At 39.9% G+C, this 72089-nt stretch overlaps 1 protein-coding gene across 1 annotated transcript; it reads left to right on the plus strand.

The window, feature by feature from the left end:
- Positions 1-6721: 6721 nt before the first annotated feature.
- Positions 6722-59937, plus strand: LOC124263176 (pyrokinin-1 receptor-like). Its single transcript, XM_046697748.1, has 4 exons — positions 6722-7408; positions 54558-55097; positions 58004-58135; positions 59198-59937. Exons 1-4 carry the CDS (start codon positions 7075-7077, stop codon positions 59764-59766), a joined length of 1575 nt encoding a protein of 524 aa, XP_046553704.1. The 5' UTR covers positions 6722-7074; the 3' UTR covers positions 59767-59937.
- Positions 59938-72089: the final 12152 nt, after the last annotated feature.

The raw sequence follows: 72089 nt of genomic DNA on the forward strand, positions 1-72089 counted from the left end.
TGATACAGGTATCAAAGTTGTGTACATATGTACATATCTTTTCTCAGACTGGCGAAGCATGAAAGAAATAAGAAATGAAGATTTAGTCCATGTGTGTGATACAGCGTATCAAAGTTGTGTACATATGTACATATCTTTTCTCAGACTGGCGAAACATGAAAGAAATAAGAAATGAAGATTTAGTCCATGTGTATGATACAGGTATCAAAGTTGTGTACATATGTACATATCTTTTCTCAGACTGGCGAAACATGAAAGAAATAAGAAATGAAGATTTAGTCCATGTGTGTGATACAGGTATCAATGTTGTGTTTAGGACCTTAAATTTGCAGTGTTTCCAAACTAATATCGTTTTGATAACGTTCGTACTATTTTGTTCAAATCCAGTTTTTGTGTGTACATATCTTTTCTCAGACTGTTCACTTACATCAGACCCGTGAAGGTCCGGGTTAGAATGAACCTTCAGTAACCAATGCTTGTCGTAAGAGGCGACTAACGGGATTGGGTGGCCAGACTCGCTGACTTGGTTGACACATGTCATCGGTTCCCAATTGCGGTTGATCACTGGATTGTCTGGTCCAGCCTCGATTATTTACAGATCGCCACCATATAGCTGGTATATTGCTGAGTGCGGCGTAAAACTAAACTCACTCACTCACTTACTCACTTACATCAGGCATTACTGGCATGTAGAGGTTTTTACAGTTTGCCTACAAACAGTTTGCGGACAAACCAATAATCTACGATGCGAACCCATGATTATCATGTCTCTACATTTCATATTTCCGTACTGTAGGCGTACGGAGGTTTCCTAGTGGTTAAAGCGATCGCTCATCACGCCGAACATCCGGATTCGAGTCAACACATGGGTACAATATGTGAAGCCCATTTCTGGTGTCCCCCGCCGTGATTTTGCTGGAATATTGCTAAAAAGCGGCGTAAAACTGAACTAAACTCACTCACTCACTAGGCATCCGGACCACCCGTGGAGTCTACAAGATTTATATTGAAACGGTAGAATGTGTTCTGCGAAGTGCAAGACATGTGCATTGACGATCTGGCAAGTTCATTTCTCCTTGAGACATCCTACACACTATGTCTGATTAGTGCTTCTGTAATCTAACAGGAATGTTTACGTCAGTCGTGAAATCCAAGCATGTATTTCCTTTGTTAGGTCAGTGTGAACCTTTGGAGCAGAGTAACGGCTGGATACAGTATATAAGGCAACAAAACATTTAAACTTCTCTCGATTTTAAAACTAAAACGCCATAAGACCTGTGGATATCACTCACACACACGCACAAACGCAAACACACATAAAAATTATAGCACACACACACGCACACGCACACACACACACACACACACATACATTCATAGGACGGGGTTGAGAGCTTAGGGAAACAGAGTACACACGGGATGCTTGTTTTAGGCGGAATTTCTATTCTGTAAACAAACCCACATGAATTAGATATCAACCCAACTATAATATGAAAACATCTTTATTGCCGAACGCGATATGCAGGATCCAGGCCTTAGACAGGGCATTTGAGACGAGTATTTCCCGATGCAATCATTTCAAAGACCCATTGGCCTTCTTACACTAAACACAAGATTATCTACTCAGCGAGTGTGGTTGTTCAAAGGTTAAACGGCGGCCTCTAGCATGTCGTCACTGGGGACTGTTATGTACTGATATTAGTTCCTGAAGGTCCTACGTGTACGCCGATTAGTTGTGTTGAAAGGTATTGAGACTAACAGGACACCAATCCGTTTTGCCCAAAGGTACACCGATGTGTTTTGTCCAAAAGTTTTGAGACTTACGGGTAAACCGATGTGTTTTGTCCAAAAGTATCGAGACTTACAGGAAAACTGATATGTTTGTCCAAATGTTTTGAGACTTACAGGTAAACTGATGTGTTTTGTCAAAAAGAATTGAGACTTACACGTACACCAATGTGTTTAGTCCAAATGTATCGAGACTTACACGTACACCAATGTGTTTAGTCCAAATGTATTGTGACTTACAGGTAAACTGATGTTCCAAAAGTATTCAATATAATATACTTACACGTACACCGGTGTGCTTTCTCCAAATGTATTGAGACTTACAGGTAAAGTGATGTGTTTTGTCCAAAAGTATTGAGACTTACGGGTAAAGTGATGTGTTTTGTCCAAAAGTATTGAGACTTACAGGTAAAGTGATGTGTTTTGTCCAAAAGTATTGAGACTTACAGGTAAAGTGATGTGTTTTGTCCAAAAGTATTGAGACTTACAGGTAAAGTGATGTGTTTTGTTCAAAAGAATTGAGACTAATGGGAACAGTAATATGTTTTGTCCAAAAGTATTGAGACTTACAGGTAAAGTGATGTGTTTTGTCCAAAAGTATTGAGACTTACAGGTAAAGTGATGTGTTTTGTCCAAAAGTATTGAGACTTACAGGTAAAGTGATGTGTTTTGTCCAAAAGTATTGAGACTTACAGGTAAAGTGATGTGTTTTGTCCAAAAGTATTGAGACTTACGGGTAAACTGATGTGTTTTGTTCAAAAGAATTGAGGCTAATATGTACAGTAATCTATTTAGTTGAAAAGTATTGACACATACAGGGAAACAGACGTGGTTTGCTGAAGAATATTTAGACTAACAGATAAACCGATTTGGTTTTATCCAAACGCAATGAGACATATACCGTCGTTATTGCGTATCATTTACAATAGTCTACAATTACACTACAGCGTGTCGACAGATATATTGAGACTTGCAGGATATTAAAGTGTATTTGTTCAAAAGTGCGCAGGCTTGCTCGTACACTGTTGAAATTTGTTTGTGTAGACATGTATATGCGATATTGTCTAATGTGGCTTTACGTTGTGGCTTTGTACCACTTGAGCAAGTGTTCTTGTAACTGTTCTAAATCCGTCCCCTCTTAAAGGCTATTTTGCCAGCTACATTGCTGTTGGTGTACATACATGCAACAAGATGAGTACAGAGCGTGCATGTAAAGTACAGAACAAATCTTCAGTATGTAAATCGCATTCGGGTGAATAAATGTTGTTACACAATATATTACACAGTGTGCAACCTGCGGGATTATGACACTTCATCGTCATGTCAAATGCTTGGATTCTATTCCCCATTTGGGTACAGTGTATGCTGCCCCTTATCTTTATACCGCTCAATCACCGACACATACCTTCAACAAGGGGCGGTAGGGTTGCCTGGTGGTTAAAGCGTTCGCTCGTCACGCCCAGACCTGGTTCGATTCCCCACAAGGGTACAACATGTGAAGCCCAGTTCTGGTGTCCCATGCCCTGATATTGCTTGAATATTGCTAAATCCGGCGTAAAACCCCACTCCCTTCAATACATTCAACCTCACCAACATTTAGGCTTCTTTAGTCAGTAACCTCGCATATTTGGTGTTACTTAATAGTTTAAATGAAAATTTCTAAAAAATATAGATATCCTCTAACAGACTGGCGTTCTTAGACCGTCCGCTTATCTAGACTTGCCTCCTTAAAGGATAGAATTACATTACAAAACATCCATGAACTTAGCCTTCACTACAGCCTTGGAGCAACAGGCTAGTAAACAACAAACTGTACCTGTACCTGCCCATGTTTCCGTCAACATCCCTTGTCCTCACAACAGAGTAGTGTTAAAGTTATCAGCTTCAGCATTTCCTTCACACATCGCTTTGCAGTGTAATATTTAACCAACGAATCAAGCTACGACTTGATTCCAGCGAGAGGATAAACAGCGAGTGTTTACATCAAGGACCGGTCACATTAAATCTGCAATATACAACTATGCGGTTTAACATGCGCCACAGCCTTGTGTATAACCTTTTGTACGCTTGAATGTCATCTACGCTGGTTCAAGATCGCAAAGACGTATCGACCGTATATTCACAGATGATGTAGGACCATAGTGTATGCAAACCCCTAAAGTACACGTGCTGGCATTATCTTCATAGTGTGATCATTTTCTTCTCACAGTAATTGATTGTCACGAAAAGCCTGGATTACGTCCATACTCTGTGCGACAAACCTTTAACCTAAAACATGAACTCAGGTTAGGATATTAAACGACATTAAAATGTATTGAATAACGTACGGTATATGAAATGTAACATACGTAAGGTCCGATTTTACAATCGGGAATTATTCGTTTAATATTAACTTACCTGTCTAGCATAAATACAATGGCTTTCTTTCATGTTTGTGAATGCTTGATTGATATTGCATTTGGCTTCGTAACAATATGCACAGTTTGAAGCTAGAAAGAGACTGCGTCTCAGGAATACCAGATTGTTTCTTACCAAAACCTTGAACCTGGGTTTCAAATGAGCAAGCATTGGAGAAGGGCCAATAAAACACAACACTGGCGCAATGAATAAACAAACTGCTCTCAGCTAATCGAGCAATGGGTCATTTAGGGCCCGAGAGATATGGATAGGGTGATTGTGCATTTTAACAAAGACACATATTGGAAGTCAGGATCAGACTCGATTATCTACCGATCGCCGCCACATGGCTGGAATATTGCTAAGTGCGGCGTAAAACTAAACTCACTCACGATAGACACACATTTGGTATCGTTGACCATTTCAGAACAATCCCGTGTGGCGTGTGGTCCTGTGCACAGAGCTCAGGTCACGAATCAGTTGAAGTTAAGCAAGAGAATTGACACAAGGGAGTACGCCTTCCTGAGATCAGGAAGACCCGCTACAGGCATGTTCTTCAGACAATGAAAATATCGACTTCATCGAACGTGTTGAAATTTCAAATTAGATTTTAGACGTCTTTTCGAGAACTGTTTCCTGTAATTCTATTCAATGTCTAAAGATAACCTTATGGGGAAAAGTAGCTTTTGTTTCTTGATACGTTCTACTGAAAACGACTGCAAAAGGCTTTCTTAGAAACAATAAAATATTTACGATTACGCCATTCATCTCCCCCGGACCAGACATTCTCTGAGGACATGGCTCTGTAAGCCAGCGTGTCCTAAGGTTTCTCAGTATAGATATTTTTTAACGTTTTGAATGAATGAAGATCTGAGTCTCAACAGCGCGCCCAACTCCAGTCCTATAGCGAGATGTTTGTCTCTGCGATCAGATTCAGATTTGACAGTATTGTAAAAAAATTATTTGTCACGAAAGACTAGAATCAACCGAAAGGTTTATATCGCTATGGCAAGTGAGGGAGCGAATTGGAAATATGCTCAAACAATATTTTAGTAATATCATGGGACACATCTCTGAATAGAGAATTGCGGCGGTGCGTAGCAAGCCAATTGTTTTCGTGTGAGCCCGATAGGTTGCAAAACTATATATTTAGACAGTATTGAGGGCTTGCCCAAGCTTTTAGCAGCAATCATGTGTAAGCCCGGGCATTCTTTTCGTAATGGTAGCTACGCCCTGTACGCCGAAGGCGACTTGTCCACGTGGCTTCCTAGTGAGTGAGTGAGTGAGTATGTGAGTGACTGAGTGAGTGAGTGAGTTTAGTTTTACGCCGCTTTTAGCAATATTCCAGCAATATCACGGCGGGGGACACCAGAAATGGGCTTTGCACATTTTACCCATGTGGGTATTCCAACCTGGGTCTTCGGCCTGACGAGCGAACGCTTTGACCACTAGGCTACCCCACCACCCCGACCTGTCAGTGACAAGTGTGATGTGTGGTGCTAGTTTTATTGGTACCAAATGTTTTCATGTTTTTGAGGTGAACAGTTCACCTGTTGTTTGTAACGGGTGCAACTGTCCAGACAGGATTCCAGACTTGTTATTCATACAAACATGACATATATAACATGTACATCTAGGAGGAATCGTACAACTGACACTTATTTTTAGATGTTTTGTAATATCAGATTCGTTTCGGCGGATGGTCGAGACTGGTTGTCCTCTGGTACTGACGTTTTCTATGTATCATCACAGGTTTTCAAAGACATTAATCCTTCTTTCATCGTTGTTTATGTTTGATTACTCCAGGGAACACCTTTGTTTTGTGTTCTTTATGCCTCGAATCCACTCAAGGCAACAATGTTTAATCTCGTTTGAGTTAAAAAGAAGAATTAAAAGAAACGTGAAATGTGACCATTGATGAAAATGCACCATGTCAAGAAACAACGATTCACGCCGGCGGGGCATGGTGACACAATCACCTCATTGATCAGACTGTACGGCACGCTATCGCTTGTGGTGATGGAGAGGCTATTCTCCCTACGGGCTGAAAACAATTTAGATACGTTAATGAAACCGCAGAAGCGACAAGAAGGAACTCTTTGCTTTCCGAGATGACGGTACAACGACATTGTCGAATGGTTCTGTTTCATGAATGATTTGCTTGACGGGGTTTTACAATTGGATTTGCTAATAGTGTCTGATTTATGACATCATTTAGTCATAAAATGCGAGACACTCTTAAATCATCCTCCATACGTGCCTTTAAACAACGATGCAGCCTTGGCATATTTCATTCTGGCTTACACAGGAAATTGTAAACTTTTCGAGTAATCGCATGTTCAGCGAAGCCTTAAGCGTTGATGCGGAAAGTCTCCTTTCTTCAATAACATACCATTGCTGCAACGAAACACTTATCCTGCGATCAAATCAACACCATGTGCTTCAAGGCATTTTTGCACTAAATAACTCTCGCTACTCATGTAGACTCTTGTTGCATGCACCGTGTCATCTGGCATGAGAGCCTACTGGTATTGCCAAGTCTCTAAGCAGCGTCATCGCTTGGTAGTCGCTCGTATTGATCTTTAATGGACCTAATTCAGTCAGAAGCCATGCGCTGTCGCCAATTCTCCCATGGATTACACTCGGAGCAGCCACAATTGGTATAAAATCCGCTGCCACCGTCCCTGTACACCGCAGGACGGAAACTAATTGAATGGCACTGCGCATGTGTGCTATGGTTGGAGTTTATATCCACAGACCACGCGTCGACCGATCAAAACAAATGGCGAAGTTGCTTGAGCGGGCGAGAAAGTTTCTCAAACGTGTCTCAACGGCCCGTCAATGTTTCCAACGCGCAGACTAATTCTCGAGCCATCTTAGGCAAATTGGATGTACACCATGGAACGGATAATTGTGTCTATGAATGAAAGCAACAGTTCGGAGCAAAACCTATCCAGCCTTGACTTAAGTGGATTACTGAGCATCGAAAATGAAACTCATTTCACGTACGTGGAGAATGTTCTCACATCAATTCTTGGTGCCAAGAGAAAGGATCTGGCTTCCGTCACAGTCCTGACTGTGGTGTATTGTGTGATATTTCTAACAGGGATGATAGGCAATGTGAGCACCTGTATAGTGATAACAAGGAATTCCTACATGCATACCGTCACAAACTATTACCTTCTCTGCCTTGCAATATCGGATGTGTTGACACTCATCTTAGGTAGGTATTGGGTTAAATCTTAGCATTTGCATACACTAATCTTTGAAATGTAACCCTGTTAACCGGACCGTGTCTTTCCTAACGAGATTGTCCGGCTTACCACATGTCCGGATAAGTGATAATAATATCCATCTATATATATAGTCGTTTCAAAACGTAACGATCTCTGAGTCATATACCTAATACCTAATAATATCCATCTATATTGATAGTCATTTCAAAACGTAACGACCTTGAAGGCGGGATTTGCAGATTAACATTGTTTTCATGTATGTACTTTTGTGTATGTGACGTTCAGAAGGATCATATTGTATGCCTTTCAGGTAACACCATCAGTTGTCGGTTCATGTTTCTTTGTAGAATGAAACTGGTGATATATGCTGTAGTCGTTGAAACCCTGTATAACGTATAATATAGCTACTGTTATCATATAATGTAACACGCCATGGCAATGCCATCATTATATGGATGTATAACTATTTCTTATTACTTCCTTCGTACGTAATGCAATTTACAGTGATGTATGTGGAAATGTATCGTGTATCGTTTTGCTCGTGCGGAGTAGAGATGTGAAATCTGATTTGGGTCATACTGCAGTTACAGAGCAGGTGTGTTATCCTCGCGTGCATGAACAGTGGGGATCGATATTGGCGACAGGTGTGCTTCAGTTGCTATTTTCTGCCAGCTTGGTTTGTTTGGTATCGGAATGACTCTGACGAACACATTTTCAACTGGTACACAACTTTTGATTCGGTGTGTGTGTGTGTGTGTGTGTGTGTATGTGTATGTGTGTGTGTGTGTGAGATGGCTTTTAGACGTCTCATGACTGATGCCACGCGTATTAATGATTAAAACAAATATATATGGGATTTATGATCGTTAATGTACACATCGCTTCATCGAATCATGCTGATTGGTGTTTTTGTTCTTAGATGCATCTAGTAATAGTAATGTTTGCTTGAGAGACCCATGCTGACATCGACGATTACATGTACATATATATATCGTGTAGCCCTGTAGTGTTCAGTCGGGATGGAATGTCCAGGTTTGAATCCCGAAATTCGGCTCATTTCGGTAAACCCATCGATGACAATTCTGGAACATTGCTACAAGCGGCGTACAGCCATGCTCATGCCAGTCAGGCGTTATTTCGTTGTAATGACGAATCTATCTCATATGCTTTGTGAGTTAGCTGATACCAATATGTTGATAGATTATTGACAATTCCATCGTGCATGATACGGAATATATTTAATTTACTGCAATTCATACCTCTAATCCCATAAGCGTATTTTGATGATGATATGTCATACGGTTTATCAATATAAACCATATGGATTCATTGATTCAGTGAGAGAAGATAATTTTCCATCATTTAACCCAGAACCTTGCAGACATAGCTTTAACACAACAGGCGTTGTGTGGACGCACAAAGAGATAGGTTCACTATGTGAGGTGAGGTGAGGTGAGGTGAGGTGAGGTGAGGTGAGGTGAAATTGGGTTTTACGTCGTGCTTGAGAATATTTCGCTCATATGACGACGTGCATGCGTGTGTATGTGTATGTGCGGCTGTTTGTACTAGCCCAGACTTAAGCTGGTTTTATAGTGCTAGCCCACTGAGATACCATGCCGCAGTAAAGCATGAATACCCCACTCAGACAAATTATACTGACTCCGAGCCGACCAGTCCTTGCTGTACCCATTAATGCCTAGCGCCAGGCAGTTCACTATGTGAGCATTATGAAATAATAATGTTAATGTCATCACATATATACAGATGATCTGAATGAGTTAATTCACAGTTATGTACAGTAGGACTTATAAAGTACCGTTAAGCCACAGTAACTGTTATCGGGCGTTCCATTATATGGCAACAGATGCAGTGTTTACAGTGTAAAACGCTGGCTTGGTGTTAGTTTCACTGCAATGACTTCGCGATGGCTCAAGTATACATATGTATGAAGCGGCGTCAGCTGTTTCACAATCCACACCTCCTATTCACAGGCAACAATTCATTATATATTACATTACTTCTTGTTTATGGACGGTAGGGTGACCTGGTGGTTAAAGCGATCGCTCGTCACGCTTAAGGCCTGGGTTCGATTCCCTCATGGGTACAATGTGTGAAGCCCATTCCTGGACCAGCCGTAATATTGCTGTAATATTGCTACAAGTGGCGTAAAAACCTACTCTCTCACTTCCTTTTCATGCTTGTATCATTTCATGGCATTTTGAAAAGTACCTGACTTGCATGTTTTACAGTATGACAAAACGTACAGGTCTGACAACCCTCTCAATACACTTGATCCTCATCAAAACCGAGGCGATGGGATAGCCTATACTAGTGGTTAAAGTGTTGGCTCGTCACGCCGAAGACCCGGGTTCGATTCCCCACATGGGTACGATGTGTGAAGCCCATTCCTGGGCTCGCCGTGATATTGTTATATTGCTAAAAGCAGTGTTAAACTAAACTCACCCACTCATCAAAACCATAATTGTATAGAATTATACGTACAGACGTTTACATATTCGATAATGCCGACTCGATATTCTGCATTTGTTCTGATGTTAGAAAACAATATTCCACTGACTTTTGCATGACATGGCTTAGTTTGGAGTGAAGCAAACGGGGGCATACATCCTACTTCGTTATGCTTCAGTGGAAGTGTACTTCTTGTAGTTGATAAATATATGATAACCCCCACATTGTGTTTTTAGCATAATCTATACCGTCCTTCCAAATATTGACTGTTTTATACCCTCGGGATGGAAGCTTACAAACCACCATGACCGGACTATTGTCATCATTGAGGACTGGGGTAATAAATTATTTGTGTAGATCTTAAGTATGATAAGATCATTCATCTTGGAACAAAAGAAGGACCAGCAGAGATCTATTTTTAGCTTCTGATATAGTAATCGATGAAAGTCAGCGGACATAGCTTCTGAACATCACAACATATTGTAGAATATGAATATGAGATGAGGTGAGGTGAGGTGAGGTGAGGTGAGGTGAGGTGAGGTGAAATTGGGTTTAACGTCGTGCTTGAGAATATTTCGCTCATATGACGACGGTTTTATAGTGCTAGCCCACTGAGATACCACGCCGCAGTGAAGCATGAATACCCCACTCAGACACATTATACTGACTCCGAGCCGACCAGTCCTTGTTGTACCAATTAATGCCGAGCGCCAGGCAGGGACCAACAAGTACCATATTTTAACGTCTTTTGGTATGACGCGGTCGGGGATCGAACCCGCGACCTTCCGCTCTCCGGGCGGACGCTCTAGCCACTAGAATATGAATGAACTACATCAGATATTCTTGTTCAGTATAATCACTCTCTAACGTGGTTATATCTTCATAGATACGCTAGTAGGATCAGTTGACTAGTTGACCTAGTTGACTTATTGGATTTTTCATAAGGGCAGTGGGGTAGCCTAGTGGTTACAGCGTTCGCCCATCACGCCGAAGACACGGGTTCGATTCCCACATGGGTACAATGTGTGAAGCCCATTTCTGGTATTGCTTGAATATTGCTAAAAGCGGCGTAAAATCATACTCACTCAGTCACTATACTCGATATTCCTTCAATGCGTAACCAGCAACAGTACAAAAACGTTGTGTTGAAAGAATAAGTGAGTCAACTCTATATACCTTACCAGAATTCTGATCACTGTTAAACAAATATTTTACGGAATAATTAACCCAACATTTAACAAACGCGAAATAACATTCTAATTTTCTTCCGTTCATGTCTAATATCCAATTACAGTAACAGAAATACTCAAATATAATCAGTTGAAGATTGATTTTAAAAGCTCAGATAAAAAAAAGAGACAGAAAGTGATTTTCTGAAATATCTTTTTCTTCTGCTGACTAGTTCGTTTAAATGTCAGTTGAACCATGTTTGAACAACTTTTTATTTAATTTCACATTGACCATCACAATGAATGACAAACCCGTCAGTCCCATTTGGCCTGATTCGTCCTTAACACACAGTAATTAAAGGTCAAGAGGGTTATGACCAAGACATTCCTTACTGAAATATGACAGTATAGATTAGGGCTGGCTATCGATACAGACCATAGAGATCGATAATGGTTAACTAAATATCGATCCAGTTCATTTTCACCCGTTTTCACGAGAGTTTCAATGGTCATTTAATAAACTTTCAGGACAATGTTGTTGTGCACCCCTGCACCCCGGTCTGGATCCGCCTATGCCCATGAATAAAAACCTAACGTTGTGTATTGTGTGAGTAAATTAAAACTTTATTCATCACAAAAGTGTATGAACGGAGTTATCGATGGCTCTATTTTATATCAATAATCATTAATACAATACGGAATAAAATACTTGACTTGACTTGACTAATAATATTTGCTATCGACCTATCAATTTGTTTAGCCAATCCTAGCATAGATATTATCTCATAAATACGAACAATATAACGTTAAAATATCGAACACGAGTAACTGAATGAAATCTCTTGTGGTTAATACAATACCGAGTTTCATGGTCATGTCGCGTCGTAAGGATGTTATCGCGTTTACTCAGAGGCTCACCAGATACTTTGTAAAAATACCACATCGTTCAATTGCCAAGTGTGCAAGTTTGGCCAGATGCTACTGTTAATATAATTGTCAGTACTAGGGGCACTCTTCACTAATGGCTTCTGCACATGCTATTGCACTTAATGCCATTAACATCGATATCTCAAGGCAGCTGTGATAGAGGATCCGGGGTTCGCGTTGGGTGGGACCGAGAGGGGGGTTTGATTGCATGTTCATCACACAGGAGGGACGGTCGTACACCTCATAAAGTTTAATGAACTTTTGGAAGGAAGATAATGATATCAGTTTAATTACACTTACTGATTTTGAGATCACTCTGCTCATTACTATTTAATGAATACTTGCAGGATTGTTTGGTGTTTGAATTTGTAAGGCATTTCAGAGACGGTGAAGTGTTAAGTATTAAAAGTGCCTCTTGATAGGCAATGAGCAGTTATTTTAGCAGTTATTCAATTAAATCACGCCTATAACATGCATTGGTTGTTGGAAAAGTCGTGGACATTACAAAAATACCCGAACACCCCCACCACCACCCACTAACCCAACACCCCCTCTAACTACGTCAATGAGACGGTGATGATTTGATGGTGATGTTGTATTCACGTACAGGGGACTCTGGCCAATTATACAGGTGCAGAGCATGATAACGAGTGTTTGACTGGAACGCTGAGAACTAGCATGACCATCCTGCAGATTGACAATACTTGTGTATTTGATGCTGGCAAGACCATACAATCTACACACGAACTTGCTAAACAACAGTCTTTTCTTTGAAAAATGAATTATTTTTTGCCAATGCGAGATATAATTATTCTGCAAGCTTATTACAGACTTTAAGTTTGTTACTTGAAAATATTGAATACATTTTGTCAAGAGTTGTCTAAGAGAGTGTCAAACTTAGTGAAAGCAGGGATTCGTACCCAAGATCAGCCGATTGATGGACTTGGACGCAACTCAGCACAGATACTCGTGATTATGGCAGCTCCAAGATGACCAACGAAACAGAACATATGAGTTTTATTAATCAAATATATTTTCCTATCATAAACCCATGTGAACTTCTTCGTGGATTAACTAAAAGATAGAGTTAGGTTTTTGTAATGAGCAATATAGTCTCTGTGACTTCTATACTTCTATTGGGTCAACTCACACCTCTATACACATGCACTTGCACTAATTATTCTCAACTGCTCTTGACCCGTTACATGCTATCAAGAGCTCAAGGATCACCGCAATTGATTGCAAGAACAAGCCAATCACATTAGGCTTACGTTTAATAGCATACTTGTAAGCATTAACCGTAACGTAGTTACTACCAAACCCATTTCCGCACTTTATTGTAGAGTATATTAAAACATTAATTAACGAGCTGATAATTGTATTGAGACAAAATCTGATATTTTATGCAGCTGCAGTACGTGTCGTTTAAATGCAATAACTTCACCAAGAAATGAATCAACAAGAAATACCACCAAAAAGCTTCCTTTAAAAGTCAAAATATTCACAACATTTTTTAAATGATTTAACTGTAATTTATTTGAATGCGCATCAAATATATTCAAAGTGAGTCATTAACGACGTATTAAAATTCATACGAATTATACCCTACATACGAAACCAATTTTAGATTAATTAATTCCATGAACATGATTTTATATTTATTATAGATTATTTTCTGTACCGGTACGTAGCTGCTTGGCATTCATTGACTTAAAACACAAACAGCTTACTCTGCAAAACGCGGATATGTCTTGACTGACAAATCATCAAATAGCAAGTAGTTTTCTATATTAAAGAGCCAATACATTTAGCCTATGTCAGTAATCGTTTAAATTCCAAACACAAATACCACGACTTTGTCACGTCTATAAGAAAACATAACAAAAAATGTTCCAAGGCCACCTCAGCGCGGACTTAAGAGGAACGTCACATCTGTGAACCATCAGCATATACTTCAAAAGGAGCGGTGATCCAATCTCCCTTGTGGCGATTAGCAGCGCCCGGTTGTGTATCATGTATACAGATTTTAGATTTCCCTGTGGACATGGGGATTACAGTCCACAGTTTGATATCTTCACTACTGACATTTTGTTTGCGTTTAGGAGCATCTGCCATCTTATATGATCAGTGATCAATTCCTATGCAAAGAAGGTTCAGCTCTCTTCATGAAAACGAGCGTCTGTAAAGGAAACCCGGTGCCCAATGAGCGTGCTACGGTACCAACTGTTGTCTGAATCTATCTACAAATTTGGAGCTGCTCGATACTGCAGCTGCCCGTAAACCAAATGTTCTGCCTTTAAACAAGCGATAATGGCCTTTTGGTCTGCGAGCGGTTCCAAGGCACGAAGTGAAGGTGATGGACCATTGCTGATGTGGTTCCGGAGACGGGTGTAAATTGCCCTCCATTGACAGCTGCATGCTTAAAGGAACTCTGCAGTAACCGATGATTGTAGAATGATTGATTTGCGATGTCAGCAGCATTTCTTAGGGTTATTCGTGTCTGGTTCAGAGACATTAGTCTAAGTTTAGTCATTTCAGGAAGTGCATATATGTCGCCTGGGAATGGCAACAATTGCTTTCAACAGTGTACCAGCAGGAGCACCATGTCGATTCCTCAGGTGTGAAGAATTTACCCAAGCTCCAATAATTGAGGTTCAATTATGTTGAAACTTTACGTGTATTTTGCAAATTTAAAACAGTTTTAATGACACATAACAGATGATATTTACTGATAATGTGGCGACAATTATAGAAATACGGTAAAGTTTGTGAGTTGTAATTCTTCAGTTATTAGCTACCCAGAATAATGATACATATTGAATATTAGTGATTGAGACATAATCTTTTTTGCTGAATGTACACCTTTCATGTTGCTATGATGTAGTATATCTAATGTAACAACTTGTTCCTATTGTGAATATTATCAGACCTGATAGATAATAACAAATAATCTACCCATAATCTGCGAACATTTGTTGTTAGAAAATTCATAATTATTTATGTTTCCTTATAGTTATGACGTACATTACCCTTTGTCAGTATAACAATAAGTATTAATAACATAGATAAAGAGAAGTATTATTATCCACACTAAATCGCAAAAGCAAACATGAGAGTTTTCATTAACAATACATGAGGGTGGCGTCATAATGCTGACTATGGATAACGGTAACCTTCCAGTATTGATCGGCCTTAGTCGTGTCGATGGTCGTTTTTGCTTCTTAAGCGATTAATGATGTAACATGCATCTCTTGCATCTTGAATCGAGTTTGCATCTCTTGATTTGATTCCACAAAATCTTGAAACACATATACTGAAACATGAATTAAATCAACTTGCTCACTCACTCAATTACTCACCAATGTGTATCGACCAAATACATCCGAAATTACGGCAAGTATTTTTAAGCTACCTATCCAGCTAACTTCACGAAAATAAAATAATAAAATCTAACACAAACTCACAGGAAGAAGGATGTAGAACATAGTGAGTGAGTAAGTACACTTTTACACGACTTTTAGCAATATTCCAGCAATGTCACGGTGGGGGACACCAGAAATGGGCTTCACACATTGTACCCATTTGGGGAATCGAACCCGGGTCTTCAGTGTGACAAGCGAACACTTTAACCACTAGGCTACTCCACCGCTCTGTAGAACATAGAACGAAGGTAAATACATATTACTACAAACCAGCATGTTTGGGAATGACATGAAAAAAGATATATGATACATCGGAAGTATAGCATTATTTATAATGTCTCCGAGCCAGTCGATGGACAATTAACGTCTCCGCGTGTTGTCAAGGCTGATCTTGGCTAGGTCATCCAGGGAACAGCGCCGACGAGCCATCGATAAGAAAACATGTTTGAACGTTTTCTAGTCCAGCAATAGATTTATGAGGAGCCGGGGAATATCAATGGCAAATGACTCATGACTCATGATGAACTTTTACAATATTCATGGTGTACTGATGCCACTAAAAGAGACATAATGGACCATTACAAAAGACATATGCATACCAGACACAACCGCCAGGGATAAGGAATATCTATAACGATATTGTTACGAAATTATGTGCTCAGATTTCACGTCAAGAGCTAACCCCCATACATATTCATAACCCCTGACAATCTCTTGTTCTGTATACAATCAGTGTCTGATCCATCAAGTCGATAAAATGTGTATTTCATCTTAAAATGTGTCTAATAATATTAATAATGCTTTGATGTGATTATCCGTGTGTGTAAATTATATGGAGCCAATTGTCTAACATTCTGTTACACCCAGCCTGTAACTGTTTGAAAGGTATCAACAAAAGAAAAATAAACCCCAACAAAACAAAACAACAGCAACAATGAAAAAACAAAAACAAAACAAAACAAAGCAACACAGACAGACAGACACACAGACACACACAGACACATATTTTTATATAGTTATATGGTGACGTCTTTAGCGTTAGATGCTTGTGAATAATGCAGTGTATTAGTTATATGCGGTTAATTTACACATGTGTGTTAAAAGCTAGCAATTCCTTTATGTATCGTATATGTACGCAAACCACGGGTGTCCCGCGTACCTTGATCTAATGAGGGTGGATGCTTATTGTGACATGGACATGGATTTAGCATGATCAAATATACAGACCACACATTTCACATATTATTGTTAAACTTAACACAAACACACTATAAGTAAAAGGTGTCATCTTTCAAAGGAGTTTCTTCAAAGGAGTTTCATCACAGTGTCTGGGCAAGGGCGTCATTGAGCTACTGCAGCTCGTCCAGAGGACCAGGGTCGTTCATCATAGGCATTTCAGATTAAAGAACCCCAATATAATCCTATATAACCTTTGTGTAAACATTACATAATATACCAGCGTTACAGTCCCAACTGTTTGGCCATACTATCTGTGCCACTGTCTAGTCCGAGACAGTCATTAGATCGAGAAGGACAGTCATTCATTTAAGGACGATACATCTTCAGAACAATGGCGTATTGGAGACAGGATCATAACTATGAAATAAAGTGAAATGCATTTTTCAAAACCCACTACTAGCAGTGGTACATCAATATATACATGAATTCAACACAAGTATGACATACACGCATGGATAGTTTGTCCTTATAGGGTAACTTTCGCAGATTAAATAAAAAATATTAAATAAATTAATAAACAGACGGGCCTTTGGGCCAGATTTAAAAGTAGCCAAGGAAGAAGCACATCTGAGGTGAAGGGGAAGACAGTACCATAGCACAACAGCAGTTTGTTCGAAGGATCTGGCACGAAATATTTATCAGCTGAACGAAGGTTTCTTTGAGGTTGATACACTGCTGTAAGAGTTTGAAGATATGGAGGGAAGGGTGGGGGTGGGTGGGGGTTGTAGACTGATTGGTAGGCAAGACATAAGACTGTATATTGTAGTTTTTTCTGGACTTGTAACCAATGGAGTGATTTGAGTACAGTTTTGATATCTATGAATTTTGACAAATTATATAAACGTGTTGCTTTACGAGCAGGGAATAATACTTTAAATTCATAAACATAAGACCAATGTGACATTGATTTGTAAAATACACCATCCACTGATTGTGAAGAAGAAAAAACCTAGTTGATGAGATACCCAGGAGAGGGAAACAAAGTTCCATTGGAGAAACGCGATAGGTCAGTGAAACGAATCCATACAATAAGAATATATTTTCCCGAGGGAATCAGCTTCCCTGCTGTAAAATTCATGTTTGAATGTTGATGTTGATGTATGCTCTGTTTCAACTTCTATTCAACTAGAAGCTCGCAGCTGTCGCCTGTTGTATTGACCAGATTCTGATATTAACAAGAAACAGTTACTGACGAGAGTTAAGGCAGTTTGGATGTGACTTCTACATAATTCATTTGAAACAATTAACCGATGTGGCCTTGGAAATCCAAATGTCTGGTTCTTGTCAAAACAATGGATTCCATGGTAGTTAACATCATGACAAATGTTCAGTTATTCCACAAATGACATACAATATCCTTTTAGGAAGAGAAAATTCAGAAACGTAATAACATTGTGAATTAACTCTGTAATCACAAGATACAGATTCCTTGGGAAGCATATTGAACGATTTCCTGTACGTTTTTGAACTTTATTATCCTTTGTTAAAACACAAAAATGAAGGCCTCTCTTGACGCAATTATATTACATTACATTTCCCAAATACACCATTACTGAACAATGGAAACTGGTGCTGTTGTCCCCAAACATCATTACTGAACAAATGACACCAGGCTTTTGTGCGTCCATTCTCTCTGTTATTTGTACAAAAATACTTTTCATTGTACATTGGGAACAATTTATTGATCACTTTTGTACACTTCTAAGCATACAACCCCAAATCAATTTGTCTTGTGGAAACTGACTAAATTATGTATTTAATGTTTTGAAGGTCATCCCGCAAACTAAACATCTTGGCCGACGTTGTGAATGGCACTTTGTGACGTCCATGCGTTGTTCGTCAGACCATGTTCCTAAAATGACGTAACTACAGACTTTATCATTCCTGGAAAACGCCTCGGAATTCTCTTGCAGGGGTGAACGCAGAAGCGTTGATTCTGATCATTTATCTTGAATTCTAGCGTTTGAACATACAGGGGGCAAAGTAAGGAAGTTTGAATGTAAGTCCGTTGACGAAAGTACTCGTTTTGACAGTGACAGTGACAGTGACGGCGACAATGACAGTAACAGTAACAGTAACAGCGAGAATGACAGTAACAGTAACAGCGACAATAACAGTGACAGTAACAGTAACAGTGAGCAGTAACAGTGACAGTGAGTGACAGTAACGGTGACAGGGACAGTAACAGTAACGACAACAGTGACAGTACAATAAGTGACAGTAACAGTGACAGTAACAGTGACAGTAACAGTAACAGTGACAGTGACAGTAACAGTGACAGTGACAGTAACAGTAGTGACAGTGACAGTAACAGTGACAGTGACAGTAACAGTGACAGTAACAGTAACAGTGACAGTGACAGTGACAGTGACAGTGACAGTGACAGTGACAGTAACAGTGACAGTGACAGTGACAGTGACAGTAACAGTGACAGTGACAGTAACAGTGACAGTGACAGTGACGACAGCGACAATGACAGTGACAGTAACAGTGACAGTGACAGTGACAATGACAGTAACAGACAGTAACAGTGACAGTGACAGTGACAGTAACAGCAGTAACAGTGACAGTAACAGTAACAGTGACAGTAACAGTGACAGCAACAGTGACAGTAACAGCGACATAACAGACAGTGACAGTGACAGTGACAGTAACAGCGACAATAACAGTAACAGTAACAGTAACAGTGACAGTAACAGTGACAGTAACAGTGACAGTAACAGTGACAGTAACAGTGACAGTGACAGTAACAGCGACAATGACAGTAACAGTGACAGTGACAGTGACAGTGACAGTGACAGTAACAGTAACAGTGACAGCGACAATGACAGTAACAGTAACAGTAACAGCGACAATGACAGTGACAGTAACAGTAACAGTAACAGTGACAGTGACAGTAACAGTGACAGTAACAGTGACAGTGACAGTAACAGTAACAGTGACAGTGACAGTGACAGTGACAGTAACAGTAACAGTGACAATGACAGTAACAGTGACAGTGACAGTAACAGTAACGACGACAATGACAGTGACAGTAACAGTGACAACAGTAACAGTAACAGTAACAGTGAGTGACAGTGACAGTGACAGTAACAGTGACAGTGACAGTGACAGTAACAGTGACAGTAACAGTGACAGTGACAGTGACAGTGACAGTGACAGCGACAATAACAGTAACAGTGACAGTAACAGTGACAGTGACAGTAACAGCGACAATAACAGTGACAGTAACAGTGACAGTGACAGTGACAGTGACAGTGACAGTGACAGTGACAGCGACAATGACAGTAACAGTGACAGTGACAGCGACAATGACAGTAACAGTGACAGTGACAGCGACAATGACAGTAACAGTAACAGTGACAGTGACAGTGACAGTGACAGTGACAGAGTTATTCCCAGTCTCTATTTGTCACAGATTTACCGTCACTTTTCAATGATCGGTCAATTAATCAAAGCGGACTTACACGTATAATCGCCACAGGTTCGTTATCGACTCCCTTCACGTTTATCGTGTCGAGCGTTTTGGCACCCTGAGCTTGATTAATATGTACAACGATGCACTGTCACTAGGGGCGGTATCGTAATGGTTAAAGCGTCCGCTCGTTACGCTGAAGATTCGGGTTCCATTCCCCACATGGGTACAATGTGTGAAGTCATTTCTGGTGTCCCCTGCCGCTATATTGCTGGAACATTGTTACAAGGGGGTAAAACTAAACTAAACTGACTCACTGCGGTTATCCCGATCCTTCTTGTTTCATGATGGTGTTATTGGTATCTATACTGAGGGAAACAAATAAGGGAACACATTCAAGTACAAGAGGTTTCCAGGTTTCTCCCCTGCTTTGTATTACATTGTGGGTGAAAATCCAAGACCTCGGTGAAGTGGTGTTCCCTTATTTGTTTCCCTCAGTATAGTTGTCGTGCCGAGCCACAAACGATGTTCCTAAGGGTAACTCTATAATACAGACACTTATTTATCTCTCCCGTTGAGGAACTATTTCATTTCACAATGCAACTGGTTGTTGTACAGCTGCAGTGTAAATATATAAACACAGGTACTACATGGTATTATGTTAACTTCTTTCGAGGTATAAGTTGTGAATTTTGACGAATTGTCATTCACTTTATGTGATTTCATTGCTTGCTCTGCCATTATGCAGGCTGGCGTTCTCTGTGATCATGCTCCAGTAAACTCACACGAAGTACATGTCTTAATCTAATGAAGGCAGTCAGTTTATAAAGAGTCTTTAACTGAATTAAGTTCATGCATATTTAATGATAAGTGGCACGTTGTCATTACTTTAAGCATAGAAACATTTGTTTAACTGCAAACAACGATCGGATATATCAGGTGACCTGAGAGACAATACAAACGTACAATGTCGTATAATTAAAATACAATATTTATGTACACTGTTGATGATTATTTGTTGTAAATCTAGTTACACGATGGAAAAAAACAGCAGAGACGCATAGAGTCTCTCGTTAACATTTTCCATCAGACAATAAGAAAATGTATACGACAGTGCAATCGGTTAGGCTAGTGATTAAAGTGTTCGCTTGTTGTTAAAGTGTTAAAGGTCTGGGTTCGTTTCCACCTGGGTACATTGTATGAAAACCATTTCTGGTGTCCCCGCAGAGATATTGCTGTAGTGTGTCTGATAGTGACTCAAAACCCAACCCCCAAAACCTTGTGCTGAAACTGTTTGCTTTTCGATGCGAAGGCCCCAGTTTCATATTTTTATATTTTGCTGGAATATAGGTACAAAACCATATCCAGTCTCTAGCAGCTGAATCTGTCACCGTTATTAAGAATAACAAACTATCTAAATAGGCCAAGTAACATCAAAGCTCTTAAGTTCATTCCAGTTTTAACGACAGATAGCTAACACCTTACGTCAAAATGACGTCGTAGAAATTTGAATTATGAAACATATACACAAAGGTATTTGTGAAATCAGTGGGAGTTTGTCGGCTGTGACAGTCGCCTAAAGCAGAAGAGTGGCGTTGCCACGTAGTTTTCACTAACTTGCAGGTGGCTGTCAGGTTTACGTTGTGGGCATGCTCTGTGCAGAAAGACGAAGAATGAGCGAGTATGCTTTTACGCCGCTGTTAGCGCAGAGATATTAAAAGTATGTTGGGAAATAAAGTACAGGGGAATAACTATGTTTAGTATATAAGTGTTTGTTTGTTTGGCTATTAGTTGTATAATGCAGCTCTCTTAATTTTCCATCCATATGATGGCGGTCTGTAAATAATCGAGTCTCGACTAGACAATCCAATGATTGACGCAATGAGCATGTGTCTACGCGATTGGGATACGGTGACATACGTCTATCAAGTCAGCGAGTTTGACCACACGATCCCATACGTCAGCTTTTATGACAAGCAATGGCTTGATGAGACTAATTTTAACCTCAATCTTACAAGTCGATATAGTAAAGCAATGTATAGTCTATATATGGTAATGTTTTGCATAAATATCATGTATAAAACCCCAATACCTCTCGAGTATTATTTGGTTCGATAAATACACGCTATGACATGGACGTCACGGCTAATCTGTGTTTCTTTTATCTAAATCACATGGAGAGAACAAACCTAATCCTTTACTCAAACACGCTCAATGTGCTTGTCTGATGCTTGCACATGTTATTAATATCGATCCCTGAATTAGCCATAAAGCAGATCGTATCACGCCTTCTCCTAGACAAGCTCAACCCAGATACAATCTCCTAATGGGGTGTATTTTAGCTGTGAATATAAATCATTTGTCATCATTGTTTTTGTACATGATAATACAGATTACTGTAATACGTTCCGAAAACATAGTTTTTACTATCACATCAAATTTTGGCTATTTCTTAACAGCTGGAGTGTGTTCATTTGCCTTAAGTGTTAACGTTAGTGATTGAGTGCGTTTGTGAGTGAGTGAGTGAGTGAGGGAGGGAGTTTGGCCGTAATGCAGCTTAAACATAATCTTTGGTTTTCAGTTAAAACAGGGAACCAAGAGAATGATAGAAGACAAGACAAGTTTATTTTTCTCAAAAAACATCCACGGTGGTACAAGTGATTAAAACATCTACACATATTACATGAACAGACATGAATGCTGATATGGGTAGCATAGGTTGTTTTAAGTTTTCAAAAACAATATGTAAATATTTCGACAGATTCTTCAATTCTGACATTTTTCTTGTGCAGATTAATTGTATTGGTACATATTGGCCATTTAAAATAAAATTCATGAATATAAAGACGGCGTTCTGTTTCAAAGGCTGTACATCTAAATAAATAGCGTATTTCATCTGCAATGGCTGGAGAATCGCATAGAGGACATGTTCGATCCTCACGGGGTAGGCCACGCTATCTGGGAACCACGAGAATGTTGCCGACAAACATTGAAGTCCGTCGCGATGTAGCAATTACGGATCAGAGGATCCTGGCGTGATCAAGGGTCGAAAATATGCACACCGCATTACTTCGTCTTGTACGAACATGAGAGTTAAAACATCTGAACCATTAATCTTGCTATCGTATTTAAATGTAAGTGATTTATGTAAATGTTTTGGAAAAGAGCACTTAAAATATTATTTTCAAGTTTGCTTTTAATCTGAAAACGTTTGAAGGTCATGATTTAATTAAACTAGGCATTCTGTTCTCAGGAGTGGTCCCATACATTATTGAAAGATGTCATTACGTTTTCAGAATATAAATGGTTTCTTCAGCCCAGACGATAATATATTAATCAAAACTGTGGCGTTTCGTATGTGTGGTATGTTTTGTTTGTGCCAGATAGGTGGTAAAAGCACCACCACCGCCTTATCGCTGGGCTCATGTCATTAGAATTCCTGCTAAAGGAGCCAAAACCTTAAAGAATCATCCATCATTTCAAAGTTTCGGTTGTGGGACAGGGATGAGGTGAGAGTTTTTAAATGAGTAATTGAAACTGTCCAAAGTATATAGTGTAGACATTAGTGGAAAAATCAAATGAAAAAGATGTTAACTAAATACCCAGGAACGCTTTAAAAATGCACTCTTTTCCTTTTGACTATGTATCACTTGTTATTTGAAGGCTTTACGAGGTCATTGTTCTGCCATCTCCTAGCTAGTGGAGAATTACGGGAAACATGATACTGTTTTCATTCATTTGAACAAGATCAATCATACACAACTCGATTGTGAGTAGTGTTGATTCGGAAATATATATGACCCACCATGGCTTGATGTAATAAATGATGAATATTAATTCTTTGGTATATCATGTTATATTCTTATCTCTTATATTCTGGAAAATATACTCATGCCAATAATGGTTGTCACCCCCCTCCCCAACCCACCCCTCCAATTAAAAAATTGAAGGGGGTGACAACCATTTTTGGCATGAGTATACAATGTGATCCATTTGACACTTGGCCGTTTGGATGAAAATTCATTAAGTAATATGTATGTAATATATTACATGATATATAATATAATAGGTGGCACAACTCCCCATGAGCAAGAATAACAGAATCTGATGTCATTTCTTTGAAGATTCTAAAGAGCGTCATACGACTCTTGATGAGACGTTGTTTGGTTGTTGTCTTTCAAAGCTTTCTAAAGAATTTGTGATAAGCGTGGAGGAAATTAGACCTGTCAGTGAGTGAGGGAGTATGGTTTTACACCGCTTTTAGCAATATTCCAGCACTATCACGGCGGGGGACACCAGAAATAGGCTTCACACATTGTACCCATGTGGGGGATCGAACCCGGGTCTTCGGCGTGACAAGCGAATGTTTTAACCACTAAGCTACCCCACCGCCCCGACCTGTCAGTGACAAGTGTGATGTGTGGTGCTTGTTTTACTGGTACCAAATGTTTTCATGTTTTTCAGGTGAACAGTTCACCTGTTGTTTGTAACGGCTGCTACTGTCCAGACAGGATTCCAGACTTATTCATACCAACATGACATATAAAATGTACATCTAGGAGGAATCGTACAACTGACACTTGTTTTAGATGTTTTGTAATATCAGATACTCTGGACGATATCAAGTCCACGCCCAGACTGGCAAACAGTAGAACGTAATGGCGGTTCACTGACACTACTTGAAGTGCATGACGTTTGGATACTAATACGTCATATAAAGAAACGTCATAGGCTTATTATTGTCCTCATACATACCTCTCTGTAGAATGTACATCTGGTAGGAATCGTACAACTGACACATCTTGTGATGTGTTAGTACTGTCAGATACTCTGGAGGTTACAAAGTCCACGTCCTATGGCGGTTCACTGCCACAGCTGAAGATGCGCAACACGTTGGGTTCATTTGGATACTCTTGGTTGGTTTGTTGCTTAACGCTGCACTCAGCAATATTCCAGCTATCTGCGCCGGTCTGTAAATAATCGAGTCTGGGCCTGACAATCCTGTGATCAACAGCATGAGCATCGATCTACGCAATTGGGATACGATGACATGCGTCAACCAAGTCAGCGAGCCTGACCACCCTATCCCGTTAGTCGCCTTTTACGACAAGCATGGGTTCCTGAAGACCAATGCTAACCCGGATCTTCACGGGTCTGGATACTATTACGTCATATTAAGAAATGTCATTGGCTTACTGATGTTCTCATACACATCTGTATATCAAGTAAACAGTGACAAGACGAAGGGCCAGCAGGTTTGCTAAGACAAAAAAACCACACCCGATTGTATGAATAAGCCTGGTTTATTAAATTATAAAATACATTATCTTTGAATTATCATACAGGGACGATCTAAGATATATATATATATATATATATATATGATTAAAAGTAGTGTATGTGACCTTGGACATTTTTGTTCTCGTTAACATTTCTTCTCAACGTCACAAATACCTTTTTACCACGTTGTGATATAACTGTCCACATTCATGACATTAGAATGCAACCGGTTTTACATTCGATGCTATTGTTACGTACATACATTTCTGATAATCCTTTCTTGGTAAATGTGTTACTATCTGGCAATAAGCCGTTGTTAACTAGTAATAAGACAAGACGTGACATCTAACATTCTTCTTGAAAAATCTCAAGACGTCTTATAAATTACCTTCATATGAATTCAAACGACCTTCATTAATACCTTTTGTAGATATTCTGGCAGATTTGTCAAGCGTATGAAGAGCATAAGATAATTATATCCATTAGCATATTGTGATCATGGTCACTAACGTCGACGTCAATGTCGTAGGAGTTGATCCAACGTCTTCATCACTCCTAGGCTCATATTGCCAATTGATGTGATGCGTGGGAGGAAGCTACCTGATCTGTACAGCCCTGACATTTCCTTCTCTGAATGGGATGTTGTTATCCACAACAGCTTGTAGCCGTAATATGAGCAGGAGGAAACATGTGGTCATTGTAATTAAGGATGTTCAAGCAGAGATATTTAGACGTTTAATGAGACAAGAAGAATATACTCATGCCATTAATGGTTGTCACCCCCTTCAATTTTTTTTTAATTGGAGAGGGTGTGTGGGGTGGGTGTGTTAGGTGGGTGTGGGGTTGGGGTGGGGAGGGCGGTGACAACCATTATTGGCATGAGTATACAAACTAATCACTGAATGAGTGAGTGAGTGACTGAGTTGAGTTTTACGCCGAAGTCAGCAATATTCCAGCATGTGTCAACCAAGCCAGCGAGCCTGACCACCCGATCCAGTTAGTCGCCTCTTACGACAAGCGTGGGTTACTGAAGGTTCATTCTAACCCGGACCTTCACTGGCATACTGAATGAACAAAAGGCAGACCTGTACATTATAAAAGAGTTGATACCTCATTATAATCGGGGTTACTCGGATGTAATTGTGGTATATAGAAACTGGTGATGAACCCGTATTTTACAAATAATTAGTAATACTTGTTTCGAGTTCATTATGCGAGACCACAGACCAAAGTATTGGAGAGGTCCAGTCTGACTTTCTTTGCTTTTGCACTGTGAACTATCTAACAGTTTTCCACTGCCCTTTGAAGCCGCTATTTACGCAAATGCTTAATTGTTTCGAGTTCATTATGCGAGACCACAGACCAATGTACGAACAGACCATCGAAGAGATCCAGTCTGAGGTTCTTTGGTTTTGCACTATGAACTGCCTAACAGTATTCAACTCTCCTTAAAGACCGCTTTTTATTTAAGAGCTTGATTTCATATTTTGGTATTCCTACTGTCGCTGTTATTAAAAATGTGAACGGAAACTTGTTCCGAAAGATCGACTAAACGTGTACTAGATTTCTCACTCAACAGTTGTTGTCTAGCAACAATATAAATCAATAGTATACTCAGCAGCAAAACAAACGTCAGTACGAATTAGAAATTAGATAGGCACTGTAATCAAATCATTACAGAAATGGACATAATAAGCGGATCAAAAACCATTCTGCTGTAGGAAGTCCCGTGTAGCTCTGGTAGTATGGGCCCGGGCATTATCATGCTGGAAAATGTTGTTCCGGTGACGTGAGAAATGTGGTATGACGTGGGGTCTGAGAGCTTGGTCGATGTAGCGCACCGTCGTGATGCCGCCTCCTCACCCTTGACCAAGATTCTGGAACACCACAGGACCCACTCTCTGGTTCAAGCCTATTCCACCCCATACCATGATGCTTGCACCTCCCCATGAGTCTGTCCATAACACATTGGTCTGAGTAACGCTGGCCACGTCTTCACCATATTCTTGTTCTGCCTTGTTCTGCCATCTGCAGTTGATACGCAGTACCGACTCTCATCTGTGAACAGAACAGTTCTCCATTGCCTGTATCGCTAGTTTTAGTGTTGTAGGGCAAACTGTAGACGTTCACGCCGTTGACGAGGGGGCGGGGATAGGTCCACTGTAAGGTCTACGGCAATGGAGGTTCCCGCTGTTAAGACGTCGGCGTACTGTATCAGTACTGATTGGTCTTCCGTGTGTTCCCACTGTCTGGCGTGCTGTTTCGGATGCCTACATGAAGGGATTCTGTACATGCTGTCGCACAACATGGCGGTCTTGTGGTCACCCTTGGTCTGCCAGAACGGGGGAGATCATTTGTGGTGTTGGTGGCCCGGAAACGTTGCTGCAGCCTGTATATGGTCCGAACGTTGACCTGGAAGTGATTGGCAATGGCTTGTGCAGTGTGGCCAGCTTCAAGTCTTCCTAGCGCCTGGTTCCTCTGAGCTGTCGTAAGTCGCGGCATGCTGCTGACGTTGTAATGTGAATGTTTCAGCCAGGTTTGGGGGTGCATGATATAGGGCTGGTCCTTGTGAACAGCACGTGCAGCATAAGTTGCATGAAAAACATGGAGAACACCGTACCATCTCCGAGATCAGGTTGCGTTTTTGAGACCATTTCCTGGGTTCCATTCTAAGTTTGGGAAGGAATGTCTTTGCTCAGGTCAAATTGGAGATGCTGTCAAAAATATACAATCTAAACATTAAATGAGTTTACAGTTATCCGTTTCTGTGAAGGAAAATTCCAAACTGACGTATATTTCGTGACAGGTCAGTAGTGATCATGTGTGTGTGTCATTTGATTTCACGAAAATGTTTCGGGTCAAGGTTATTTTGTTAAACAAATGTTTTGGTTTGTCAAATAAATTTACAATACACAAACTCGTTCCTTCCTTAATAATTGTACATAATCATTAATGGTTCATCTTAATCATATCCTTTTACCCTGTGAGGATATCGGGTTCAAAATGTTCCTCTGCAACCTATGGCTGTGCAAGACGACGAGATGGGTCTGCGGTCGGTGCGTTGGCTTGGGTGATTGTGCGACGACCTGCTCATGCAGTCAGTATCTGCATTTCCAGGTCCACAATTGATTTGACAGCTGAGTTACATAGCAAAACCACGAAGATATCATTATGGAAGACATATGTGACAGATTCATAGATACGTGTTTCGTGTATATAATTTACGTCTCAACCTCAATTCCAGTGTAATCTTTTTCCAAGGATTATTTCCGCAGGCAATTTTTTGAATACTTTCTCATGTGAATATTTTTCCACCCAACAAAATTTGACGCGGAAACATTAATCGTTTACAATATCCGTTTTGGTAAATTCGTGTAAACATGCTAAATTTTATAACGTTGATTTTTGCACGGATGTCCACTATTAAGTACATAACAATTATGTACTTCTCACACAAACTAGGTTGGAATTGGTTTTCAGTAATCCATGTTTGTAGCAAAAGTCGACTAACGGGATCGGTTGGTCAGGCTCGCCGACTTGGTTCACACATGTCATCGTATCCCAATTGCGCAGAAATATCCTCATGCTGTTGATCACTGGATTGTCTGGTCCAGACTCGATTATTTACAGACTGCCGTCATATAGCTGGAATATTGCTGAGTGCGTCGTTAAGCAACATTCAAACCAATCCAAATCTTACACAAACATTAAACATCAAGACAAAAGTGACATATACGCATATATGTATTTAATACTAAACATCTGTCTCATCATGTAACATATGCCAACATTTTATCAAGCATGAAATCCATATGCATGGTACAGCTATTTCTATCATACCACCATCTGGAGGACGGTTTAGGGCCTGAGACAACAACTGTCGTTGCGCGGCCAGGATATGCAAAGTGTTCCTTACATTGATTCTGTCAGCTGTTTCTATCATATCACCACCTGGAGAACGGGTTGACCTGAGGTCTGAGACAACCAATTTCCTTATGTGTCCAGGACATACACTGTGGCTTATATTGATTCTATGAGCTGTTTCTATCAAATCACCACCTGGACAACGGGCTGACCTGAGGTCTGAGACAACCAATTTCCTTATGTGTCTACAATATACAAACTGTGGCTTATATTGATTCTATGAGCTGTTTCTATCATATCACCACCTGGAGAACGGGTTAGCCTGAGGTCTGAGACGACAAATTTCGTTATGTGTCTAGAATATACAAACTGTGGCTTATATTGATTCTCGGCTTCACCAGGACCATAGCTGTGTTCGCGTGTTTCACCAAAAATGTTATAATTTAATGCTATGTGTTTTCTGTCGCACATTACGCATATAGTCCAGTGGTTTTGGGGACCAAAGCGTTGGCACGTCAGGAGTTCGAATCTTAGCTTCGTCGCGATTATAATCCATGTTTTGTGGGCGATTATAATCCATGTTTTGTGGGCGATTACAATCCATGGTTTGTGTGCGATTATAATCCATGGTTTGTGGGCGAATATAATCCATGGTTTGTGGGCGAATATAATCCATGGTTTGTGGGTGATTATAATCCATGGTTTGTGTGCGATTATAATCCTTGGTTTGTGGGCAATTATAATCCATGGTTTGCAGGCAATAATCATCCATGGTTTGTTGGCGCAATGTCAGTGTCGTAGATTTCACCTTTATGACGTTTACGACTACATCGTGATTAGTTTTTTAAAATGTTTTTTTTTCACATTCCACATTATGCTGGTATAAAGCTATAGACCACACAGATACTCTTTAACGAGTTACATCCAACACAATCATTTACTCCCATATATACAATTATTCAGACAGGTATCCAACAGCTCATAGCATACTCCATTATGTAACAATAGGCACGTGTCGTAATGATCTCAATGCTACTTAAGCTTCATACATAAATCCCATTACGTTTTCAAGTAGATAGATGATTATGTCTCGCAACTTCAAACCTTATTAAAGTTAATGACGTCTTGGGACGAATCGTATTCTACAGTTGGTATCGCACGACATGACGTTTTCGGAAGAGTATGGTCATTAGTAATATCACTGCTGGACAAGTGTGTTTGGGATAACATTGAAGTAGGGGGTGAATCTGTCAGCATGGATGGTTGTCGAGTACAAGGCTTCGTAATGAAAAGAAATGTTCGCAATTTTCAATACCTGTGGATCAGTTTAGAGTATACCACTCCAGGAAATTGGGTTTTACGATGTCCATCACATCATACGTTTTTATGATGTAAAAAGGCGCCCGAGTTATTATTAAGACCGGGGATATATGTCTGTTATTTAGGTCAAAGGTGAAAAAAGTACAAGACTAGAAAACATTTAATGTGAGTGAGTTAAGTTTTACGCCGTTTTGAGCAATATCCCAGCATTAAAACGGTGGGGGACACCAGAAATGGGCTTCACACATTGTACCCATGTTGGGAATCGAACCCAGATCTTCAGCGAGATGAGCGAACGCTTCAACCACAAGGCTTTCCCACCGCTCCCCGAACAATTTAGTGATTGTTTCGCCCATGCACATTAAACCCAATCTATTCACTGTTTATCTTTACACAAAATCACGAAGCTGCGTTTAATATTTTACATAAACGTTTGTAGAATTAAATTGCACAAAAGCAATACATTGGGAGGCCCTCTTCACCCTCATTGTATTAGCTTCGTTTGAAATAGGATCATTGGCTTATAAGTAATTACGATGATTTGATGGTTAGTTATAATGTTTCAATCTTGTTTTAGAATCGTTGTAGAATGATTAATATGGAATGAATCTTGAGCTTAAAGGACTAAATTTGTGCGGGGATAAGGTAGATTATATTGTCAAGGCGCCCACAGTAGTATGCCTTTGAACTGTACATTTGTGTGTTATCATGTTTACAGAAACAGTATATTGCACTGTCAATCATTTTATGTCAAGGCATCATATATAAATGCCAAAGTTCAAGTTTGTATTGGAAATGGCAATTTCATTAGTGAATAGTGAGTAGTTTTAAGATATGTTCGTATTCTCAGTTTAAGACTGTTTCCACTGTTGAACCATATTTATTATCACTAAATCTCAAGTTTAGAACAGTTTTGGCTCGTTTTCGTTGTAGTTCTAACTTTTTAAACATCGAAACGGGAAGGTGACAGAATATCCTTGACATTGAAGGGTTTGTAAACTCTGTCATATCTGTAATATCAAAATGAATATAATTTTCTACTTGTATGTAACGCTTAATCTTAGAAAACAGATTATACCACTTCATTATTTTGTATGCCCTACAATTCATATGTTTAACCTCTTATTGTCGAATACTAATGTTGAAGTTATGAAACGTGTTGCAATGTTTGTACTATATGCGAGTGAATATCGCAACTTTGTGGACCAATGATATGCATGTACCATGGGCCTTGGAAATAAACATATATATTATATAGTTACGTTGTACATGTGTAGGAGCGACTGTTGTTTCACGCCGCTTTATTCTAGACAACCCTCGGCTGCGTGTAAACAACCTAGTCTGGCTAGACAAACGATGTGTTAATAATGGTATATGTTTAATGATGAGGTGAGCACCGAATCACTCCTTTTAAGATACAGTGACACGAAATGTTAAAATGACTGAGTCTGACATGCGGATCTAGTAAAGACACCTCTTCATTTAAACATATGGGTCGGTTCGGTAGCCTAGTGGTTAAAGCGTTCGCTCGTCACGCCGAAGACCCGGGTTCGATCCCCACATGGGTATAATGTGTGAAGCCAATTTCTGGTGTCCCCCGCCGTAACATTGCTGGAATATTGCTAAAAGCGGCGTAAAACCAAACTCACTCACTCACTTTAAACATACAGTGTAGATTATGTTGGTTAAGCTCTACCTTGAAATCTTTACGGGGTTGATATTGTACGAATGGGAAGTTAATTTGAGTTGAGTGGTGGTAACTCGAATTCGCAACTCGCGATCGGTTTGGTCGTGAAGTTTTGAAAGTATGTAGCCTAAAGTAACTTAATCCAGAGGAAACATTTTCTGTAAGTGTGAGTAAAAATTGTCTGTCGGAGAAGTTTAGAAAATACGTATTCTACATTACCTGTTGTCAGACGTTTTCGTGGAAGCCGCGGTGACTGAGTGGGTTAGAGCGCTGACTTTGTGTGCTGGCGGTTACTTGCATCAGTGTGACAGTGTGGGTTCGAATCCAAGACAGGAGTCAACCCCTCACTAACCCCAAGTTCTAAAATCTGTACTTTACGGACAAAGTGTAATTCCAATTATAACATATTTCAATCCTATTATTCAAAAAGACGATGTAAGTCACAACTCAGTGGTAACGTTAATGTACGACAGCAGTAAGGTCTATTGTTAACGCCGAGTTCTTCGATCAAAATGGTCATCAAACGGACACAAGTGGCATATAATAGTAAACGCAAACCTTAAGTGTGACTGTTCTACACAGATTCCAATCTATTTCACCCAAGGACTAGATTTATAAACGATTCAGTGTGTGGAGTCATTTGGTTTATGTGGGAACTGATTAAGTGGTGAACTCCTTCATCATAAAAATGTTAATTGATACCACACCGGTGTTTGAAAGACTCTATTTTGATCTGCCTCACAGAACCAACCACTCTCAAAATCATCATCTGCCAAACAGAGTCTACAATTGCATAGATACAATGTCAGTGCAAAGGCATATCCAGCCTTGACGATCATCAGACCTAACTAACCGGTGAACTCCTGCATCATAAAACTGCTAGATGACACCACACTGGTGTTTGAAAGGCTTGGACCTATTTTGATCTGCCTCACAGAACCAACCACTCTCAAAATCCTCATCTACCAACTAGGGTCTACAACTGCATAGATACAATGTCAGTGCAAAGGCATATCCAGCCTTGACGATCATCAGACCTAACTAACCGGTCAACTGCATCATAAAAATGTTAGATGACACCGCACTGGTGTTTGAAAGGCTTGAATCCATTTTGGCCTCACTCACAGAACCAACCCCTCTCAAAATCCTCATCTAGCGAGTTGAGTCTACTATCAAAATAATGTCAGTGCAAAAGATCATCAGAAACAGACTCCATTTAGTTTAAAGGGCAAAACAGCTGTGAACATTATATCAATACTGAATATCAGGTGTTCATGAAACGGTTAAGCGTGTCTTTCCCTACCGGCAGCAGCCTCCATTCGCATGATTTACCTAAAACATTAATAAATTATGTACTTACAGTCGCCTCAAATGAGCAGTTCTGCCATGTAATAATCTTTCATAATAATACAGGTTTATATGAGTTTATAGGAAATTTGAGACGTCTGAGAGGCATGAGATCTGTTTGCTAAGGCTCACTGGAAGTGTAAATCATGATCTCGCAAGTCCGACAGCAAACATAGCAATTAAATTAGCAAATACCATCTGTGGTGTGACTCATCACTCCGTGGAGCACACGGCGGTGTCCGTCGGCTTGTTTGTGCAATTAACCTGACAAATGTTTACCGAAGCGTTCCTGTTGATAGACCAACAGATTGCAGGTTTGCATTGACTTCAGTAATCAAATTGAAACATTCTACCTTCCCTGGAAGTTAATCATTGACTTGTTTGTTTTGTTTGCTAGTTTGTTTGTCGTTTAACGCAGCACTCAGCAATATTCCAGCTACCGGTTTGTAAATAATCGAGTCTGAAGCAGACAGTCCAGTGATTAACATCGACCTATGCAATTGGGATGGGAGGGCAGTATAAGGTCAGCGTGTCAGACTGCCGTATCCCTCCAGTTGCCTCTAACGACAAGCATGAGTTAATAAAGATCAATTCTAACCCGGATCTTCACTGCGTATAACTGTTTAGTGAGTGAGTAAGTTTAGTTTTTCGCCAGCAATTATCAAGGCGGGGGACAGGAATGGTCTTCACACGTACCCAACCCGGGTCTTTGGCGAGACGAGCGAATGCTATACCCACAAGGCCATCGCAGGATATACAAAAAAAAACCTGTATAGAAAATTACTATCAGTTTAATTCACGGGAACATTAACACATTTAAAGAATAATGTTATAACTTACACATCAATCCATTTATACAGCTATCCTATGTGCTTGACATTGATTTTGCAAACCTTTTAATTCACTGACAATTATCAGTTTGTTCATTGTTTTAGTGACGGGTACTGTCGGTAAATCAGGACTTATGTAGCCATTTCGCGACCACCTGGGAACCAATAATTTTGAGGGTTCAGTTCATACAATTTCCATCGCAATTTGGTCAAATACGCCGGACCTGTTTCAGCAGATATTCGAGACTGATTCTCTGGCGCTGACGTCGTGATTTTAAAAATTGATAATCAATGTTGTATAATTACTTTGCCGGGTTTTTTTCTTAAGTGTTTGTCTCAACTTGCGAGTAGAGTTCTGCATTGATTGTCTTTCTTCAATCGATAACTACACTAATAAGTGTTCTGCGAATTTGTCAAGACTTCAAAGTGCCGCTCCTACATTAATTACGGCTTCCACCTAAAGCGACCGTGATGTCGTTAGAACTGTGAGGCTGACGCAGCTTCGACCATGGCCAAGCTTAAATGTTACATCAATCCTTGGATGAGATCAAGGCTGTCATAGATGGCGGTGTTTAGAGATGGAAGGAACTCATTTGTTCAAGAGATTTACGTGACAATTATACATCTCCGCCTACATGTATGTGAGTGAGTGAGTGAGTTAATATTTATCGTCACATCGGCAATATTTCAGCCATATCGTGACGAGAACAGGTTATGATTACATTAAAGATCAATAAAGTTAGAAATTAAAAACCTGTTGACGAAGAACAGTAAAACTACTAGTGTATCACAGATATCCATTTAAAACTAGTAATTAAATCTAAAATATTGGAACTGTAAATGACAATACAATATAAACACAGGCTATAGATTGGCAACGACTGAAGGTAGATCACCATACTAGGGTCCATGGGGACTTATAGTACATTTGCTTCCTGCATGGACCCTAGCTGGATTTACACCATCCCTTCAGTCGTTACATTTAAAAATGTATCTAGCCATGCATTTAAAAACACACATATGCTGCGATTAAATATAGTGGAGAGTTTTAATTTACTTTGAAAGTTTGTTGACTTACGTCTCCTCTCAGGAGCACCCTACATGTATGTGAACATAATTACTTGGTCACTGAGAAAATTCGAAATACAGTCAAACACCTTTTTGTTGAACTTTAATATGTCGAAGATACGGTTGTTTCGAGGTTAAATCTTTGTCGCTTCATTTACTAATTTCCAGTTGTGTCGAACCTTGGATTAGTAGAAGCATCACTCCAGGGTCGACACATCGGACCGAAATGATGGCAGAAATGATGCCGATGTGAAACTTAATTAACTTACTCACTCCGGCACATCGGCCCCTGGCTGTAGGTAGTTACAGAATGTTGATACAAATCGGTTGGTTTCGTCTTTCCCTCATGAAGAAGGCATGTACTGTAGTGTCGCTGTGTTGGCAGAACGTCTTCTGGAGAACTTTCTGGGGAAACATTCCTTAAAATCACTCGATACTGCATGTCTCCTTTGTTCATGTGTGCCTTTAAAATGAAGGATGTATAAAATGTTTTTGTTCCAGTTCGTGTGATTGTGAAATTGTTGCTCTCAGCAATATTCCAGCTATACGTCGAAGGTCATGATCTATGTGTGTTTTGGGTGACAGCGATACCTTGTTCTATCAATGTTTGCCATCATGAAAGGAAACAAAAAATATTCTGATTTAATCGTACATTTCGTGACATTTTGCTTCAGATTGGTATTTTCTTGCTCTCAGTATAACACAACCCAACTGGTACAAGAATTGGACATACGTCCAGATGTTTTGCTATCGTTTAGAGGATTTTTGAGACTCAAGGTGATCACTCATAAACGAAGGTGTGTGTATTGATTCAACCTTGTAATTTAACACCACTAGGAAAAAGGGCTTTGTCAACATTGGGAACGATTGCCGTCTGTCAACCTTCCTAGAAGCACTGAAACCCATTTAGCATTTGGCAAAGTAAATTGACAGCTGTTAATAAAAAGCAAATATGAATATGTGGTTCAAGTTGGCTCTTAAACTGCCCCAAGCAGCAGATGCAGTTACTGTAGCTCTATTGTTTGTTCGGATTGCAGACACTTCACCACATAACTCAATAGAACTACAGGCACTATTCGTTCTGACTACAGAAATCTCACCACATAACTCACAATAGAACCACTTCCACTATTCGTGCGGCGATAGAAACCTCACCACATAACTAGCCATCGAACCACTTCCACTATTCGTGCGGACGATAGAAACCTCACCACATTACTAGCCACCAAACCAATTCCACTATTCGTGCGGACGATAGAAAACTTACCACATAACTAGCCATCGAGCCACTTCCACTATTTGTGCGGACGATAGAAACCCCACCACATAACTAGCCATCGAACCACTTCCACAATTCGTGCGGACGATAGAAACCTCATCACATAACTAGCCACCAAACCAATTCCACTATTCGTGCGGACGATAGAAAACTTACCGCATAACTAGCCATCAAACCACTTCCACTATTTGTGCGGACGATAGAAACCCCACCACATAACTAGCCATCGAACCACTTCCACTATTCGTGCGGACGATAGAAACCTCACCACATAACTAGCCGTCAAACCACTTCCACTATTCGTGCGGACGATAGAAACCTCACCACATAACTAGCCACCAAACCAATTCCACTATTCGTGCGGACGATAGAAAACTTACCGCATAACTAGCCATCAAACCACTTCCACTATTTGTGCGGACGATAGAAACCTCACCACATAACTAGCCATCGAGCCACTTCCACAATTCGTGCGGACGATAGAAAACTTACCACATAGCTAGCCATCGAGCCACTTCCACAATTCGTGCGGAAAATAGAAAGCTCACCACATGACTCGCATTAGTCTCACCTGTTCGTGTTAAGACTGCAGAAACTTCGCTTCATAACTAGCCATAGAACCACTTCAGCTTTTCCTTCGTAGCACAGACAATTCACCGAATAACACGCAGTGATGTTTATTGGTATTGCAGTATCCCCTTACCCTGGTGTTGCTATTCAATAGTGATTCAGAAAGTCACGCTGATGATAGTGGGAATCGTGCAATGGAGGCTGCTTTTAGCAACGATTTCTGGTCATAATGGGAATGGCTTTGGGATTTCTATTTACCCATTATTCGGGATAAATTACCGCCACGGCACCATATGTCCTTGAATACAGTAGCATGTATCTCCCGTATCACTCCTTAACATTTTGATTTCACGATCATTGATCACTGATGAATAGGTACCGATAATACTTTGTCATTTGTCAGATTTGTCACGCTACTCTTTACTGAGTTACGGAAAACATACTACAATTTGGTTATTTATTGAATATTACAGGAATGCGCTTTTCTGCAGCATAGTTTTGTTGGGCAAAGTATGATCAGTCCGGTAGCACACGCAACTCACACAATTTGAATAAAATGTCTTTGATCAGAAGAAAAGCAACCTACACGTTACATAGCTACCTAATGTCAACTAAACTACCGCCGAACTCGCGGAAGCTAAATAGACCCTCGTAAATACTTCGAGTTATCAGAAGTTCCAAACATTTGCGAAATCGTGGCTTTTAAGAGTACGCACGGACCAAGATTTCAATTCGAGTCATATCAACGTTCGAGACAACGGTATTTTATGATATCACATTCACTTTTCGTTACATTAAAGGTTGTATTTGCTGTTTCGTGTTCCATTTCAGTAAATGGCGACGGTGGTGTTTATAGCTGATTCCCTTATGTCAGTGTTATGCACATACACAGACCAATATATATTATATATATATAATGGGTCATTATATCATGTATCCGTATGGTGCGACAGGTTTTGGAACAGAGCAAAAAGTGGATTAGAAAACTATGTCATGTGATTATTATTCGATAGAGCTAACAATGTTACAGCAAAAATGGATATTATAAGTGGATTTAATCTGCAGAGGTTACTGGCTAGAAGACGAGTTATGGCCAACGGGGACCGGTTGGTAATGGTTTAATCAAACTATTACCCTCAGGGGTGCTCGTAATGTGACCCACTCGTATTGGAGTCATAATTCCAGATCCCGACCTCCTTGCGTAAATGTCACAGAAGGTGATCTTGTTTCCCACAGGAGACTGGAACCAGATAATGTAACTTGTCTGCAAGTGACAGACGAGTGGGATACAAGATGAATGTCATCAATAAGCCGTTACAGACGCCGAAGCAAGACCTTATTTAAGACATTCATTATCTCCTTGGATACAGAGGAAATTCCAACGCTTCTGTCTCCTTTATTGACACTTCAAATAGGAGAACTGAACTACGTATTGGCAAATCTAATCTTCTTAACTAGAACTAAGGATTTGTGGAATCTAGGAATCAGTTCTCGTGACGTAAATGATTCACTGAAGGAAAATACCGTGAACACCGTGAATTACTTCTGTCAACAGAATCACAGTTAATTAGAATGACGGCTCCTCGGTGAACATGCAACGCTTATTGGAGACTTATATCAGTTACTGAGACTCGTGGTCAAAATCGTTAGTATTTAGAATGACGGCAACTGCCTTCGATATCCGACACGCTCACAGATAATGTTATCATTGGGCCACCGGTTCGTGATCGTTTCCAAGGACGTAGAAGTTTGTGTTGTATATGTAAATGGAAGCCGCATAACCCTTTCCGTATTCTTAAGAACTCTATGGCTCTGTCACTCATGTGTCAAATTTGAAAATGGTCTTTACAAATTGGAACGAAAACAATATGTTTTTCTAAATATAAAACTTCAACTTAGAGAAAGCCAATCTCCAGTTTCAAGAACAACACGTTTTTCACCACGAAAACATTCCACGGTGCGCAAAAGGCAAACTAGTGTGTTCACGTAAAGACTTCATAAAAATCATCAGTGGAACTTAATAAAACCCTTTAAAGTTTAGCTATAATAATCACTGATGGTGATTTTGCAAAAACACCATGTTTTCGGGGTTTTTTATCAACGGTGCGATAACAACTGAGTCCTTTGGATCAATAGTGTAATAATTATACCCACTTTCATACTCTGAAAACATACCATACTCAAGCGACCTTGCATAACTTTGGGTTTAGGTGTAACGTCGTGGTGAACTAATTTCCAGCCATGAATTGGAAACCATTTAAAAAGACTGCAGCAACCACTTTAGGGGTCCTCGTGTAATTACAAGATTTCCTGGTGTTTTGCCGTCCTTAGTTCACCGGCTGCTGTGTAACGGTACACGCATTTCATTCGAGAGTAATGCACTTCGCAGTTCTCGCTCGAGTGACTTAAAACTTTACCATGAGTTTGACAGGCAGAACATTGTTGATGAAAATATATTGATCTTTCCAATCAATACTCACTAGCACATTTGATTAAAATGTCTTCTTTATGACGAAGCTTTTCAGAATCTTCTCGTGCGATATACGACGATTTCCGTGCACGGGATGGGATGATTTTTCACGAGTCATTTATTCCATCAATGAAAGTTTGATTAAGTTCGAGACAGTCTCATCAGGTCATGAAGTTACTCTTTAGAAATGGCATGTGCGGTTGTAACTGATACAGTTGATATAATGTGAAATAAATTAACGAGAAAGATTAGGTTTAAAGTGTCGAAAGATTATTTTAATTGCCGTTCCTTCAATGACAGAATTTATAAAACTAACTCAACAGCTGCAGCTAAAACGTCATTTTCGATAATTTTGATATCATCTTTATCTTAATTAAACTACAGTTTGATTAATCGCCTGTCGTCAACAGTCTTTTAACTTAAGCTGATTCCTTCATACTGGGACGGGGTAATGAACGGCCGTGCGTTTCACGTATTTTTGAGAGAATAGATTAGGGCTGGGTAGGGGTTTTGAATCTAAGGTCTCTGTTTTGCTTTTAAGCATACTTTACTGTCAATGTCATTTAATAATTATTACATCGTAAAAACAAAAAGGAAAGGTAAAACAAGAGAATTGTACAACATTGTTACAGACAGAATAGATTGCTTTTGGCTTTCAGCTTCAAATATAAAGTGACAAAACAAATAGAAAGAACTTGTACGATTCCGACTACCTCATGAGCATATGTGGTGGGGTAGCCTAGTGGCTAAGGCGTTCACTCGTCACGCCGAAGACCCAGGTTCGATTCTCCACATAGTTACAATGTATGAAGCCCATTTCTGATGTCGCCCGCCGTGATATTGCTGCAATATTGCTAAAAGCGGCGTAAAACAATACTCACTCACTCACTTCCAAGAGCATATGTTTACGAATCATTAACAAATAGTAAACTGTCAGCGTGTGCTGCTACACAGGTGACACTCGTCACAAACACATGCAAAGGCGTGTCATTTGTTGACCTGTCAAAATACAGGAACAATCGTAACCGAAGTTTTCCGAAGCTCTTTTTAGAGGATTTAGCATGTCTGGTAATGTTTTACTTTTGGTTAAATTAAATTAAACGCTTATACTACTTTTTTGTAACAATTCGTGTGTTAAATCAAACAAATGGAGCGAATAGACGAAGGTATCAACTAGTTAATTTACATGCTGAACATATGACATATACATTACATGTACATTACGTATACATTACTACATTACTACAGCGCAGTAGTGCAGTGGTAAGGCGTCTGCCTATCACGCTGAAGGCCCGGGTTCGATCCCCGGTGGAGGCACCTAGGTTCGGGTCCCGAGGTGGGCACATTTGCGTAGTATCCTTGGACAAGATACTTACATCCACATTGTCTCAGTTCACCCAGCTGTAAAATGAGTACCCGTGAGGATGTGCTGGCAATGTGAGTGTTAAGTTCATTGCGCCTAACAAGCAGCATGGCTGTGTGCTCCCCAGGGAGTTGAAAAAGTATCGGAAAGTGCGATAGTGTCCTATGACCGGGGATAGTAATGTACGTAGCGCCGTGAGCAGGTAATGTGCCTGGATATGAGCGCCATATAAGCGGACTATTACTATTACTATTACAATATTTACAATATTCAATAAACAGTATGGAAATTGTCATCCCCAAATGTGTCATGTCTTCATGTACAGATCCCTGGGATTCTGACGTTAATGAAGTCAGAGGGTATAGGATGACCTTGTGCATTTATAACGCGATAGCTGGTCTCGGTGAAGACAAGGGATCGATTCATCGTGTTGGTATAATGTGTGAAGCCTCTTCCTGATGTCTTCACTGTGGAATATTGCTGTACTATTGCTAAAAACGGCGTAAAACCATACTCACTCTAACAATTATGAAAGCGTACATTCTATCTATATGGATGTATTGCCCACCAATTGGAATTCTGCAGAAAGTTCATTGTTGCACGTGCAGTATGAGGCCGGGCGTTGTCTGGTTGAAAAATCTGTGTCTGTTGGTCAATAATCGGGAGAAGGTGAGGCTGTAATACGTGGTTGATGTAACGTTGGGCTGTCAGGTTCCCTTCAACGATCACCAAGTCTGATTTCTGGTTGTATGAGATGGATCCCCAAACCATAACGCTTTCTCCGCCAAATCTGTCCCCCTGTCGGACGCAGATGGGCGCAAAACGTTCATGACGTCTCCTATACACACGTTTTCTTCCGTCGTGATGTTGCAAAAGAAAACGGGATTCATCAGAAAACCAGATGCGCCTCCAGTTTTGTAAAGTCCATATCCTTACGTTGTTGCACCACCTGAGTCGTCGGCGGAGATGTAGGGGCGTAGTACAGGTCCAACAACTGGTCTACAGGCACGTAAACCCGCTTCTTTCAGACGGTTCCTAATCGTTTGAGCTGACACTCTCCTCAAACCTGGTATTTGTGTGGCAGTCACGGTTGGTAGGGCATGCCGATTACGCAGGTGATGGACCCGGATGTACCGATCTTGAAGGGGGGTCGTGATTCTTGGCCTTCCACTTCTCGGGCGATCGTTGGTCAAATTGAAGTTGTTGTAGCGGCTCCAAAGTCGGGATATCGTTGTTTTGTGAACATTTAGGTGCCGTGCAACAGTTCCAAAACTTTCTCCGGCTTGAACACGACCAATGGCGATATTTCGGTCGGCAGCACTCAATCGTGGCATTTTTCACACAGCTTTTCATGCGACAAATGAATGAATATAATACGAAAGCACATGGGCTTTTATACACCCCCTACATTAACTGCCATTTTCATGATTTGCATGTGTTTTTTTTGTGCGAAGTCACCATGAGGGTCATTTCATGCGTTGTGACGGAATAAGCAATAAAATACACTTATGCGTACAAATGCAGTTGTTTGGATGGTAATCTTCATTAATTACGTGTATAATTTCAATACATTCGAATAACATTTAGTTTGGAAGCAATAACTTCATTCAAACGAATTTTTCATATCTGAGGACAGGGGTTGCGTTTCTTTTTTGACAGAGTTTATATTATCTTTCCAGAAACAGCTTAAATAACATACACAGACCATACACAAAAAGGGGCTGACTCAGCAAGACAGACGCTGTAGACATGATTAACCATTACCGGTACCTTCTGTCAGCGGAACAGGAAACTATTAACACGTTAAATAATCGTTTGAATTCTTAGCTCCTATATACATGCCTCGTTGCCTAGATCATGTACTTTGTTTTACTCTTGTAAACAGAGCTTGATATGGTTGAAATATGCTGACACTTGTTCTTCCGATGACAATTGTTTACACCACAGTCGTGTTTACGTAAACCCAAGTTTTCTTTCACGATGAGAGAATTGTGCTTAAAAGAGGAGAGTACAATATTCGACAACTTGTGTGTGTTTCTTTAAGATGTTTTGCTCATTATCACCCAGTTGTTGAACTGTATGCATCGTCGCCACTTTTCTGCTACTCTCTACGCGGTGTGTAGTAGACAATATAGGTCAGTGGTGCGTGCACATACGTTTTGGACTAATGGGAAGAGGCAGCGTTTCACACCTGCGCGCCAGGAAGGAAAGAAACTCGTGTTTCCCAACCACATATCTTCAATAAACCCAGTTCTGTACATGTATATGTTCGGTATGCCTTAAGCACGATTTCTCCTAACAACGTAACACACTGGTTACATATGGTTCTCGTTGCATTGCAAAAGAAACGTCAAAATATATACCGGTTTACGTTTGAAGAGTTGTATATAAGCAAAACCTATTACAAAACATATGCGAACTGGGAGATATTTATGGCTTCTGGTTTTTGCTTAAGTAAGCATTCTAGGAGGGCATTTCCAATAAAGTATAGATACTGTTACATACATCGTAGACCCTCTGGGGCATATTCGGGATTCTTGTTTGACAAACTATAAATCATCTTCAACGATGAATTCTGGGGGATGCTTTTCCAGTGACTGCGTCCAAGACGACATAAGGCGTTGATTCAGACGAAGACGTTGTGTGCAGGTGGTTTGTGTGGTTTTGATATTTCAGTCGCAGCGCGAGAAAAATCTAAGTCATCGTGTGAAGTTTTGAGGCTCCTGCGCAGGTGAAGAAGTTTTTAATTTGGTCCCCGTAGGCAGAGTGTGTTGATTTGGAAAATGTGAAAACAAATGGGTGTAAGCAAATTAGCTCCATTAAATACAAACAAATATTTTTGCAAGGAGTTCTTTTAATCGTATGATAATTGCTGTGACGTATGTTTGTTTCTTGATTCAATATTTCAAGTATGTCACGACAGCTTGTAAACTCCCACGCAGTCGGTTTGTCTTCAGGTCAAGTAACAGCTCCAGATCACCCGATCTATTAATTTAGCAGACAGACAGACAAAAGTCTATTTCAGTCTTTCTACTTGTAGCACTTACGGAAGACATAGGTGGCTGCAGATCTGTTCTAAACAGGAATCGTAATGCTAGGTGGTATACATTTCACAGATAATGTAATCATTCGTCTTCCTGAGTTACAGACAGTACATCACGTGTACATGTTTAACAACTAGTTAGTTGTTGCTATTGTTTCACCCTCAGTGTAACACTAGATCAATTAAGTCTGTTCTTTGGGCATACTGTCTGCTTGTGTACATTCCCGTTCTGTTAAGTGTCATTGTGTATATAGATGAGTAACTACCCGTTCAATAGGGGCGGTTGGGTAGGCTTGTGGTTAAAGCGGTCACGACTAAGACTCGGGTTCGATTACCCACATGCGTACAATGTTTGGTGTCCCCCGAGGTGATATTGCTGGAATATTGCTAAAAACGGACTAAAACTAAACTCACTCATCTGTTCAATACTTCTTATTAGCTATTATTATTAATATTATCTTATTAGTTAATATATACATCCGTACAGTATTTTGTTATTATAGGTTAGGGGTATAAAATTGGGTTGTTCGCAACCCCGTTATTACGATGAAATTATAAGATGTCATTAATAGGAAAATGCATGAATGAATTCGAGTGCATTGGTGTAATTCATTTAGCGATAGCTTCAGCAATGAATATATTTTTAACATGAAACGTTTTATTTACTAGAAAAGAATAACAAATGTTCTAATTTCTGAGAAGGTAATGTGAGGTGAGGTGAGGTGAGGTGAGGTGAGGTGAAATTGGGTTTTACGTCGTGCTTGAGAATATTTCGCTCATATGACGACGTGCATGCGTATGTATGTGTATGTGCGGCTGCTTGTACTAGCCCAGACTTAAGCTGGTTTTATAGTGCTAGACCACCTAGACACCATGCCGCAGTGAAGCATGAATACCCCACTCAGACACATTATACTGACTCCGAGCCGACCAGTCCTTGTTGTACCAATTAATGCCGAGCGCCAGGCAGGGACCAACAAGTACCATATTTTAACGTCTTTTGGTATGACGCGGTCGGGGATCGAACCCGCGACCTTCCGCTCTGCGGGCGTATGCTCTAACCACTACGCCACGGAGGCGGTCCGAACGTAATGTGAAGAAAAGAAAGAAAGGAAGAGGACGTAGAAGGTGGGAGGAGGGAACTGATGCATTTGTCTCCGGTGTCTTTCCATATTACATTTTCTGGAAAACCAGATGGTTGACGTCAAGGGACAGCCGGCCATTCACTATCTACCATTACGGCTGTTGACATTACATGATTCCGTTTCGGCCGTATTGTGAACAAATATACTTGAATAATAATGTTCTGGCATTTAGGTGCACTGAAGATGTGACTGATGCTTAATATATAGCTTGTACATTGATTGTCTGTTTGTGTGTGTGTGTTTGTGTGTATACTTCTGTGTGTCTGTTGGTTTGTGCGTGCGTGCGTGCGTGCGTGTATGTGTGTGCGTGTGCGTGCGTGTGGTGTTGCTGTGGGTCCAATGTTTTACATCATAGGTATTACTATTAACTGGTCTACAATCATGAGAGAACCAAAGAAGAAAGTCGCTCTGATCAATACCTCCAGTCTCAACCAGACAATCCAGCATTCACATAATGTGTCGATGATATTTTCTCAGAACTATCGGCAGAGAAACGGGTTCTTGGGCCTGTGTCCATTTACAGTTACTATTTGAGAATACTTCATGGGCACGTGTCATCGCAGACACTCCAATCTTTGGGAACGTGGAGGCGAGTGGTATGTCAAATCAGCATGGTGCGTAGGTCATTGTTCCCTTAGTTAAATCATCGGCAGAAACTTTGAACAGCAATGCGATAATCTTCGACAAGAATGACATTGGACAAAACACAGCCGTGAGCAAAGCGTCATGGATGTATCGCCCTAGCCTTGCTGCAAGGTTGTACTGAATGCTGAGCCCATGGCTCTATAGTAATTCTATCTTTCGAAGAGGCAATTCTAGATAAGCTGACAGAATCCCAGTCTGTTATTTTTCTAGAAGTTATCATTTAAACTATTAATCAATTTTTATCTTAGAGATTCCCAGTGAGTTTTTTATTACCTTTTCTTAGACATTATCATTTAAACTATTAATTAAATTTGATCTTAGAGATACCGAGTCTATAGTCTATTATGTTTTAGAAATTATCACTTAAACTATTATTGTTTACTTAAGAGACTTGTACAAGTCTAGTATCGGCCAATATGGCGGATACACCAGCTCTATATTAACACGCCGTCACTGTTTTATCGTATCGTTTATCGCATTTATCGGTAATGTACTACGCAGCAAAAGAAACGTCAGTTTGGAATTTTCCTTCGCAGAAACGGATAACTGGAAACTCATTTAATGTTTTGATTGTATATTTTTAACAACATCTCCAACTTTACCTGAGCAAAGACATTCCTTCCCAAACTTAGAATGGAACCCAGGAAATGGTCTCAAAAACGCAACCTGATCTCGGAGATGGTACGGCGTTCTCCATGTTTTTCATGCTGCACGTGCTGTTCACAAGGACCAGCCCTACAAAATGCACCCCCAAACCTGGTTGAAACATTCACATTACAACGACAGCTCAGAGGAACCAGGCGCTAGGAAGACTTGAGGATGGCCACACTGCACAAGCCGTTGCCAATCACTTCCAGGTCAGCGTTCGGACCATCTACAGGCTGCAGCAACGTTTCCGGGCCACCAACACCACAAATGATCTCCCCCGTACTGGCAGACCAAGGCTGACGACAAGGCCGCCATGTTGTGCGACAGCATGTACAGAATCCCTTCATGCAGGCTTCCGAAACAGCACGCCAGACAGTGGGAACACACGGAAGACCAATCAGTACTGATACAGTACGCCGACGTCTTAACAGCGGGAACCTCCATTGCCGTAGACCTTACCGTGGACCTAACCTCACCCCTTGTCATCGGCGTGAACGTCTACAGTTTGCCCTACAACACCAAAACTGGCGATACAGGCAATGGAGAACTGTTCTGTTCACAGATGAGAGTCGGTACTGTGTATCAACTGCAGATGGCAGAACAAGAGTATGGTGACGTCGTGGCCAACGATACTCAGACCAATGTGTTATGGAAAGAGACGCATGGGGAGGTGCAAGCATCATGGTATGGGGTGGAATAGGCCTGAACCAGAGAGTGGGTCCTGTGTTGTTCCAGAACCTTGGTCCAGGGAGAGGAGGCGGCATCACAGTGGTGCGCTACATCGACCAAGCTCTCAGACCCCACGTCATACCACATTTCGCACGTCACCGGAACAGCACTTTCCAGCAAGATAACGCCCGGGACCATACTGACAGAGCTACACGGACTCCTACAGCAGAATGGTGTCAACATTACGCAGTGGCCAGCCCTTAGTCCTGATTTAAACCCAATTGAACATCTTTGGGATGAAATTCAGAGGAGACTGAATAATGTCATACCAAGGCCGAACACAGCCGATTTATTGCGCCAGGCCTTTCTCAGAGCGTGGTTCAAGGTGCCAATGGCTTTCATCAATCGATTGGTGCATTCCATGCATAGACGCTGTGCTGCAGTTATTACCGCTCGTGGTGGTCGCACTAGATTTTGAATTCGTACTGACGTTGTTTTTTTGGCTGCTGAGTATATATAGCACAAGTGTTATTCTAAACAGCGTTATACTGGAAATCCCTCTCACTCGCTCAGAAAGGCACAGATGATTTGTGGATTATGTCTGCGAGTTATACAAATGTATTATATTTTCATGAATATAAGGAGCATGCTGAATCACAGTAGCAGCTATCCCCAATGGAATATACCGATTATGACTGTGTATTGGCAAATATTGCAATATAATACGATTAATGCACCCCCATTGCGATACGTTCTGCGATATATTGGGACTTAAGTGTTTGATAGAGAGTGACAGTAATTGTGCACGTCAATCCTATTTTCTACATTTGAAGTCTCTAAACATATATCTTATGGTTCTGATAACAGCAATCTCAAAATTAGGCTGCATAGCCACGGATTTTCTTTTTTATACAATTTATAATATTACAGTATCCGTTTTGTTATTGCTTGACGAAGGAAAACATTTGTTGTGAATGAAAGTATGTGCAGATTTTAATTTAAACCATTAAGATAACACAAAAAAACTTCATACATGTTCTTTACCCAAAATACCGGTTGTCAGAAAAAATATTGCACTGCGTATCGTTGGAAAAGCGTATTACGATATATCGGTATACCGGTAATACCGTGCAGCCCTAATACCGATCCAATACCATCCGACTCGTGTTAACTGGCACACAACTGCCATTCGTTTTGGCTTTCTATGTGTGTTGTTCCACATGCCGGATAATGGACGCCATGCTCATTTCTAAAGGCCAGTAATATCCCTTCCCTTTTTACAAGTATCCTCTCCGTCGAACTTCCGACAAATCCATATTATCTTCCTGACAATAAACAGCCCTGTCAATAACCAATCCCAGTTGTAATATTGTCAACCGACGTCAGTATTTGACGAGATTGTTCATGTTGCGGATGGGTTGTTTTTAGATTTGATGTCGATAACCTGGTAATTTAGATGTCAATTTGAGCTTCATTTAGGCGATTTGATTACCATCTGTCGTATTAACAATACGAAATGACAATTGGCTGTGGAGTTTTCAATTATATGAATCTATTGTGTTGATAAACGGTTCTGGTGGAATGCAGATGTTTCAATTATATTGCAAGAATTAATATCTATGTGTATTTCACTGTTATACAGTGTTTATTAGCAGTTGTGAACAAGTCAGCTGGCGGTGTTGACGCCCAGGGTGCTGATGTACAAAACAACCTTGGCGATAAGACTACCTTAAGTCTATGTTAAGGTATGAAAGTTACGGTCACCTTAGCGGTCACCAAGGTCGCATTGTACAACCGCACCCAGGTAACCAGGTGCACTGCTGGTCTTTTGACTTGAGTCAAAACGATGCACTAGGATCTGTCTGTGGTGGGCTCCAAGCCACTATTGAACTGATTACGATCTCTGGAGTCTATGCTCGTGGAGAAATGAAAGCTGAACAGATTTTGTGGTTAACCGTTCAATCTTATTTACATCATTCATCATATGTACAAATGCGTGATACAAATTAAAAATTATAAATTTGCGTACATTTATCAGCAATTTCTGCCATTTCTAAAAATATTTCTCACATTTCTTATTTCTAATGCAACACCAGAAACAAATAACCCTCTTTACTCCGCCTTAGTGAACAATATGGAATGTATGTTCTTGCAATAACGGTTTTACAATGTATTAAAGTAAACATAATGCATGATTACACTTGGATGTAACATTCAACAATACACTCATATAATAGTACATGGAGTTCATGTCAAATGAAATTTTCAAATTTTCAAAATGACCTTAACAAAATGAATTAGAACGTAAGAACATGTTCCATATGTTTAGAAATAAAGATAGTAACATAGAAAATGTCGCCAACGCCACCATATATTACGGAAGCATAAGTGTCAGCATAGTAATGGCCGGTTAACTGCAGAGGTGGAAGCGAAGACCAATCTCGACACCTTAAGAATGGACGGGTCCTTGGCATATCTCCCCTACGTAGGTCCTTAGTATCTAAAACACTACGTAAAGGACTTTTAATGAATATAAAGTAAATGGGTACAATTCCATAAATATTATTTGTGAATAATTATTTTACAGATTTCTGTCAAATATCTCCTACGTAGGACTTCACAGCTATTTATTCGGTACGGAAGCGTAGGAGGGCCCTAGTATCTCCTACGTAGGACTTAGTATCTCTCCTACGTAGGGATCTCCTACGTAGGACTTATCTCCTACGTAGGACTCCTACGTAGGACATAGTATCTCCTACGTAGGACATACTATCTCCTACGTAGGACTTAATATCTCCTACGTAGGACTTAGTATCTCCTACGTAGGACTTAGTATCTCCTACGTAGGACTTACTATCTCCTACGTAGGGCATACTATCTCCTACGTAGTACTTAATATATCCTTTTTAAGGATGGTTATTAAGTTGAGAAATGTTTGGCTATGCAGGACGTTAGATAGTTGAAATGTGAGTCAGTGAATATTCATGACACTAACGCAGTGTTACTATACAGTGTTATTGTGTGTGTATTACGTTAGGGTGACGTGGACCCTGTTCTAATTGCAGTTATGGAGGTTTGGGTATGGTTATGTTTAATCTATCATACTATCATACATTCACACACACATCTACACACACACACACACACACACACACACACACACACACACACACAGACAGAGAGAGAGAGAGGTGGGTGGGATGGTTGGGGTGAGGTTGTGATATGAAACTCGGGTTATAACACGACCTCCGCAAGTTGTTGCTTGTCTTGATGGGGCTAGGTTGGATCGGATGCAACGCTCGTTTGCGGCTTTTTTCGTAATTGTTTACAGGTTGACTTGACTGGGGTGGACAAGTGTTGAGTGCGGCGTAAAACAATACGAAATTCAAAAAGGCAAAGAATTGTCATTATATTTATTTGTATAAATATAAGGGGATACGTACACATAGATTGCCACCGATAGTCTAAGACACGTCTGTACACGCAGATTATGATTCATGTGCAACGACCTCTGAAATATCCAACGCATAATAGTAAAGTGTAACAAAGTGCAACATATAACAGTGAACTAACTGCAACGCGTAATAGTAAACTGAACGCAAGGCAGTAAAGTATAACAGTCGGTCCAACACAGTAATGTGCAACAATTAGTTGAACACATGACTCTAATAGTGAAGGAAACAGTAGACTCTAATAGTAAATTGAAACACATGATAGTAGACTCTAACAGTAAATGAAACACATAACTGTAGACTCTAATAGTGAATGAAACGAATGACTGTAGACTCTCACAGTGACTGAGACAGTGAAACAGGAGATTGTGTGCGTGTCTGGGGATTTAAGTCGACCGTTTCAGATTAATCTATATAAACGTATATCGATCATCTCCTACAGGAAATATTAAGTACTACGTAGGAGATACTAAGTCCTACGTAGGAGATACTAAGTCCTACGTAGGAGATACTAAGTCCTAGTCCTACGTAGGAGATACTAAGTCCTACGTAGAGAGATACTCCTACGTAGGAGATACCTCCTACGTAGGAGATACTAAGTCCTACGTAGGAGATACTAAGTCCTACGTAGGAGATACTAAGTCCTACGTAGGAGATATTAAGTCCTACGTAGGAGATACTAAGTCCTACGTAGGAGATACTAAGTCCTACGTAGGAGATATTAAGTACTACGTAGGAGATAGTAAGACCAAAAACGGAATCTGTTTCACCGTGGCCCTACTACGCAAACGAAGTATAAAAGGTTTAGGACATCATGCCATACAACAATTAATATTACTACTATTATTATAAATACTACTTCATATATCAATGATGTTGTTATACAAAAGAGAGTCAACAACATAACCTTCACCTCATTGAGGTTTTGAGTACGTATTTTCAGTATATTTAACTTAAGATACGACATTACACCAAACAAACTGCTACTTTAGCTACTAATACTCTGCTACATCAATGATGTGTTTATGCAAAGGTCATTTAATAACACAATCTTGAACTTTTCGCCTCATTGAGGTTTTGAGTACGTATGTTCTGTGTGTTTAAGATACGATATCACACCAAACTCAGCTATTTTTACAGATACTTTAGCTACTAATTAATACTCTACATCAATGATGCTTTTAAGAAAAAGTCATTCTACAGCACAATCTTGATATGTTCACCTAATTGAGGTTTTGAATACGTGTTTTCAGTATATTTAAGATCCGACATTACACCAAACTAACCTATTATTAAAGCTACTCTAGCTGCTAATACTCTACATCAATGATGTTTTTATAGAAAAGTCATTCAACACCACAATCTTGAACTTTTCACCTCATTGAGGTGTTGACTATGTATTATCGCCTCCCCCGCATGTTTGAATGATTTATAGAGACGCCGGCCGGCGTATGAGCAGCAGTACATTAGCGACAGTTTCATTGATGCCGTGCTAATTATACAGATGACACCGTGTACTTGTTCGGAACCCCCAAGGAGGGATGATATTGATTTCCTCACTCACGGGAAGGACAACCCATAGTTTGTTTTGATAGCTACAAATGTGTGGACAGCGAAACGATATTATATTCATAACTGGACATCCGTACGCAATAAATGAGTTATTGATACGGACTTGTGTACAAGAGAACAGGATGCAATATAATATTCATGACGGGACATCCGTACACAATAAATGAGTACTTGATACGGATTTGTTTGCAGTAGAACAGGAAATTGTCTCTGGAGGAGTTTCAGAAAATTTTAAACGCAGATCCTTCTTTCGTTGTTTTGAATATGAAATGACCATGTTTGCAATAGTTTTGTTGTTTAACGCCGTAATATGCAATCTTTGTCCTTGATATAACAGTTTTACAAGGTTAAAGCAAAATATATTGCATGAATACTTATGAATGTAACATACAACAGTGCACGCATCTTCGTAGCAAATAATAGAACGGTGTTCATTTCAAATGAAATTTAGAAATTTTCAAAATGTTCTTATCAAAATGAATAAGAGCGTTCCATTTATTAAACAATAATGATGATAACATAGAGAATGTTGTTTAATCTGACTGATATGATCCACAGTGGTAAATAACAAATCGACGGCTTGCAGGTGTAACGTTCATTGCTTGAAAATTGTTGCTTCTATCAGTGGCTACATTGCTTCGCTTTCAACGCAGGACACGATCCAATGCCGAACGTGAACTTCCATGCAAGTGAGTGAGTGCGTGAGTTAATATTTATGGTCACATCGGCAATATTTCAGCCCTATCGTGACGACAACAATTACTTATTATATTATAGATCAATATGAATAGAAATTAATTCCTGTTGACGAAGAACAATAAAACTATTAGTGTATCACAGATTTGAATGTAAAACTAGCATGTTATCATGAAAGGATATTATTAAAAGAGAAAAATACAATATAAAAACAGGCTATAGATTGCCAACAACTGAAGGTAGATCACCATACTAGGCACCATGGGGACTTACAGGACATTTGCTTCCTACATGAACCCTAGCTGAATTTACACCACCCCTTCAGCTGTCAACAATTTAGACAAATCTAGCCATACATTAAAAGCACACATATTCTACGATTAAAAAGAGTGGAGAGATTAAATTGACTTTGAATCTTTTGGGACTTACGAATCCTCTCAGGAGGACAATAATTCTAAAATACTTCAACCTCCTTTGAGGATACAGCCACTAACAATCTCAGTTACGGATTTAAACTTCCAATTATAATAGTACATCTATCTAGAAAACATCTGACTCAAAATGTATCAATCAATTCAATGTCTGTTAAAAATTCGATAATAAAATGATAAATAACAATATTAAATAGATCCTTAACAGTTTTAACCCTGAAATATTGATCCCTTGTGATTGAAAACTGTGCATGTGATCAATGCTGTGCATGTGCTTATGATGCATACCGAAACGGGTCACAATCATACACAATCACGTAGCTATTTCAGACGTTATCTTAGTGCATAAATCATGTCGTGAAAGGTCATTAGAACACGGTTGGAGAGTTTGGTCAGTGTTTGGGTAGCCATCCGAAGAGTTCACCTGGAGCGAGACCGTGTGGGATGATACGATGTAAAAATAATCAATGGTTCCTTTCATACTTAGGTTTGTTGGACATGGCTGAGACTTAGTTCGAGAACTGTTATAGTTTACAAGCACAAGTTACATATGTGAATTCTTGGGACATGAGCTCTGTTCCTTTTATACTACCTACAGGTTCATCTATTCGTTCACTTACAGGCATACACTAAAGCCAGCTTCATCCTTTAGCCGTTATTCAATAAACTAGTTTTCTGGGCGGCCGATTTATGTGAAGTATACCAAGAAACAAAGGAAATCTCTACGCAGTTAGGAACTGATTAAATTTGACGATATCGACCGAAATGATTCCGCACGAATTTTGTTCTTGTTGTAGATTAAGTATATTAATCGAACAAGGCACCTCGTTAACACCCTAAAGGAAATCTTTGTAATAAGTATATAAAGCAAAATCAATAAAATCAAAAATTAAAATTGATTTATGTGAAGTATATAAAGAAACAAAGACACCCTTATGCAGTAAGCTGCTGATTAATTGTGACGATATCGACCGAAACGATGCCGCACGAAATTTGTTCTTTTTGAAGGCTAAGTGCATTCAAGACACTACGTTAACACCCTAAAGCAGACCTTTGCAATAAGTACACAGAGTAAAATCATTAAGCTTTAATTGTCCTTTTCTTCTTCTCTTTCAGCCCTGCCTCCGGAGCTATATTCATTCTGGGAAGCGTATCCATGGCGATTCGGGGAACCATTCTGTATTTTCAAGTCTTTTCTCATAGAGATGACGTCCAATGCGTCAGTATTAACAATTACGGGTTTTACAATAGAACGTTACATAGCAATTTGCCACCCCATTCGTGGACAAAGAACGTTTGGCTTGAGCCGGGCTGTGAAATGTATATGTGTCATCTGGGTATTGTCAGGGGTGTGCGCATTGCCCTACCCAATATACACCCGTGTGTTCTACTTTGTGACTGACCCAAGAACAGGGGAGCCAATCAAAGACTCTCTCCTGTGCAACATACCGCGCCAGTGGCAGACAAAGATGACGTATATGTTTCAGGTTTCAACGTTTGTGTTTTTCGTCCTGCCAATGACTGTGATAACGATGATGTATATAATGATTGGGATGAAGCTGAGGAAGTCGGAGATAGCGTCAGCAATGTACATGCAATCACATTCTGGGAAAACAGCAGCCGCTCGAGCCAGGAAAGCCGTGCTCAAAATGCTAGGTATGTATATGTGTTAGGCTAATGGGATATAGGCTGGTGAGCTGCATATCTGAAATGTCGGTGTTGAAATGTATTGCCGTGGGAAGGTGTTTTAATGAACTGTGAGTAATTGTCTGCGATTGTCGAGTTAACTAATAGTTGTTCATTTAAACGGGAAGGGTATCTATCTTCCATCTCAGGATTGGGTTCCCGAAGCTCTAACAAGTTTGAGTCGAGTACTTCAAGATGAACATCTATCTTACGGTTAAGGTTACCATAACAATAATAATACTCGTGAATATCCGGGGTAGAATTGGTCTTCAGCAACCCATGCTTGTCGTAAGAGGCGACTAACGGGATCCGGTGGTCAGGTTGACACATGTCATCGTATCCCAATTGCATTGATTGATGCTCATGTTGTTGATCTCTGGATTGCCTGGTCTAGACTCGATTATTTACAGACCGGCGCCATATCGCTGGAATATTGTTGAGTGCGTCGTTAAACAACAAACCAACCATAATAATAAGCAGACAGTATATCAATGTCTTGACATAGACTTGAAATGGGTGGCAGATCTTCTAGCAGATCTTCTGTTCAGGACATATCAACCGAAATATGTTTCCATAGATCGCTGTATGGGTTAACAAAATACCAAATACCATCCTCATGGAATCGTTTATGGTGATAAATAATAATTAAAGAGCAATCGCAACTTATAAATCGCCTGTTTGGCCGTTAATAATCATATATCTATATAACTGGACATTGCGCATTTTTGCAGCGGTTTTTGAATGATATATGTACGTCATTCTTGTTGTACGATAGTACTGGTAACATAAGGCACATACATGGTCAGTGTCATTCCGAAATATTTCTAGATTATTTCGTAACCGCATGACACCTTCACTGACTCTTTGTGAAATACGATGTCATTTACCTATTTGCAAGGAATGTCACCTTTATAAACTGTGCATTTTGAGGTCATGTGAATTTCTGACATAGTTTTGTTATAACTTCTACATGTACAGAACCGTTACCTAAATTCGTGGATAACATTGATTCGTGGATCGCGGAAATTATCATGCTGGCTCGTAAATTAAGTCTCGACTGACGTCACGAAGCGGTACTTTTGATGTACATACAATGCCACGCCTGGCTCACTAAAAAGTTCCAAAACTCTGCATTACACGCAAGTACACTAAATATAATCGTCCAGCACTGAGATAAATAACCCCAGATCACTAATACCACCATTACCAAATTTTATTTTTACAAAATGTCAAGTAAAAAAGATACCGTTAGCACCAACCTTCTCACTTCTCGTTGTCTGCTTTCCTTGGTGTCAATACTTACTGCAGTAGGAGGTCGTACATATAAAGTAACCGACTACGTAATGCACGAAACAAGGTGACATTTTGTGGGCACACGAATGGGTGATGATTGCAAATGGCTTCCGTAAAAAACGTTTCATTCACGAGTGGAATATTAGGCATTTGCCTGGGTTTACTCCCAAAACGCAGACCTCCCAAAATGCAGAACAAAGTAGCACACTAATTTATTGGACCATGCTGGTCACCCCTAATTAATGAATGACCTGGTCCACTCCCTGACATAAGGGATTACCGCTATGTTAAGTCACCGAGTAGTAGTGTACAACAACAACATTGTCTTAAAACACTGCTCCATTCTTTAATCTGCTCTTCATACATTTGATGAGTAGAAGCTGTGTTTTGAGGATCAGATACTTCAACTCCTCCCATGAATCTTATTCAAACACAACCTTAAAACAAGTCAAAAGATTTGTATAAGAATAAATCAACTAGCTTAGGCAATGTTCCCACTAACACTAATACTTCCTTCTCTTGTGTATAATACATGTATATATATACATTTGAAAGATTGGTTGAAACATAGTCAAATTACACTATAAGCCGGGCTTGGAAAAGTAGAGTATGTCTTGTCCCAGAAAGGTGCCCCACAAGGTTTTAGTCTAAAGCTTGTTTATTAACAATGCTTAATGCAACATGACCCTTTCTTTAAGTCAGTAGATGGATATACAAACTAACAGTAACACTGCTATGAGTATAAAAAGTCAACAAGTGTTTATTATTCACTAATTCTAGATTACTTCCTAACCCCCTGAACCATAATATACTATATTCAGTATGAAAGTTTCCATTAAACATTTACACTGCCTTTGATTATCAAATTCTAGAATAAACTGTTCAACCGACCAAAACACTTCGATCATGCTTTCAGCCTATAACAAAAGTTTAGATGGTGTTACAAGTAAGAATGTCACACAAATGCAAATTATATACTATAACGTATCATGGCTTATCAATGTAAGGACGTTCTTGTATGCGGTATCGTATTGTGGGTCATGCATCGCGGTACAGCGTAACATCGGTGTATCGTCTCACCCTTAGTACTCGAGGTGTGTGGACGGATCATGCAGTGGCAAATGCACAACAGTCAGAGACTATGTCAGAGGCACGTCAGAACACAACCATCCACACAACCATCCGAGCAGTGAGATTTGTCAGCGTCATAAGGAAGAGAGCCAGAGAAGAAATGAAATTAAATAAAGGATCACTTGCTACATTGTCAAAACTCGTTACATGGGTGATACCATTTTTCTTAATCAAGGGTAGAGCCTACTAATCAAGGATGCAACCAACCATAACAAGTGTTGTTTGAACGAGTCTGCGTTTTGGGAGGATACCTTTTTTAATTTGCTGAGTCAATCAGTGCGTATACAAAATGAAATCATGCATTTAAAATTTGAATTTCCCCGCACTTCCTTTATATCCATGAATCAAGGTTACGCAAGTGTACTTAAAGACTCCCGTAGTTATTTTTATATGTACTTTGTTTGGAAAAGTGTATTTTTGCAATTTTGTCATTGGAATATCCAATGTTTCAGTCGCAGTAGTTGTCGCCTTCTTCATCTGCTGGGCGCCCTTTCACGCCCAGAGACTGATGACCCTGTACATTAAACACGAGCAGTGGACCCCAGAGTTGCTTCTGGTACAAAGCCATTTGTTCTACGTCTCAGGTAGGTATGGTTAACAAAGAACACATAACCATATAGGGACCGTTCATAATTTATGGCTAGGGGGGATGATGATGATTTTTATGGAGAAGCATGTACAATGTGAATGACCCCCCCCTAACATTTATGTACAAAATAAGTGTCCCCCGTATGTCATGTACAAAATCAACAAAACATATTTATATGTTCAAAATTTCTGACCCCCCCTAGTGCGTGTGTACAAAATTGTTCCTAGCTCCCCGGAACAAAATGGGTGACCCCCTTCAAATCATCTCATTCTTCCTCTCTCCCCTCTTTCTCCCCAAAAAAAAATATGAACGGTCCCTAAGGTCTAATGTTTGTGCAGGGAAATATACATTCAATTGGTTTTTAATGCCCTGATTACACAAGTTGTAATCAGATCCGTACAAGGACTTTTTAAACATAAATTTCTTAGGGTTTGTTTTTGTTGTTGCTATTATTACTTTTAGTGTAATTGTAGAGGTGTGTCGAGTGTCGAGGTTCACCTACATTAATCGTATTTAGATTACTGCGTGTTTGATTTGAAATTGGAAACGTGATTTCTTTCTACAACATCAATCATAAGAAAAAAAGCTTTATTAATTCCTTTTGATGAGAGGGAAGAGCAATTTGACTATATAGTTAACATTCAGCGGAGAACATAAAGATTGGACTTACACAATTACAGAAGTATGAGCGCATGAGATCTTTGAAACGAGTGCTGGAATGATTTGTGTTAACGCCTATTTGATCAATGTTGCAGACTGAGTTGTATCCCCTTGGTTTACCACCAGTGTACGGGTTCGCTGCAAAACATAAATTAACGTTATTCTTCCAGAAATATATACGACTAGCGCTGCCGTTCTCATTTGTTTGGTGTGACAGGACAAGCGTACCCTTTTCGCGAACACCTGGTGTCATCACTGATTTTTAATGATCTCATCATATAATTTTCACAGCTATTTTCTCCTTTACTCTGAACGGAATTTGTTCATGGGGATAGTCTAGACTGGAATTTCTTTAGCACTGACGTTCTATATTACTCATTGTTACTATTATTTTCAGGTGTGCTATATTTTCTTAGCTCAACCGTCAATCCCATATTATACAACCTTCTGTCTCGAAAGTTTCGTCAAGCATCGAAGCGGACCCTATGTCGTTGTTGCTTAGATTTGGAGTCTCTTCCCGCCTTTTATAAATTGAAAGCAAAATTCATTGGACGTGCTGAAATGACGACGTCGTCGAAGAGCGAAAGGAGATATCTAGATCCAGAGAAGCCCATACGGATGGCGAAGTTTACAAACGTTGAGTACAGAAAGGCAAATCCTACACCAGGATACCCTTCCACTAAAGAAACCTCCATGCGGCAATACACGCCCTCTACTTCCTCTTCCTCTGCGCATGCGCATTCAGATGGAAGACTGTATCTTCTATGTCGCCATAAGTATTGCTCAAGTAGGAGAGCTAGATTGAATAATGAGCAAACGAAGCACCATCGAAGGTTCAATGGTTCCTATCCAAATATTGAAGATCAAAGGGTTCCATCGGATTACCGTCGATGTTTGTTGATGTCGTCGGCTGTTGACAACTGGAGAACAGAACGTGATAAAGGCAAAGATTTGTTTGTTTTGTAAGGATGTGTTTACAGAGACGACTATTTTCTGAAAACAGCCGCTAACTAGTGGACAGATTACATTCCAAATATATATTTTTCTTTCTGACACTGTTGCTGATTTTGTAGCGCCATGTGATTCGTGTCATGCTTGAAATGGCATTGTTGATTTTTGAAAAAGAAACATTTTTCACAATGTAAATGTTCTGCGTTGTATTTCTATCTTCACTGAAATTGCTGCTCTTAAAAGTGGTTTGTATTCCAACGTACAACAAATTGATCACTGCTTCAACCAGGATAAACTCCGCGTTGTAGGTTTGAGCAATTGAGTTTTAGCAATCTTCCTGCAATATCACGGCAGGGGACACCAGAATAGGGCTTCACTCTTTGCACCCAGTTCGGGAATTGAACCATTGTATTCAGTGTAACGAGCGCTCTAAATAGGAATGGCGTACAACCCCTCATTGGAGTAGTAGGTCAGTAATCTCATGATGAAGTTTACACAGTTATGGAGTCATTTCGGCTTGAAAGATATTGTATTACGAACACAAGCCATTTGTAACTACCTCAAGCATTTACATTTCTACAAATTGGTAAAGTAATACCTGTCGTCAATCATGTGTTGACGTTGAGCCATTGTTACTGTAAACGCCATCGGTAATCTGTCAGGTATTGTATATCGCAATGTAGTTTACCTGTCGTTATAACACAAAAATACACGAAGTGTCACATTAGTTTATATAACAATGAGGTAGAAGCTTCTATAAACACACTGACATTCACAGCCAACATCCCACATGCGACTATTAAACTATTTCTCATACCTAACTCAATACATGAATGAGAATCTATTCCAATAATGGACAACAATGTAAACGACAGTTACTTATTATACTGAAGACCTTTTCACACATCTACAGGTTGAGGACAACACGCGTGCATTGTGTATGATCCTTGTCAATTCTTACGGTAGAGAATAAATCGTCACAGGTAACTTTTTCCAGTGACACAAAAATACAAGTCAAACGCATCTTTTTAATACCCGTTAACAATCGTGATGGAACTTGCAATAGAGGTTTCTGGAAATTTTGGAATGTCAATTGGTCTTCGTAGAACAGCTGGAAAAAGTTAATCACCCCGATACCTCTGGCTTTTGTTTCGCATATGTTTCTTAACTTTAGTAAAAATAGAAATCCTGGTTTTACTTTTTTCTATTTTGGCTATAAGGTGGTAAATATCACGACTGCAGACGCGATAAATGGGTCATGCTCATTGTACATCTATCCACGAGGGCATTCGAACTAGGGGTTTGTCGTGACGAGCAAATCATCAGCTGGGGTACTCTACCACCCTTGGAAACACCTGGAAGGTTTCGGGTGAATAGCATTTAATGAAAGAAGCGCTGTGATGCATCTAGCATTAAATCTCCCCATTATCTAGCAAACACACTTAGTTTACTTCTAACTAAAACCATAGCTTCTCCCAACCTCGATGTGATATTTTATAAGGTCGGTCTGGCCGTAATTTTGTACATGCACCACTTCAGGATACTCGCAGAGCCCCCGAGGTGTTAGTATAATAAATCATAGAAAATGCATAATGGGTTTGCAAACTTGATTTCCAACGCTAATGGGTTAAAATGTGTGAAAGTATTCTGAACTTTTCATGAGTCGATCGAAGTCCAGCACAAAAAATATCATGAGAAATTGTGTTGCAGCCAGACACAAGTAGACAAAAATCACACTGTCTGATTATCACTAGCTTTTGCAATTTCAACCACACTCAATTTCAGTTGAGCCAAGACTACTTTCTACACTAATTACGATGAAGAACACTTTGAAGACACATCCTCACAACCTACTTCTAGAGCAAACTGAGGTGAAGATTCCTCTTACGGTAATCTTGCCATTCATGTAATGTAACCATTCACTTGCAATTTTCTCAAAGACCATCGAGAAATAATTTAATGACTCTTCCTTAATCAGTGTGATAGACACGACTTCCCTGTTATTGATATTATTGAAGATAAATCAAGTAAGAAAATGCTGCACGGATCGAATGTACTGTTACTTATTAGATTTTGACAACATCAATTTTTCTTTACGTACAAACTAAGTGGAAGATGCATAAATATTAGTGAATGAGTATGTTACTACTTAGCATCACATCAGCCATATGGTGACGATAGCAATATATTTATTAACATATACAATTTAGAACGTAAAAACCTGTCGTTGATGGACAGTATAACTACCAGAGTATCACAAATCTTGACTTAAAACTAGTATGTTATCATAAAAAGATATCATTATAAGCAATACAATATGAAAACGGGCTATAGATCACCAGCAACTGAAGACTGATCACCATACTAGGGGCCATGGGTGTATACATTAAATTCGAAGATAGATCTAACATGGTGATTTGGCTCCCATTAGTTTTTAGATTATCGCAGATTGAGTCTCGTATTCAGCAGTTGTCCAGTTTATGAACTACGGTCTGTGAATACTCACGTCACTGGCTGGTGAAACGATCTGGCCGTCGGTGTACGATGACAAACAGCCAGATGAGCAGATGTATCGTAAACATCCGTCTTTCCTTGCCCTAAATAACCTTCATAATTCAGAAGGTTCATGGCTTGTATTGGGGAAGATCTGACATGTCTTCGCGTGTTTATGTGACGTGTTTAGGTGAATGCCTGTGTCTTTATTAATTTAGATGTAGGGGAGACCGTTGTCAATTGTAACACTTTTTACTCAACTTCTTGCAATTCGATACTAGTCTACCGCTCACAAAGTTAATCGCTACTAACTAGTACATGGGCTTCTTGGCTTAAAACCTCGGTGTCATTTAAAGTTCACTATCATGTCGTTACAAAGTTATTACGCATCAAATGCAGTGACTGCAAGTGTTACAACTGACCCCTAGCACGGGGCAATTGTAACAGGTGGATGGGGCAATTGTAACAAAGAAGGTTCAAATGTAACATTCCGTTCATTTTCTAAATAAAATCAAAATATAATGTGGAAAGGAGTTATCTTGATCAATTGAGGTGGAAACGGATTAACATTAACCTTTATCACCATCGACATTTAAAATATGATTTGGTTTAAAATTCCTGTATTGGTATGCCCAAAATATAATACAAAAACTAACCCCAAAAACTTTCACCTGCGGGCCAATACTATCAACATAACACTGAAAATGTTCTACTATTTTATAACTAGTGAAGAACTAACGTAAAACCTTCATCATAATTTGCTTCATTATCATTACAGAGGGGAAAATTGCATGGGGGCAGTTGTAACACAGTGTTACAATTGCCCCCGATGGTAGTAGCCATGTTTCATGCCACCTCACATGTTAACAACTTTGGGCTTCTCAAATATTTCTACTTAAAAAAATATCGTAAAACCTGTTTTACACTTGATAAGTTAATTTCATACCAAGCAACATTTACTGCATTAAGAACGTTTAATTACGTTTTGTGAAAAAATTACTTACCTATGTGAAAAACGATTTTTCGTCAACTGTATCTCGCCATGAGCGGGCAGCTGAAAAAGCCTGGATGTGTACCGCAGGAAAGTAAAGGGAAATAACTCTACTTGCCTACACTATGCTTGAGCGAAAACGTTTAGAGTAATCGCCCTTGTTACAATTGCCCCGTGTTACAATTGACCCCGGTCTCCCCTACAATTCAATCAATTTTATCAAGTATCTCAACCTGGCGTTTAGCAACGGATGCCAGCGTTGTGGCATGCGACACCCATTGTTTAAATAAAACTGGTATCATCACCATTTTGTTGGGTTTCCTAAACACAAATTCGGAATCATATAATCAACACATTTCTCATGATTTTGATATTTTTGTCGCTTTTGGGCAATAGCAGCCATTGGTATGGTTGTTGTTTAAAGGAGCACGCAACACATTCAAGCTATACGACGGCGGTATGTAAATAATTGACTCTGGACCAGACAATCCAGTGCTTGACATCATGAGCCTCGCTCTAAGCAATTTCGATACGATAATATGCATCAACCAAGTCAGCGTGCCTGACCACCAGATCCCGTTAGTCGCATTAGCTGCTGAACACTAATTGTAATCAAGGTTACAGGTGGTATGTATAGTGACGTCGTTATAAATTCAGATTTATACAGCGGAAACCTTTTGAGTATATATACCTCGGAAACTGTTTGTAATTTAAACTACTTTGTTATCATGACGAAGATTTGCTGAAATTTGATAAAGTTTCAAGGCCTAAGAGAAAATCCACGTAGCGATAAACAACGTGTCATGTTGAAATGAGAAAATAGTCGATGGCGTATATCTGACAGGCATGACAAATGCTATTGATCCAGCACAGTGTCACTCGTGTGATGAATTGAACAAACACCTGACCATAGGAAGTAATTACAAGATGATCTATGAAGAAGAGACATTTCACACACATGGGAACCTTGAACTTTTACCCTCGCCATCCCTATCTCTGGTTGGACTGTCGCTGCATTCAATGGTAACATCTAAGTGCACTCCCACACACTCAGTGATCGAATTCTGGTAGATTTTATCAATGGACGTGACTTGCGGCTGTGAATGACTGATTGTTGCTGATTGATGCTGATTGGCAGGTGTTTAGATAGCCAATGGCATGACACATTTGGTGACTAATTGCTGTTATTGCAGTCGGGGAAATGTAATATACAAGCTATAAAGGTTATTTGCCTACCATTATTTAGTGGTATTCGGCATGAGGCATTTGGTAGAACGTGGAGGGATAGGCACGCAAGTAACAAATATTAAATAGGTCGACATTATTTAACCTCATCAAGGTCGTCATTCATGGAAGTCATGTACTTCAGATTTATGATCAGCTGGGTGGTGTACTTTCAAGTTGGGGAATGGATTTCTAGTGCAAAGGCTTGTATTGTAATTGCTTAAGAACACAACACTGAGACACTGAAGATCACGTCATTAGTATCCTTCAAAGGGGATGACCAACTGAGAGGTGACCTTTCGGTTGTTAGAAATAGAGGAACCACGTGGTGTAGAATAACACTGACTCGGAATGACTTCCGTCCATATGTTTCTCTTTCCAGTAACACCTGATTTCCTTCTTGAATGTCATGACACAGGATTTTCGTAATTTAAAAACTCGAACAAAACTATTGCCTGGAATACCACAGACAAGTATTTGTATCACCGATTTCAGAACAAAATCAAATCGGTTTTGTCGTTTAACGTAATCCACAGTACCTATACAAAAGCGATTATTTTATACGGAAATAATATAAGCAGTGCATAGGATTATTCGAAGTGTTCACAAGAAAGGAACAGATAAGTTGCGCATACGTAAACCACATACATCCGCGACATACTGATGACAAAAAATTCGGACTGGCTAAACTGATTGATAATCGGAAATATTGTTGTTACTGATAATCGATATGAAAACTGTATTGTCGATAATATCGTACATTAACTTGTGAGGGAGAAAAAAGTTTTCTCGCACAATATGGAGTTTCAGGACTATATTCACGGCGTGTTTCAAAATTATGTTCAGGCTGCTGTTTTGTTAATAATCCATGCACAAACATGTCACCACTCACCAGTGATGTGAAATATATCAATTTCTTTCAGTCAAAATTACGTCTTCAATATTTATAGATAAACGATCAATATTTAGTCTACGATTATCGATCGCTATGATCTATATCGATAGCCAGCCCTAGAAACAAAAATAACACAGGTAATAACGGAGGCATATGTTTGCATCCAAACATGCTCCGAGATTGCTATGCAGTTTACCGACATACCTATTTAAACTGTTTCCCATAGCGCTTTGTTTTGTTAAAAAACACTGAATCTGAATAAAGTCATTCTGCTGATTTGTATTTCAGAGTATATATCAAAATTTCCCGTGCCCAAGTGCCCCGCTGCAGAAGTGTAAATTTCATCGCGTAACACCTCTGGCACTCTTCCAACAACAAGATTCGTTGTGGCGAACAAAGAATGGGTGTTTTTATTCTCGCAGTATAACTATAAGAGGTAGAGCGAAAAGTCCGACAGAGACTACCAGGGGAAGGCAGCGACGTGAGGATGACACATGATCAGTAGATGGGCTGGATTAGCTGGTCAGTGATGGCCCTTCTTGTTCTTGGCTTGCCTTACTTCTGGTCTGTCCTCGCTCTTCCCGCTGTCTGCCGGCCTTGCCTGCTGACATGTCCTGCCTGCTTGTAAAGGAAGATTGACAACCTGCTTAGATCGGTAATTCGCATGAATAAGCTGGTTAATATAAATATGACAGGTGTACGCGACAACTTGTGCTACAATCGTCATGTGACGTCAAGTCTGAGATAATGAGTGAGTTTAGTTTTACGCCGCACTCAGCAATATTCCAGCGATATGGCGGCGGTCTGTAAATAATCGAGTCTGGACCAGATAATCCAGTGATCAACAGCATGAGCATCGAACTACGCAATTGGGAACCGATGACATGTGTGAACCAAGTCAGCGAGCCTGACCACCCGGTCCCGTTAGTTGGCTCTTACGACTAAAGATCAATATTCTAGCCCGGATCTTCGCGGGTTCTGAGATAATGTCTTTCCAGCAACTAATTCGAAGTTGATGATTTCCATCTTTGTTCCTGTGGTTTGTTCTTGCTTCCGCTGTACAACACGTACTGGGCAATATTTACTTGTCTTATTGAAAGGCTCACTGTCCAGCATATTTGTTTGACAGCGTGGACTTTGTAACTGCAGGAGATTCACATTATCACCAGTACCCGCATGTGCTCGCATCTTATAATAACTTACTTGTTACATTAGATTTGGTCTTCAGCAATCCCTACTGGTCGTATTGGGCGAGAGGTGAGGTGAGGCTCGCATCTTATAATAACTTACTTGTTACATTAGATTTGGTCTTCAGCAATCCCTACTGGTCGTATTGGGCGAGAGGTGAGGTGAGGCTCGCATCTTATAATAACTTACTTGTTACATTAGATTTGGTCTTCAGCAATCCCTACTGGTCGTATTGGGCGAGAGGTGAGGTGAGGCTCGCATCATATAATAACTTACTTGTTACATTAGATGTGGTCTTCAGCAATCCTATACTGGTCGTATTGGGCGAGGTGAGGTGAGGCTCGTGACTTGTTACATTGAGGCTCGCATCATATTGGTCGTATATAATAACTTACTTGTTACATTAGATTTGGTCTTCAGCAATCCATACTGGTCGTATTGGGCGAGAGGTGAGGTGAGGCTCGCATCTTATAATAACTTACTTGTTACATTAGATTTGGTCTTCAGCAATCCCTACTTGGTCGTATTGGGCGAGAGGTGAGGTGAGGCTCGCATCTTATAATAACTTACTTGTTACATTAGATTTGTCTTAGCATTAGATTTGGTCTTCAGCAATCCCTACTGGTCGTATTGGGCGAGAGGTGAGGTGAGGCTCGCATCATATAATAACTTACTTGTTACATTAGATTTGGTCTTCAGCAATCCCTACTGGTCGTATTGGGCGAGAGGTGAGGTGAGGCTCGCATCTTATAATAACTTACTTGTTACATTAGATTTGGTCTTCAGCAATCCCTACTGGTCGTATTGGGCGAGAGGTGAGGTGAGGCTCGCATCATATAATAACTTACTTGTTACATTAGATTTGGTCTTCAGCAATCCATACTGGTCGTATTGGGCGAGAGGTGAGGTGAGGCTCGCATCTTATAATAATAACTTACTTGTTACATTAGATTTGGGTCTTCGTATTGGGCGAGAGGTGAGGTGAGGCTCGCATCATATAAACTTACTTGTTACATTAGATTTGGTCTTCAGCCATACTGGTCGTATTGGGCGAGAGGTGAGGTGAGGCTCGCATCATATAATAACTTACTTGTTACATTAGATTTGGTCTTCAGCAATCCCTACTGGTCGTATTGGGCGAGAGGAGAGGTGAGGCTCGCATCTTATAATAACTTACTTGTGAGGCAATCCCTACTGGTCGCATCTTATAATAACTTACTTGTTACATTAGATTTGGTCTTCAGCAATCCTTGTTACATTAGGAGAGGTGGTCTTGTTACATTGGGCGCAATCCCTATTGGTCGTATTGGGCGAGAGGAGGTGAGGCTCGCATCATATAATAACTTACTTCATTACATTAGATTTGGTCTTCAGCAATCCCTACTGGTCGTATTGGGCGAGAGGTGAGGTGAGGCTCGCATCATTAGATTTATCAGCAATCCCTATGGGCGAGAGGTGAGGTGAGGCTCGCATCTTATAATACTTGTTACATTAGATTTGGTCTTCAGCAATCCATACTGGTCGTATTGGGCGAGAGGTGAGGTGAGGCTCGCATCTTATAATAACACTTGTTACATTAGATTTGGTCTTCAGCAATCCCTACTGGTCGTATTGGGCGAGAGGTGAGGTGAGGCTCGCATCTTATAATAACTTACTTGTTACATTAGATTTGGTCTTCAGCAATCCCTACTGGTCGTATTGGGCGAGAGGTGAGGTGAGGCTCGCATCTTATAATAACTTACTTGTTACATTAGATTTGGTCTTCAGCAATCCATACTGGTCGTATTGGGCGAGAGGTGAGGTGAGGCTCGCATCTTATAATAACTTACTTGTTACATTAGATTTAGTCTTCAGCAATCCATACTGGTCGTATTGGGTGAGAGGTGAGGTGAGACTCGCTGACTTTGAAGGTGCACGCCATTGCATCCAAATTGCGATGTTCATGATGTTAGTTCCAGATGATCTGGTCCAGATTTTTGACAGACCGTCGCTACATGGCTGAAAAAAAGTGAAGTAAACACACTCACTCATGTTTCTATTGTGGGATGTTTTCAACGGGTTTATTTTCATTTATGCCATGTGTTACAGTTCAAAATGGTTTGGAAAGCTCGTGATGCTAGTCTGACTTTAATCATTTGTCATGATGTCGATAGCAATTTCATCTGCTATACTGTTAATAAATGTCAGTTTCACTTTACTGAAAATCAATCACGGAGAATAAATTACATACAAATGATGATGGGGGCGACAGATAAATATTATATACATATGTTCATATTATTGGAAACCTTTTTTGTAATCTGTAGAAGTACCATACCCAACTGTTACATCAGTTCACAGATGATTAATATCAAGGTGACATATAATCAGGATATATCGTTTGCTGTTTGCATTTACGTGGCATTTAATCGTGTCCATGCTGAGCAAAGTCTTAGTTACAGCATCAAATAATCATCTAATATGACGTGTTGGCAATCTGCACACTATGATAGTTGTAGGTTCCATTGTATGAACTTACTTGGTCCATCAAGTAGTTTTAGTCACGATATGGCTGAAATATTGCCAATGTGACTTTAAATTTTCACTCACTCACTCACTCACTCACTTACACCAGAGCAGTGATAACATCAGGTTCGTTAGTTGGTTAGTTTGTTGTTTAACGCCGCACATAATCCGTCGATAATCGAATCTGGACCAGACAACAGCATGAGCATCGATCTACGCAATTAGCGTACGATGACATGTGTCAACCAGCGAGCCTGACCAACCGATCCCGTTAGTCGCCTCTTACGACATGCATGAGTTACTGAAGACCAATTCTCACCTGGATCTTCACGGGCGTCACCTATGCTAAATCATGGGCCAGATAACACCAGGAACATTCGACTCTACACGGATGCAAAGCGGAAACTCAAACACTCGACTCTACACAGTTACAAAGCGGAAACATTGATTTCATCGCAGCCAGTGGAATAAAAAGACTCCAAAACGTCTGAAATATGTGTTCTTCTGGCACCATTAGCTGTGCATCCTCGAAATACTCGTAAATGTTATAAGATAGATGTTCCTCCAGCTTGATCTGGTTGAATAAGAAGTTTCGCCAGTAAAATGACTCACAAGGGCAAAGAATTTGTTCACATGCAAGTAATATATTGCCTTTCAACGACATGAAATGAAGAAAACAGACAGACATCCGACTTCAAACGGCGCCTTGGTCTCCTTTCCGGAGCTGCTGGTATTTGGAATTCATATCCAGAAGAATGTATTCCTAAATTGTATTAAAGTACACTTTATCTGCCAAAACAGTTTTACATTGTCCGTATAGGATACACAGAGTCGTACATGTGAGAAAGTTTTATATATTTTTTTGCGAAATGAGAATCAGAATGTTTTGAATTCCGATACGAGTTTCTTCAGTAGGCATACGTAATCATCAGGAATTGAAAACAATATCCTGAGAGGGTAGAACGCTTTGAAAGAATCAACCATAACGTCGGGATATATCACGTGGAGATGTCTGCAATAACACCAATGCCACCCTATGGGAATTGTACACGTTTGCTTTAATACAATATTCCTGATTTATGATGGTGGTCTGTCAGTTATGCGCGTCATTGTTTTGCTAAATGTTGTAGTTTGTTACTCTCATGTCTTCCATATTCTCTCAAAATATCAAACTAAGAAATTGTATCAATAATATACCTATCCATCCATTTTACAAACAGCATTATTACACCTGTTGCCATTAAACCAGTTATATGGCTCCTGTATGTATTCTTCGTAAGTTGAAAAGCATCCGCTGTTATGATGGTTATATATCTTAGCGTAACCGTTTTATATTTTCAGCTCATTACAACATAAGCAAATGCATGAAAAAACGTTGTGATGGTCTGGGATATTTAAGATCATTACAAAGGACCGTCTACATCTGTAATTCACAAAGACATACTCTACATACGGAGTAGGATACTTGGACAATAGCAGAAACTCTAGCACTCGACTCTATACAGCTACAAAGCGGCAACGGAAGCACACGACTCTACACATCCACAAAGTAGAAACTCAGACACTCGACTCTATACAGGGACACTCGACTCTACACAGTCACAAAGCGGAAACTCAAGCTCTCAACTCTACACAGTTACAAAGTAGAAACTCTGACACTCGACTCTACACAGCTACAAAGTAGAAATTCTGACACTCGACTCTACACAGCTACAAAGTAGAAACTCAGACACTCGACTCTACACAGCTACAAAGTAAAAACTCAGACACTCGACACTAGCACTCTAGCACGTAGAGTAATCATATTGTATTTTCAGCTCATTACGTCATAAGCAAATGTATGCCAAAACGTTGTGATGGTCTGGGATATTTGAGATCTTTACATCTACATCATTCAAGTGACATACTCTATATCTGAATAGCAGAAACTCTAGCACTGACTCATACTCTACATACGGCAACGCAAGCGCAAGCAAAGTAGAACACGACTCTACACATCCACAAAGTAGAAACTCAGACACTCGACTCTACACAGCTACAAAGCGGAAACTCAAGCACTCAACTCTACACAGTTACAAAGTAGAAACTCTGACACTCGACTCTACACAGCTACAAAGCGGAAACTCAAGCACTCGACTCTACACAGCTACAAAGTAGAAACTCGGACACTCGACTCTACACAGCTACAAAGTAGAAACTCAGACACTCGACACTAGCACTCTAGCACGTAGAGTAATCATATTGTATTTTCAGCTCATTACGTCATAAGCAAATGTATGCCAAAACGTTGTGATGGTCTGGGATATTTGAGATCATTACAAAGGACGGTCTACATCTGTACTTCACAGTGACATACTCTACATACGGATGAGGATACTTGGTCACGAGAAATCTATTCCATCTAAATCCATGTCATTTGTCAAATGGCCTTGGGACGTCACTACATAGAATTACCTGACAGTGGGTAACTGTCTCACCAAGTGGCGACTGATTACAAAGGTCTTAAGGTGAAATAAGGTTAATCCTATTGAGAGTCTCAGCAGGACTGATTCAATTTGTTCGACACTGGGGACACGGGCAACTGTTTCAGTTGTCGGATTGGTCAGTGACATACCACAGCTGGCAATTCTGATATATTCATTAAGGAAAGAAGAGGAGACTCGGAAATAACTTGAAACATTCAGATATTAGTTTTTGGCAACAGAGACCGAATTGGAAATTGGACATTACAACCGGCAGTGAAGCTAGAAGGTAGATGTTATGATCGAAAATGAACTGGGTAAGAAATTTCAAGTGAAGGTTTTTGCATCAGTTGTGCGTGATACGATGTGTCATTCACTCGACGAGGCATAAAGCATATGGGTCTAACAAAACCGACAGGGAGTCTGTCCAGCAACGTCGTAAGAGGTCTATGACGAAGACGTATATGTCTCCCTATAAGATAGAATACTTGTTAGATAAAGTTCTGAGCTCCTATGGATGCTGTGCTGCTGGGGGTAAGCATTGACGATTTGTAAAAGGTGAGGACAAGCCTTGTCCTGA

This window comes from Haliotis rubra, unplaced genomic scaffold, assembly GCF_003918875.1.
Source record: "Haliotis rubra isolate DU_JTF1 unplaced genomic scaffold, ASM391887v1 Scf87, whole genome shotgun sequence".
Classification (NCBI taxonomy): Eukaryota; Metazoa; Mollusca; class Gastropoda; order Lepetellida; family Haliotidae; genus Haliotis; species Haliotis rubra.

What these genes read in the sequence shown, in the direction of transcription:
- LOC124263176 (XM_046697748.1), top strand. Translation starts at nt 7,075, where the DNA reads ATGTACACCATGGAACGGATAATTGTGTCTATGAATGAAAGCAACAGT. An exon ending in TGTGTTGACACTCATCTTAG is followed by an intron (nt 7,409 to 54,557) that starts GTAGGTATTGGG and finishes CTTCTCTTTCAG; the next exon opens with CCCTGCCTCCGGAGCTATAT. An exon ending in AGCCGTGCTCAAAATGCTAG is followed by an intron (nt 55,098 to 58,003) that starts GTATGTATATGT and finishes CCAATGTTTCAG; the next exon opens with TCGCAGTAGTTGTCGCCTTC.